At 37.5% G+C, this 72089-nt stretch overlaps 1 protein-coding gene across 1 annotated transcript; it reads right to left on the bottom strand.

Moving 5' to 3' along the window:
• Nucleotides 1-2400: 2400 nt before the first annotated feature.
• Nucleotides 2401-35382, bottom strand: STMN2 (stathmin 2). Its single transcript, XM_087706925.1, has 5 exons — nucleotides 35254-35382; nucleotides 13165-13260; nucleotides 9853-10025; nucleotides 6575-6766; nucleotides 2401-4069 (listed from the first exon to the last, which is right to left on the bottom strand). The coding sequence occupies exons 1-5, from the start codon at nucleotides 35270-35272 to the stop codon at nucleotides 4010-4012; spliced, it is 540 nt and encodes a 179-aa protein (XP_087563051.1). The 5' UTR covers nucleotides 35273-35382; the 3' UTR covers nucleotides 2401-4009.
• Nucleotides 35383-72089: the final 36707 nt, after the last annotated feature.

Genomic DNA, 72089 nt, shown 5'->3' on the forward strand with positions numbered 1-72089 from the left:
TCAACTTAGGTTTTTTCAGATGTGGTGCCCTGGGTATGAAATTTCCTATCTTTGGAGGAATGTCCAGTGTCTTGTGATTCCACCAGTTTCTTAAATAAATCTGCCTTTGATTTTCATTTGTGCTAATGCTGCTCTTGCTGCCAATTGTTTTATCTTTTGGTTTTCACTTTTGATACCTTGTATGTTGTTCTAAATTTGTCAGTCTAATAATCACTGTTATTTTTCTATGGAATAACTTGAATATTGCTTTCCAAACAATCCTGTTTATTCAGAGATAAATCCTGGTTATGTATTGTGCCTCCTTGTAACTTGACAGAGAAGCAAATTTTGCTGAATTCTATTGTCCCACTTCTCTAAATTCTCTAAATCAAAATTCTGATTTGAAGGAAAAACTACTGCATGTATTAGAACACACGCTTGCGCTTTATATTCAGACTTACTTTAGGAAAAGTTCTTTATCTCATTGCTTCCTTCCAGTCCAGAAATTTACATGTCCTGACTTGGTAGCCCCACCCTCTTTCAAAATGGGTGAAAAGAAGACTCTCTTGGGACTACTGTATGTAAAGGTATGCATCTTCCTGGACAGAGGTGGGTTTCACATAATTTTACCACCAGTTCGCCACACACAGAAACTGAATGTGTGCCTTCTGCGCATGCACTTTGTTCTCTCTCACAGCTTGCAAGCGTGCACACAGCTTAGAAAACGTGGCTAAATAGGATGGCATAGCGTCAGGGCAGGTGGGTTGGTCCACCCACAGGTCGCCACTATCGGTTCTCCTGAACCGGTCCAAACTGGCTGAATATCACCAGTCCCTGGAGGATTACCATAGCCTAAAATCCTCTTCAGAATGTTTCTCTGGTTGCTCTTTTATCCCGAGATGCAGTGAATGGCTACTAGGAGATTGACTGTCAGTGGTACCTCTCTCAATTCTGGAATTCCTTCCCTGGAGACTGGTAACCAGACTGGTATCTGGTTCATTAGCTTTCCGATACCTGGTAATGAGGAATGATGTTCCAGAAGAGGAATGATGTTCCAGAAGTTGGGTGCCACATCAGAAAAGGCTTTTCTTTGGGGCCTTGGAAGCCAACACACCTTGGTCAATGCCACCAACAATAAACTTCTCCTGTCCGCTTGGATAGGTAGAAACAGTCAGAAAGAGATGTCTCAAAAGCTGAAGCTGTAATTGTATTACTTTTATTCTACTGCACTGAAAAGAGTTGAAAGTTAATGCTCCCCTTCTTTTCCTTTACCCTACTTCTCTTTCCCCCTTCTTTTCCTCCCCCACTTCTCTACTATCTTTATTTTCACTTGTATTCTATATGTTGATAATTTCAATATACACACACACACACATGAAAGAGATGGCTTCATAAGTAACCTGGATCTATGTTGTGGGGCTACCAGCACCTTGAAAGGAACTCAAAAGCAGACTGGTGTCACATGCACCTATTAACCACACATGGGACTGCATTCTGTGCCATTGGAACAATCTGAAAGCTCTTCAAGAGCAGCCCCATGTAGTGTGCATTGCAATAACCCAAGTAAGAGGTCACAAAATATAATTTCTTTTTCCATTAATAGATTTTTGCAGTAGTTTTAATAGAGTGTCCAGTGATTTGCAGGTGGTATAGTATGAATTTAGAAGGATGAAGTTACCTTGAAGTAAGATGGGCAGCCTATAAATAAAATAAAATAAAAAAATAAAATAAATGATGTTGTTCAAAAATGTCTCAGCTACTGAGAAGAGATACATATTTACTGATTCCTGACTTGTGCAATAATCTTTTGACCACACTTCTTCTATATCAAATAGACATTCCTATTATTTATCAGCTTTACAATCATCTAATAGAAATATAAAAGATCAACCTGGCAGCACTATGCAGAATTTGCAAAAGTAATTTCAACCATGAAAACTGAATCAGTTGTATCTTTCCTCTGCCTACAAAAATATTTCCAATATTCGGGGTTTGTTACCAAATGTTTTAAATTGTTCTACATCTGCTCAACTGTTCTTAGTTGAGATTTTACATATACCAAATTTTATGCTGAAATTGATAACTCACATTTTATGACAGTGAATTTTAGAAAAGTAGCAGAATGTTAACAACACCTCCATCACAGTGGTCCAATTCAGTCGGTTCTATCCGGTTCAGGCAAACCAGTAGCGGTGGTGGCGGGAGGCTCTGCCCACCCGCTTGGACGTCATCGAGTCCTGTTTTTGATGGAGGTGGTGCGTACATTCACATTTGTGAACCAGTAGTGAAGGTAAGTTGATGTCACCCCACCCCATGCCTAATATTTAATATAAGAATAACAGTGTCATTCCAATAACGCTAGTTATTAGTATTATGCTGACGAAAGGCATCAAGTGAGACAACAGATGACTCTCTTTTTTCAGTTCACAGAACTCCAATTCTTTATTAATCACATCTTGCTCACAATGACATACAGGAAAATAGCACTAATGAAGAGTAAAATACGCAGGCAGCAATTTCCAAGAGAGTTTGGGATACCTTCAAGCTGGCAGCTGTTTCAGACAATATGTGTGCTGAGTTTGGTGATATTATTTGACACAAGCACCTTGGCTAGCCATCCTGAATGCTTCAGCCCTCATCATTTAGATAGTGTTTTAAAAGTAGGCAGGACAGACTAACACTGTAGAGCAGAAGTTAGTAGGATTAAGACCAGCTCACTGTTTTGGGATGAAAAATAGCACACGGAACATCTTACAGTGTTATGAAATCACAAAGCTTAAGGCTGGAATTCTGTCTGCAAAGATGCTCTTAGTCTCTTCACAGATTTTAGCAACTGGAGACAAGACAATATGCCTATTTCCCAAATGGATATTCTTCAGACACTGTGGGTTATGAAACTTTGGGAACTGCAATCTAGGAATTGTAGTGCCAACACAAGAGGGTGCACCAGGTTTTGAAAAGCTAGAGCAGTGCTTCTCAATCTCAGCAACTTTAAGGCATGTCCACCAACTCCCAGAATTTTCCAGCCAGCATTGGTGGCTGGGGAATTCTGGGAGTTGAGGTCCACACATTTGTCAAGTTGCCAGGTTTGAAAAACATTGGACTAGAGCCTTAGAAAATGAAACTGACTGCAGTTTTTATACCTATAAATTCCATGAATTTTTCTGGCACTGAATCTGAAACTTGGAAATTTTGGAATCTGGCCAAATATGGTGGTTCACTCCCTGCTGCATACAACGCCTTTTTAAAAAGTATCCATATCTATTTCGCTTCTTGTTGAGAAAATTCTTTTTTGTTTCTAAACTTAAGACGTGCAGCTTTACTGAATACTGTTTTATACCACAATAAATCCTGATGTGTTCTAAAGGCTTTCTCCTTTAGATGCCTACGGGGGTTACATTTCCCTGACCCCCATGGAGATGGTTTCTGTCCAGCACGGCTCTGTTTTCTCTATGGAAGAACACTGGGGTTGTAAATAAATTATGATTTCTTAATGTTCTATGACTTCATTTTTCTAGACCATTTAATCAAATAGGAATGCCTACCTGTAATTGGCTTATTGACTTAAGCTTATTGATTGCAAAGCTTTCCATGTTATTAAGTGATGACGCGACAGTAGCACCATAGACCTTCTGCTGACTTGGTTTTCCGTTAGAACGAGTATACAGTTTGGCATGGATTTTGCTGCAAAGAACTTCATAGCAAAGTTCTAACAAATTTAACTGAATGAAAACAGACAACATCAAAAGCCTGTTACAGGACGTGTAAAGATTATGAAATAACTTGCATAATGCAATACTTGTATTTTTTAACAAAAATGTAAGTATTTACAAAATAAGATCCAAGTTTTAATTTTAAACATCAAGCAAATCATTCTGCAAAGACTGCATTGTTTTAATTTTTTTTGTTTCATTTTTATTGAGTTCTTGATTCATTTTTTTTAAACCATGTCATACATTTCCTATACTAATATTTCATGATCTGTAATAATATAGGCAGGGGAGTTATCCGACTCCCTCTACTGCTGGGCTCAGCCAGACAGTTCCACCTGGAGCTCCTTGTTTCTGCGGACCTCTGCAGCATGCCTTTCCTGGGAATAAAGGGGCAAAATAGAGACAAGTTGAACATCTGCTTTCCTCTCTTTCTTCAGGAAGAATGTTAAATGGCAACAAGATATGGCCATCAACTTTACCTTGAATAAGGTTATAAAAGAAGCATTCTTAATGAAGCGGAACACAACTCTTGTTCTTTGATTCATGATAGCAGAAGAAGAGAAGAACTGAGTTGAAAGGAACCTTGGAAATCTTGTAGTCCAGGGGTCTCAAACCTTGGCAACTTTAAGACTTGTGGACTTCAACTCCCAGAGTTCTTCAGCCAACAATTTTGGAATTTGGGGAGTTGAAGTCCACAAGTCTTAAAGTTGCCAAGGTTGGAGACCCCTGTTTTAGTCCAATCCCCTGCACAAGCAGGAAGTCCTAGACCATTTCAGACAACAGATTGCCAGGAAAAGGAAAAACAGAATTAAGGAGATTGCCTTCCTACCCTTTTCTTTCAGGACAAGTGCTATTCTGAATCTGGTTCATAATGCATTCTGCAGTCAATCTGAAATTGTTTTATTCACAAACTGAATAAAAGAAAAACTTAATAGAACAGTTTGGACTAGGCATCTAGTGCCCACTGGAATGCTGAAGACTTGTGGACTGCAACTTCACAACACAAAACTACGCCTTGTGTGCCTGTCTCATGAGATAATAGAGTAGAGTAGAATAGAATAGAATAACAGAGTTGGAAAGGACCTTGGAGGTCTTGTAGTCCAACCCCCTGCTTAGGCAGGAAACCCTTTCACTTCAGACAAATGGCTATCCAACATCTTTAAAACTTCCAGTGTTGAAGCATTCACAACTTCTGGAGGCAAGCTGTTCCACTGATTAATTGTTCTAACTGTCAGGAAATTTCTCCTTAGTTCTAAGTTGCTTCTCTCCTTGATTAGTTTCCACCCATGCAGATGGGGTCTGTGTTGCCATGTGATAGTTGCTCATCCGCCCCACCCCTCTGCAGATACCTAAGAGTTTGAATAAGCCATTGTGTGTGAAAAATCTATATTGTTTGAAATCATGTGCCCACATCTTTCCCCAGAATCAGAAGTTAACCAAACATTTTGGTAGATAGATGAACACATCATTTGTGCCAATAAATTTATACAGCTGCCCTATTCTGGTATTCGCAGAAATGACTGAGAGCTAAAAGGAAAAGTACAAGATCTACAAATGAGACATCACATCAATTCAGTCCTGAACCTAATGTACTTAGTGTGAATATGCTTGGAAATGTCCTGCAATCACATAATTGATTTATGAAAATTGCTAATCTGGAAGGAGCTTCCAAGCATATTCACTTTAATGTTAATAAAGGTTTGCTTCAAGCCAAATTCATGAAAGTCAAGGACAAAGTGTGTGCAATGAATACACACACACACACACACACGACTGAAACTAGTGTGCAGTTTTAGCACTCAGACATCCAAACAGGGCTAGGCTATATGAAGTATGTTGAAAGGTAAGAGAACCATAGGTGGGAGGGTTATATTGCTTGCATGGTCTTACTTCCATGCCAGACAAAATCTCTATATATTTGTGATCCCTTTTGTCCACCTGAAGGGGAAGGTTGACATATTTATGCATTTTAAAACATGAAGCTTTTCATATATTTCAGCTGTGCCTCGCCTGGTGCTCTCCATATGTGCTCTATTTCAATTCCAAGATTTTTCAGAATTTTGCAGGCTGAAAGCCAAAATACAAGGTGACTGTCTGGGGAAGAGTGCATAGATTAGTTAAGGCATTATTCTGAATTCAATATAGGAAAGGGACAAACCTCATTATGCATCATATTGAATCAACAGGGGGCTGGGTCAGAAGGGGGTCATGTCAGGGGTGGGCTTCAAAAATTTTAACAAGAGGCTCTCTGCCCTTGTTGATGGGTGGGTGTGGCCATGGTGTACGTGGTCTAGTCGGCCTCCTACACCACGGTCCAGGGGGGTGTTGTTTCCCTCCCCAGGCTCCAGAGGCTTGCCTCAAGCCTCTGGGAGGGCGAAAATGGCTTCCCCAGCTCTGTAGGGCCTCTGGAGCTGGAAACAGCCCCAAACTTCCAGTAGGCCCATTTTTTGTCTCCCTTGAGCCTCCGCGTATGCCCTGTACTTACCTGCATCTAAAATGAGCCACGTGGGGACTCCTGCAAAGGGTGGGGTGGACGGGGCAAACCAGGAGTGGGATTTAGGGGTTCTTCCAAACTGCACAGAATCTTAGCTAGAGGTTCTCCTGAACCCCTGAAAACCCCCAGCAGCCCACCCCTGGGTCATGTACAAGAAAGTGACAGGACATTGATTGAATAGTCAGAATGTTCATCTTCAGTTTTTTAAAAACCTGCTGACAGGGAGTTTACTCCCACATTCACTTGAGCATAAATAAAAATCTTACCTAACTCGAACATTACTACTTAGACATCCCTACTCAACATCTGAGGAGGACTGCTTTATCAGCTCTGTTAGGCTGAATCTCAGTTTACTTTTTGTATGTTGGTTTGCTCCCAGCTTGGTTACCTTCTCCTGAAGACGTTCAACAAGAGCAGCTAAGTTAGCTTCACGGTTTTCTTTGATCTGTTCCATTTTCAGTATCAGTTTTTCCTCTGCCATTTTGCTGAAGTTATTGTTCTCCTCCAAAGCCTTCTGAAGGACTTCTCGTTCATGTTCTCTCTTTTCTGCCAGTTGTTTCAGCACCTGGGCCTCCTGGGACTGTGTAAAGTTGAGAAATAAAAAAAATGAGCCAGTCAATTATAAAAATATGGAAAGAGAATAGATTCAGTATATGTCTAATGTTCAGAGACAAAGGGTGACTAATTTGCCGAAGTAAAAAAATTGGCAAGTACAAATTCTCATTCCTGTGTCTTCTTTGGACCATAAGGATGGGGAGGGGAAAATTAAACAGTTTTTTCCTTTAAATTTGGGACCGCTCAAAAAGATATGGACTGAATATAAAACTGATACAATCTCTTGTGGGTAAATTTGCAGAATACAGAATAACAAAGTTGGTAGGGATCATGGAAGTTTTCTAGTCCAACCCCCTGCTCGAGCATGAGATCCTATACCATTCTGGACAAATGGCTGTCCAATCTCTTCTTAAAAACCTCCAGTGACCCACAACTTCTGAAGGCAAACTGTTCCACTAATAAATTTTTCTCTTAGGAAATGTCTCCTTAATTCTATATTGGATCTCTCTTTGGTAATTTTCCATCTCTTCTTGTCCTACCTTCAGGTGCTTTGGGGACATAGGGCAACCCTTTTCTTCTTTATGCCAAATATTAGAAGACTGCTATAATTTCATTGAGTTTGAGTTAGAGACATCAGCAAATCAGCCAAAAATTAATACTTTTCATAGAACTTTCTTAAATAGAAAGTTTATCTTAAATAGAATTTCCCTACCACAAAAATGTGTGGGTAACAACCAGTAGCATTTCTCAAGAGTAGCAAAATTCGGTGACATCCTCGCCACCTCAACAGTGAAAATAAACATGAGCAATAGCCATTGGCACAGGGACAAATTAGAAGGAAGTTGGAAGGATAATGCATTTTAGAAGTCCTTGGTGTTCTCTGAGCTTGGTTGTTTTCTTGCATTTCATTACACAAACTATATAACACCATCAGTACTAGTAGGGAGTGGGGTTTGCTTTCATTTTATATTCTAGTGGCATGCACTATCAGTGTTGGTGCGAGTGGATTTGGTGGTTCTTTAGTTGGTCTGTTGATTGGACATGAACAGACTCACCCATAGTTTCATCTGGGGAACTGTGACCATACTAGGTCAAGTCCAAAAATGCTAAAGAATTCATGGAAGCCTGGCAGTCTGACAAATCATGACAAATCTTGATTGCAGAAAATACGACTTCAGCAACAGAGTGGTCAATGCCTGGAAAGCTCTACCTGACTCCATTGTTACATCATCTAACCCTCACAGCTTCAATCTTAAACTGTCTACTGTGGACCTCACCCCATTCCTAAGAGGTCCATAAAGGGGGCGTGCAGACATGCACCAGCATGCCTACCATCCCTGTCGTACTGTCCCCATTTATTTGTACTCATTTCCTTGTTCATGTCCATGTTTATACTTATATCTTGTTTATACATGTTATCCTGTATATATTCAACAAACTAAAAATAAATAAAATAAATAAATCAGACATCAACAGGCACATAGACATAAACAACATCTATATACCATTCAAAAGAGACAATCAACAAATCAAAGGGGAAGCAAAAAAGATCAAAACACCTCCTCACCAGCAATCAACACTTAAATGAGCAGAGATTAACACCAAGATTAACATTAGATCAACAATCAAGAAGCAAACAATGCCCCAAAGGAACTGCCAGACAAGTAACAATAAACAGCCCAACCAGAGAACCACCAAGACTATTCCCACCAGCTCTGACAAGGCAAGTCACTAGACTAGAATATAAAATGAGAGCAAACCCCACTCCCCATTAAACTGATGATGTTACTTTGTTTGAGTAATGAACCATCTGCAAGAAGGCAACCAAGCTCAGACAGCACCAAGGACCCCTCATTTCAACCATGAACTACAAATATTCTCCATTATCCATACCCTTTTAGGCTTTATCCAGAACCAATGAAGCCAAAATTGTTTGTCCTACCCGGTGACTACAAAGCAGTATTGAGAAAAAGTTTTGGGGTGTGTTGAAATTTTGAGAGACCAAAAGTTAGACGAGGAAAGGAGTGGAATGGCAAATGGTACACTGTTATACACCATTATCAAAATTACTTTCCATTAATATTATTTATCCTGGATAAATTACTGTCTATTCTCAGATGTCTATGTATAGAACAATGATTTATGTCAAATCAAACACTTTTATTACGATCATAGATCAGAAAATATGATTTATGTCTGAAATATGAAATAACTTATGAAAACAGTTAAAAAGGGAGAAAAGAGAGAATTTAACAACCCTAGATGATAAATGGCCATAGAACTAGGAGCATAATTGGATTCTCAATTATATAATTTCCTTGACACTTGTGCATGAGGCTGACACTACTGATTAACAAACACTAATGTAATTACTAGGGAGAGGTTTAATTCTAAGGCTGTGTGAAATCAATTAAGAAGTTTAAAGCTATTTTCTTTGATAAGATGTTCCTGTAGGTTTTTGCTAGTTTAATTCTGTCCTACAATTTCAGTAACTTGGTCATGCTTCTAAACTACAGGCAGATGTAACAAAGAACATGTTTCTGGTAATCTGTTGATTTTTTTATTTGTGAAGTACAAGTCAAAAAACCTGTATCTATGTGATTAGCAATCCTGTTTCTTAACACTGAAACTCAGGTATTTGGCTGATCTTAAGTTACAATTTCTTACATTTTCAAACATGGATCTCATTGTACACATCTTAAATGAAACAGATGTGGATTCAGTTCTGAACACTCAAGGATGAGCTTTAAGATGCAATTTTTCACATCAGTTCAATAACACATGTGTTATAGATTGCAAATGTAATCTTAAAATAGCAATAGCACTTAGACTTATATACTGCTTCACAGTGCTTTACAGCCCTCTTTAAGTGGTTTAAAGAGTCAGTCTTTTGTCCCCAACAATCTGAGTCCTCATTTTACCAACCTCAGAAGGATAGAAGGCTGAGTCAACCTTGAGCCTGGTGAGTTTTGAACTGCTAAATTGCAGTCAGCTGGCAGTCAACAGAAGTAGTCTGCAGTACTGCTTTCTAACCACTGCATTGGCTCTTATTATAAAATAACCCAAGAAATATCACCATGCATCCACTCTATTGTATATATGGTTAGATACCCTTCTCCTTTCTTCTGCAGCTTCCAGCTTTTTCTGGATCTCTCCAAGGGACACATCTTTCTTCTTTGGAGAGGCTACAGTTCGTGGTGCTTCAGAGATAGGAGATGGCGGCTTTAAGATGAGTTCAAAAGCTTGGCCAGAGGCACGTTTGTTGATATGTTTGACTTCCATATCTGTGAAGGTAAAGTTAAAATATCTAATTCAAATGGTATATCAATAATAGATAATTTGTGGAAGTATAATGACCAGAGGTGGTATTCAATTGGTTCTGATGAACCGGTAGTGGAAATTTTGAGTAGTTCGGAGAACCAGCAAATACCACCTGACTGGCAGTCTGACATCTATTCGCTGTTTCCCGAGTCCCATCTGATCGGAGTCCCATCTGATCAGCTGGATCTTCTTTTGTTCCCCTGCACAGAATGGAGCTGGAAAGCAGGTTAGTGGGGTGGGCAGGGAATGGGAATTTTACAGTATCCTTTCCCAGGAGTGAGGTGGAAATGGAGATTTTACAGTATCCTTCCCCCAGGTGTGGGAATGGGAATTTTATAGTATCCTTCCCCAGGAGCAGAGTGGAAATGGAGATTTTACAGTATCCTTCCCCCAGGCGTGGGGTGCAAATAGAGATTTTACAGTACACTTCCCCTGGAGTGGGGTGGAAATGGAGATTTTACAGTATACTTTCCCCTGGAATGGGGTGAAAATGGAGATTTTACAGTATACTTCCCTCAGGTGTGGGGTGGAAATGGAGATTTTACAGTAGCCTTCCCCTGGAGTGGGGTGGAAATGGGGATTTTACAGTATACTTCCCTCAGGTGTGGGGTGAAAATGGAGATTTTACAGTATACTTCCCTCAGGTGTGGGGTGGAAATGGAGATTTTACAGTATCATTCCCCTGTCATGCCCACCAAACCACATCCACCAAGCCATGCCCATCACTGGTAATGACCATAATTAAGCAATATGGGTAATTTTCACTAAAATAGATGCTAGAGAAAAAGCAGTACACTATACAGACATCAGAGAGGCAACATCAACGTGGCAGCGTTAGTGGCATGTAAACATGGCCGAGCGGGCATGGTGATGGAGCAGTATCCTCTATAGGTTTATCAGGATATCAACAATGGAACCGGGCACGCACCTCAGATGACCTCATTCACGATGCGTTTGTAAACGGGTATCCCTTCCAAACTACTAAATACTGTAAAGTGCCATGGCGATGACGGGAATCAGAGCTGCCATCCAGGGGGAACCTATGCATCACCATGCCTGCTCTGATGTCGATTGAGCCTGTAGCTGCATGTGGCTCTTCTACTCGGGTGCAACTGCTACTCTAACTCTTGCTCGGATGTGGCTAACCAGGAAAGAGGCTATGATGACACTGAGTGGGAGGGTGGCTGAGGTTGTGGGTCATGGTGATTGGTGATGGTGGGTGGGTGTCATCCAATATATATGGGTGATGGTGTTAACTTGGTTAGAACTGACTTGGATTTGTTTACCTTTGTATCATTGTCATTTAGTGCTGGTTATTACGTAGTTTCTTAGATAGAAATAAAAGTTTTTCACCAAACAAACTGAATCTCTGTTTGTGTGCAATGTGAACACCGGAATGTGACAGATGGCTTATATTAATAACAGGGTACTACATAATTTTATTTTGGGCTTGCAAGGATGTACTTTGATTGCTTAGGAGCCACAAAAAGAAATTGATACCATTAGTTTTAAATCATTGCAATAGGCTGAATTTTTTGGGTGGGGGAAAGAGTTAAAGTATAAAATTGGTATCCTCGCAGGAGTTTAACACACCCATTCAGTCACTTAAACCTCTCTCAAAATGAGAGAGAATTGCCAAGAGTCTTAATTTACCTCAAACCCATTAAGTAAAAATCAAAATAAAAGGATTATTGGAACTCTAGGAATGTAAATAGGTCTTTGATTATTACAGTAATGAAATCAGTAATAAAATATACATCTTTTAATGAATTAATATTTCTGAATTAATGTTTTAGGAATAAGTCACATTATACCCTCTGCTTTCCTAATATAACATGGTACTATTAAGAAAAAAGAAATGTTAAAGCTTTTCATACTTTAATGAAACTAATAATATAAAATTTTGAATATGCATTAAGAATATATTTTCCATCTCTGGAAATTGCATGATCAACTAATGTAATAGATTGTGATCTATTGATGGCAACTAATGTAATAGATTGTAGACATTTTACAATTATAGTAAAAACTAAGACTTCTCTAAATGACTATAAGCTATCTTGCGTTACTGAATGTAATGTATTTAATATATTTATATTTATATATCATGATTTAGTTGAATGGCAATAATATTAAAATATTACTTTTAATAATAATATTAAAGTTCTCTTAGGACAAGGGTCAGCAACCTTAAAGAGCCACAAAAATCCTAACCAGAAGCCACCCACTCAATTCTGGAGCCGACCAGAAGTCTAGTTCCCGCACCATAGAGTCTTCTCCTAGCGCGTTATCCTTCCTCCTCTACCTGTCCTATCTGAAAGCCCTATCAATTGTAAAGCTGTAGACCAGAAAACCTGCCCCTTGCCATAGAGTGTATTCCTGGTGCGCTGTGCTTCCCCCTCCCCAAATGGAAGCTCCTCTCAAAATTGTGGCACCAACCGGCAACTGGGAGCCACAGCAGAGAGATGAAAGAGCCACATGCGGCTTCAGAGCTGCAGGTTGCCAACCCCTGTCTTAGGACAAATGGTCAGTATTATTAACTCCTGTTATAATACTGTCAGAGGTATCTCTACTGGCTTCCTCTATCAAGCTCCCTGTTCCTTTGATTCTAAACCCAACAATTAAATAGGAAATTAATGTACTGAAAAGCAAAATGTCACCTTTTAGCATACTTTTTACTTACAATAAGGTCTCTGAATGGTGAATGGGTATTGACCAGTTCTTTGTAAAACATTTCTATTTGCAAAGATACACCAGGAGGATAGGAACATGTGAATGATCAGAACTGCACAAGCTGTTTTTCTATTAAGTGGAATTTTATAATCATAACAGGACAGTCATTTTTTGAGAGTTTTCATGACACGCTCTCAATTTCCGAACATGATCATAGTTTTCCAACATGGTGCTTTCTAATATATTTGACTTCAGAATCCGTACTCCTGTGCTGTTTTGCAGCATGGGAAGAGAAGTCAACGTATCTTGTAGGTTCCAGGTTGGAAATCATTGTTAAATAACAAAAAAAAAGAGGAAAATGTGCATCTCCCATGGAAGAACACATAAACACTTCACTAAGGAAAACAATTGCTGCTGAAAACTACTTACCATCATATGTGTATATATTAAGGTTGCGAGATTCTGGGTAAAAACAGGAGCAGATCAAAGAAAGCATGGACAGCTCTTTCATCTTTTCTTTATAAGCTGAAAGGGAAGAGAATGGATTAGTCCTTTCATCTTTTCTGTTTACAGGATGTTTTGATTTAATTAATTAATCTGCTCAGACTCTAGGCAGTGAACATGGCAAATTTTAAGTCTGGTACCTTTGGGAAATTAATTGCTACTTGACAAAAGTATGACTTAAAAAAAGGTTGCTTCTTTATCATTGAAGTATGCAAGAATAGAATAGAATAGGATAAGATAGGATAACTTTATTGTCACTTTGAATGTAGACTAATCAGCATATATTAAAATGAAATTTCATTGCATATAACTCTCAGAGTCACCACCTGCAATATACACCACATAACCATGACAAAGAAATAAATAAATGAATAAATAAATATATAAATACCGTACATACACACATGCATAATACATACATAATTATGCATATACTCACATATATTATTTTACACCGAGAAACAACACAGTCTAGTTCAGATATATAAATGCACATGGCAAGAAAAATGAATCTTACGAGTTTACCAGATAGTTGGCCATATCTGCTCTTTCTGCTACATTCCCACACACACATCCTCATTTCAAGTCCACAGCAGTAAACAAGGGTAAATCTTTCTTTTGTAGGTTCACCTCTACCATTACCGACATTGAGTTAAGTTCTCCAGCTAGCAAATGTTATGATGGAAGGAAGCCAATAATTGAAACAAAGCCCTGGATCTCTGTGTCACAACTGTTTGCCATATTATTTCTCTTTAGTCTTCCAAAGTAGTGTCAAAAATGCCCTGAGCTACCCTGGTTGCCAGCTTTAAAGGAAATTCAGAGGAAGGAATGCCTTTTGGCCTTTCACTCAGACAGGTGACTTGTCTGGCTCAGCTCCTATTCACTGTCATATAGTTGTTTTATATTTGAGACGACAAGCTGCTAATATTTCCAGAGACAGGAGAGAGAAAACAGAAGACTTCAATTGACCCACACAAACAGAAAGCTTCTGGTGGACTAAGGGAATTAAGCCTTACTTCAGCCTCACTCTCTCACACAGATTTCTCTGAAGCCGTATTTCTCTAGCTGTCTACTGAGAACACAGGAAGAAATGAAATACCTAATGATTATTTAAAAGTAGCTTATGCACATGAAGTTTTCTTCCCAGATGAGAAGTGGCTTCCAGCTCTTCACTACCTATTTTGTGGAACATGAAATTACATCCATATCATATCTGCATGTAGCCAGGCACAAGTAATATGCTTTGTTTGATATGCAAATAATTACATTGGGTATGTATTTCTGATTAATTTTTATTTTGAGAGAATTTTATCACTCCTTTCCTGCTGTATGAGAAAGTGTTTCAGAAATTCCTCTCAGCTATAACATGGGGAAGTTCAAATACATGTTCAGTTACACATATAAAGACATTAATAATTATTGTGGCATCAGAGATATAAAAAAATAGGTGTACACCCCTCCCCCCCAAAGCTCTTCTGCCTTCTTGTACTAATAATATATCAGCTTCTGCACACTCTGTCTTGTGATATCTATGTACAGTAAATAGCAGTGATGGATAACTTTTTTTGCACCGAGTACAGAAAACACGCGCAAAAGAGCTGGATCCCAGAAGAGAGCAGCTGGCCAGTGTGCATGCGTGCAGCGGCCAGCTGCTCTTCCAGGTTCCGTTGCGTGCATGCACACCGGACCCTGAAAGAGCAGCTGGCAACAACGCCTGTGCCCACAGAGAGGGTTCTATGCATACCTTCTGTGCAGGTATAAAGGCATCACTTTGGTTGTTTGAAGTATGTGTTAGTTATAAAACAAATAGTTGAATTGGCAGAAAGGGATAAGTCTTTCTCTTGCTTCGGTTCAGTCCGGCTATGTTGTCCTCCTTACTATTTCCAACTTTGGCTTCCAAGTCTCCGGTAAGGTTTGGCACATTTTGCTTGCATATTTTGTTGGTTTCAGATTGAAGTTAATTACAAAATTATCAACTTGTTCTTCTTCATCACTGTTTGGAGCATAAACTTGGATAATCGCCAAATGACAGGATTCTCCATGAGGTAAAAATTGTGTTTGTTGGTCGTTAACTGTACTGTAGCCTAGTACTGTCCTTGCTATATTTTTTATGATTATGAAAAACAGCACCATTTCTTTCCTTTTTTTTGTCTTTAGTTGTAAACAGCATAATCCTCTGGCTGAACATGGCCAATTCAACAGCATTGCAATTCTCTGATGCCTAAAATGCTAATTTCATTCATTTATCTTCCATTGAGCTTTCCCATGTTTATTTCATCTTCCATCTGCATTTATATCTTTGCATCTTTAAATTGTGTTTTCTTGTATGTACACCTCAGTAGCAGGATATCCTGATTTTAATTAGCCACATCTTAAACACTATTAGTATTCCAAAAGATCTTAACATTTTTCTTCAGTAGCATACTGAGTGCCATCCAAAACAGTTGAAATGAAGCCTTTGCCATTGTTACTAAATTCACCAGCCATGTCTGGCTTCACTGCTGCTTAATATTTTAAATTTTTTAAAGATAATACTTTAATTATTAAAATATAGGAGAAAATATAGAAGGCACTAAAGGGGGGCCTGCTAACTATTTTCAATCTACTAGTTTACAGAATGTGGTCACTTGAAGAGTTTCCACCCAGCTTGAATGAGAAAAAATTGTTTTCCTACTGGAGAAGATTGTTTTCTCAGTGACTGAGATCACTGAATGGTTTCATTAGAAGAAGTCAGATAATGCTCACATTCTTTTATGCAAAGGAATGGAATCTATGCTCATTTGAAAGATGCATTATTTATTTGTTTTCTTTATTAATCATATTTGCTATTCAGAGACTCATGATAGCTCAGATTTTCTAAAGAGGTCTGATTATATCTTCTTCCACAATTAGCACTAGTTGAGAAAATTGCATAATTCATGAGGTGATGGATGTATTAATTTGTATACTTTTACTAACCCAAATAAAAGTTTCAGAGAGAAATCCCACCTCCCACCTTAATTGGACCTAAATGTTTGCAATGTTTTTTTATTATTGTTGTCAAGAAGCGTCTTTCATTAATTGTAGATACTTTGTGCTCACTATTGCACTTTTACTTTGTGATAAAACCACAAACAAACAACAGGCTCCTGCAACCAAATCAGGGGTGCTTACATTCCAATGGCCACTGTAGGGCAGTGGCTGTATGAACTGCTGCAGACCAAATCTAGTATCCAATAAGACACTCCCTTTATCTATCAGTCAGAAAATGGAGCATAAAGCAGAAATTATTTTCCATCCCCATTTTCCATTCTTCCAGGAGGTATTTCAATATTTCCAGGCTGCTACTGTCAAATAGCCTGATCATCTATTTTAAGAACTCAAGATATCATGCAAACAAAATGAGCAGCAAATGCAGACCTGGGCTACAGCTGCCAGCCAGGTGGATTGGCCCCTGTAAATTGACTTATTTTCCATGTTTAGGATACCTCATCTAAAACTGGGACTAACCCAGAAAAACCAGAATGTCTAGTCTCCTAATTATTCACACAAAACCAACAGAAATGGAAGATATGGGATTTAGTGCTCTACAACATGAGAACTGGTCTATATCTCTGTTTTTCCCATAGTGGCTTGAGGTTTTGCACAGTTGCTACAGATAGACAATTAAAGTTCTGCTCAGGTGCATCTATGGAATAGTCAAAAAGTCAAGATGGTGGTTGTAACCACGCAATCAAACCTTACCCCTTTCATATATGCATTAATATTCCATGCCCATAAAAAGGCCCATGGCTTTGATTGTGTTGCTGTGACTGCTTGCTTCTATGTTTTGATTCTTCCTTGGTGGATGATCCTGTTTCCTGTGCTACAAGAATTGAGTGCTACAGAACTTTTTCCAGACCTTCAGAGGAAAGGATGTGATAGGTTGGCTGCAATTACACTAGTCCAGCCACTTCATAAGATCAGCTGAGCCTCTACAACTCTTATGGCCATAAATTGTTTGTTCTATTTCTTGTTTGGCCAACAAAATTATATTCATTTCCCCCACCCCACTTATTTTAATTTTAGAGATTTATTTTGCCCTTCAAAACAAGTAATGAATTAGATTGTACATTTAAACATAAATACATGCATTAAATCCATAGACTTAAATATCTATCATGCCATTCCTTTTACAATGCTATGCAAAATGAAGGAAAGGAAATGAGAGGAGAGGAAAGGAAAAAGCTATTCATTAGACTTCTCCACATCTTTTTGTCCTTTTAAAGCTTCTGTGCTCTCATTCATAATATCCTTCATACATTCCCTTTTATTCTTTAGATTTCTCACTTTCTTTTTGAGAATAGCACTTAGACTTACCGTATATGTCGCTTCATATATCTTTCTTCATTATTATTATTCATTATTATTATTCATATATCTATTATAATATTATTATGAATATATATATATATATTACCCCCAAAATCTAGGTTCTCATTTTTACCCACCTCGGAAGGATGGAAGGTTGGGTCAACCTTGAGCCTGGTGAGATTTGATCTACCAAATTGCAGCAGTGAGTAGAAGTAGTCTGCAGTACTGCATTGTAAGCACTATGCCATCGCCGCTCTTATCATGTGAACCCAATTCAAACATGACTTTTCCCATCTTCTGCTTCCTCTTGACACAATCACTGTTATTTCACATATTTGTGTTGGGATTTATTCTCTCCACATAATCAAACTGCCTTAGTGTAACCCTTTTCTTAACCATCCATTTATTCTTGATCCAATCTCTACTTATGTTACTATACATACTTCTTAAGTACCTCATTATCACATTATTCAATTTATATGTCATCTAACATTCTTACCTTTCAAAATTGGGGAGAAGCACATTTTTGCACTCAGCTTTCTCCTTTCTCCTTTCCACAATCATTCATTCGTCACACAGACCATATACAACCAGTACCTTTCTCTCTTAAAATGTCCTCCTCTTATTTCCCAAAATTCTACCAAGGTGATATCATCATCATCATTCCCCTCCCCCTCTAGTTTTTAGCCACTAAAATTGTTCATTTCATGTTTTTGTCAAATACAACTACATTAATTTTCAGATCCATGCTCATCCATGCATCAGGCAATCTAACATTTGTTGCAAATTATTTAGATTCTCAGTCAATAGCACACCATCATCTGCATACAAATGTACATGAACATTCACATCCCCAGACACGCATTCACTAAACATTATTCACACTTATGTTTTATTTTTATCCTACATATGTTATCATACTCAGAATTGTTCTAAAACAAATTTATGTTATCATATGCTTTCTCCTTCTAACAACGCCTCAATTTAATTTAGTCTCAAATCATTTAATCCCCTTTATAATTTAAAATAACTGTGATTCTTCTGGAGGGCTCTAGTTCAGTCCTCTTTACCCAGTCCCAGGATATTTTAAATCTATATTTCAGAATTATTCTGTTTTATTTAATTTTAACCACCCCTTCTATCTTTAAGTACATGCTATGTATCCATCTTTTACTTTCTATGCATATTATGAAGTACCTTTCTTTCCATCCTGTTTCTTTTCAAAAATTATTCTATATCATTTTTTCTTACCCTCAACCTCTTTCAACTGTTCCTTCCTCCAAGCATCTTTTTCTCATTAGTGTGACTATGGACACCTCTGTGGCATTCTATAACATAATTCTTCACTCTTTGTTCCAAGTGCTTCTGCACTCTTGTTGCTTATATTCATGTATCATTCTTTCTTTTGAAGGATTAATCTATCATTTAATATTGCTTTCATAAAGGCTTCATATCTAATCATTCAGCAATCACGCTACTTTCACATTAATTTCTTTCACTAGTTTGTTGGTTCCATATCTATTTTTTTTTCAATTCACTTTTGGCTCTATCCAAAATGAATCTCATATCATCCTTTTTTCAGCATGGTTCTCTTATTTTTTTATCATAAAAATATTAATCAGTTTTGCTTTTTGATTAATTTCTTTGCCATCTCTGTATATGAATAAAATTATACTTATCTGAAACACATTCTTTATTTTTTTAAGCAGATACTCACTAAGTAGTCCACATTCTCCTTCATTCTTGAATGAATAGTCTCTGAATATCCAATTTATTTTGTCTTCTCTCATCTCACCCTCACCCAATTTAACAGAATAATTCCCCAGATCACATTTATTCAGAATGTTGCAGTTCTTTCTCAAAACTCATACTATTTTGTCTATTATCATCACAATAGATTTCTATTTTGATATGCATGCAGAAAAACCCACGACTCTGATTCAGATATTCGGACATCCATGTTAGCTCTTAGAATTAAATCTACACTGGCACATCTTTTCATGGATTCATAATCCAATCTTCTTTTAGCTCTATTTATTTCCTTTCTTTCTTTTAGTTTACCAACCTCAAACATATTTTTATTTCTTTAATTTCATTCAATTAATTCATAGTATCCCTCATTTATTCTTTATAATTGTAAGTTGTATTCTTGATATCAGGTTGGCCATAAATATTGATCTGAGGAGTTCTTGGTGCTCACTGAATGTGGTCATTTTCTTACAGATGTTTCATTACCTAAACTTGGTAATATCTTCAGTGCTAGTCTAGGTAACATAATCTGCAAGAAAACAACCAAGCCCAGAGAATAGCAAGGACCCTTCATTTCAATCTTGAATTACAAATATTCTCCTTTATTGGTAAATATTGATCTCTGCAGATATCTTGACTTTGGTCAATGGAGGCTTTTGGATAATTGAATCTTTCACATTATCACTTTCTGTGATAAAAGGTGTAGATTAAGTTATCAGATGTACCTGCATCATATGAAATATTCTCTGCTAACAGTAAGGACAACACCAGTCATGGGGCAATATTTCACAAACATAACTAAAATCTAGATTTACACCAAGCATACATTATTCTATACCTAGAGATCAATTTGCTAGTCAATACTGTGTTGTTAGCATTCCACCAATTTGGAGGTAATACATATTCAAAATACCTTACTTTAACATTAAAATAAAACAAATGTACTCTAATTTTTAGAGTTTATATTAAACTTTAGTTTAAACCTCAGTATTCATTAATTATTATAAAAGATCACTTCAACAAAGGTAAAATGCATTAGGTAAAAGTCAAAGTACAGAAAGACTTGATCGGTGCTTGACTCATGTTTAAATATAAGGTGAATATCACACTATTTTCTTTGCAGTAGTACGAAAATAATTTCCATGGACTTTTCAGTTAACGTGCAACCATTCAATTCCCTGGGCATCTTCCAACCAAATAGCTCATGAAGCCCAGATAAGTCTACATGTTATCACCTATCCTGGCTAAGAAAAAGGAAAATCAAGAAAAAGTATATAAGTATCAAATATAAAAACAATCAATTCATTAAAGAAAATGAATATATTGAGTTACATTGATTTTTCCTTCAAACAAGAATATTAAAATATTCTTCAAGAGATTCTGGTCTGATATCTTTTAAATGTGTGTGTGTGTGTGTGTGTGTGTGTGTGTGTGTGTGTGTGTGTATGTATGTATACAGAGTTTAATCTAAGAGATACATAAACAAATGACATCAGTGATGATTATAACATCAATCTTTTAAAGTAAAATTTAAAAAAGCCATCATTGGCCTTTGATTTTCAATGATCTAGTCTGTTTCTTCCTCTGCTTCTATTGTATTAGTTTGTTTTATTGTTGTCCTTTAAGCAACCTTTCCATATGTGTTTGCATTCCAGATGAATGTTCTGTTTTGTGAGAGACACCACAAAGGAAACAATGAGATTGAATTCTTATGAAGCATGAAATGCAGGCCACCGAAAGGTTGTATTTCTTTTAGCCTCCCATAAATGTATTTACATTGATCTTTCAGTGATTTCATTACCAAGAGCAGTCTCATAAAGTTTGAAGGTTAAGTGATCTGGCTATGCAGGGTGCTTTTAGTTTTATTCTAACCACGCTGGCAGTTTATAGCCTGTTTTCTCTTTCATTGTTGAAGAGACTGTTAGGGGTATTCATTAAGTTAATAAGGTTGGATTCAGCTGACCCTCTTTTAACAACAACAAAAAGAGAGATAAGTACAATGGCCACAAACATATGTATGTACTGGGTTCTACCTTCTTTCTAAAGCCCCCCTAAAATCTAAAATAAAAATAGGCATTCTATTGATGGGTAAGGATAAATAATTCTTCATTGTTTGTTGATTTAACAAAACCTTCAGCAATGTCAAACAGAGAGGAAAGTTAACAAGGCAAAATAGAGGCTGATTGCACAGGGATATTAAGAAAGTAAAGTTTAGGTCCATGACCATGAAATTGAAGCCCTATTTTTTCTTTATGTCTACCATGCATATTGAAAAGTGATAGGGATTTGATCATATGGTAATTTTTTTGGTACTCCATTACACAGATTTAATTTACTTAGTTTGTCAAACATGTAGGAGATAACAGGTATAAGTATAAACATTGACATGAACACAGGAAATAGGTACAAATAAATGGGGAAAATAGGACAGGGATGGTAGGCATGCTGGTGCGCTTATGCATGTCCCCTTACAGACCTCTTAGGAAAGGGGTGAGGTCCATGCTAGACAGTTTAAGTTTAAAGTTATGGGGGTTTGAAGATGTAAAGTTATGGGGGTTTGAAATTGGAGTCATGTAGTGCATTCCAGGCATTGACCACTCTGTTGCTGAAGTCATATTTTCTGCAATCAAGTTTGGAGTAGTTTAACTTGAGTTTGCATCTTTTGTTTGCTGTGTATTATTGTGGTTGAAGCTGAAGTAGTCATTGACAGATAGGATGCTGTAGCGGATAATTTTGTGTACTATGCTTAGGTCAGACCTCAATTGGCGTAGTTCTAAGTTGTCCAAGCCCGAAATTTCAAGCCTGGTGGCATGAGGTATTCTATTATGAGTAGTGGAGTAGTCTTCTCGTGAAATATCTCTGGACTCGTTCAATTGTATTAATGTCCCATATACAGTGTGGATTCCAGGCAGATGAGCTATATTTGAGAATAAGTCTGGCAAAAGTTTTGTATGCTATAGTTTGCAATATAATGTTACCAGAGAAGAAGCTTTGCAAAATTAGGTTAACAACTCTTGATGCTTTTTGGGGAATGCTGTTACAGTGAGCTCTGGGGCTTAGATCGGATGTCCCTAGTCTATCTAATGTTGTCTTCTTGCACTCATGTGTTCTCAAACTTCACATACCTGACAGTTGGGAATTTAAAAAAAATCATTTTCCAGAATGATAAGAACTTCTAAGGGATGAATAAGTTTCAAAGAAATGTCTTGTCTTTAATTCCAAATAAGTGTGTGGAATCAAGAATTCTTTTTTTTCTATATGCAGTATGTATAATGAATATGTATCTATGTTCCCATGAAAGAGTCTATTGAAGAAGAAAATAATTCCTCGTTTTTAAATGTTAATGATTCAAGTTTCTAACAAATTAAGGGCTTTAAATATTTATTACCCTGTTCAATCCCACCCTCTTTCAAAAATTCAATAATGTACATATTTATGAATCTTGTCTTTTCTGTGAAAGAAATTAGTCTAAAAAAACATTGATTACTGCAGGACCACCTACTGTCTTTGGGTTAAGTCTGGATGGAAGTGCTTTCACTGATCCTGGTATTTTAAGTTATTGAAAAACAGTCAATCAGGTGGTCACCAAAGATCCTGATATATTAGCATCAACTCTGATTTCAATCTGTTGTCTTCCAACAAGACTCTGACAGCCTCTAAGCTCTGGGAGAAGAGTTGACAGTATCACCACAGCCTAGAGTGCTGATGTGCTATTGGATATTATTGATAATACCACACCTTGAACTATTAAATGGCCTCTTTCAGCAGCTTTGTATAGAGTTTAAAAAGCAGACAAAAGACTTCTATAACCAGTGGTGGATTAAGGCTCACTGGTGCCCTAAGCACCGACAAATCTTGGTGCCCCTACTTTGTATAAATTTTCATTGATTTTTTTTCTTTCTCAGCTTTGTGGTGCTCCCTTTGGGCCTGGTGCCCTAAGCACGTGCTAAGCACGTGCTTAGTCTATTTAATGGTTAATACACCACTGTCTGTAACACCATACAAGTCAGGAGCAATCAGGCTGAGATTTTTCCACTACCAAAACATATCATAACTACTCATTAAGGAAGTATTTGAACCCTTGTAAGAAAATAACTCCAACCAACAATCCTCATAGGTGGCCCAAAAGTACCATACCATGGTTGATGGTATCAAGAACTGTTGAGGGATCTGAAAAGACAAGGGGGGGGGGACACTTCCTCCATTAGGTCCAAATGCAGGTCATCCAGGAAAATTACCAATGCTGTATCCATTCAAAAAATTGGCCTGAACATTTATATCCTTTCCCTTCAAATCCAGATTCCAAAATATTCATAATGTATACAGTTTTTTCCTCATATATTATAACCCCATAACAATTTCCACTATTAAATGTAAATATATGCACTATTAAAATAAAAGCACTATTGAAAAAGCAAAACTGACACATTAACTGGTATTAGTTAATGTGCCTGTCACATTACATACTAGGAGACTGTAAGCAGATTTTCTGTAACTCATTTTATTTTAACAAATGGAATTGTATAAATGAAATTGGTTTTAAATCGCAAAGTAGTTCAAGCTCTCCAGAATATTGCCCTTTTGTCATCAAAATATCAAGGGAATAATTATCATTCATTTTTAAGTACATTTATCTTACTTTTGTATATGCACATATTATTTAAGTTGAGAAGAGTACTATACAAAACACTGGCCATTTATGAGTCGGACTGCCCCTTAAGAAAGAACAAATCCTCTGAAGTGTTTTAAGTTTTTTCAATAACTATCTTGTCTTTGGCTTCCAATAGGATTTTGTTTCTTTTTCTCAAAATGCAACTTCTGAAGCTTCCTCTTGAAGTTCTTTGTCATATTTTTTTTAAACCAGATTTCAAAGTAGTCCTTGTTCTACACAGGGTAAAGCAAAATGCACACATGTTTGACACTGTTTCTTATGGGAATATATTCATCCAACAGCCAGTCTGTATCACATTATTGAGCAATCTCTTGACTAATTTCTTTAGTCACTGTTTCTCAAATGGTTTAGTCAACTTGTAATTGACAGCTCAGTTTAAAGGATGCAATGCTTGTCAAATTAAAGACAAAGGTAGCTGTAGTAGAGGGAGAATGCTTGGATTCTTAATAACCAATATTTCATCTCGTTTGTTTGTTAACAATTTGTGAAGTTTCAGGTGGCAGCACTGAGAATTTTCAGATTACAGAGTTCTAATCATAGGATAACTGAAAACTACCAACTGTACATATAGAAAAATGCTCTGATTCACCACCAGGTAAAAAGCTATTTTATATAACCTTTTTTGGCAAAGAGGAATGTATCTCTAAAGAAAAGTAACAGTTCAGTAATTCCCTATCTTTACTCTTCAGGCAATGATAATTGCAATGATAATTGGCAAGTAGGCAATATTAAGATCAAAAAGGTCCAGATTGCCTTCAACGTCCCTAATTTGTAGCCAAAGATGATCAAATATTACGATGATTGCAGTTTATAGCATTTAAGTCCATTGAACCAGAACTTGCCAAGTTGGGGAAGACTGGCTTATGCACACTGATGTTGCTGTTGTATTGTTGTTGTTGATGTTCTTAGTTTGATAATGAAACTTCTGTAAGAAAAGCACCAAGCTCAGAGAGCACAAAGACTCCAAGACATGCAGTTGGCACACAACAAAATTGACAAAGAGACAATTAAGGGGTCTACGTGCAGGCATACCCCATCTCTGAAAATTTGTATTATGAAGTAGTGGTTTGGGCAATCTCTTTGCATAGACCATGGAACTGACCTCACTTACGGAATGAATGTAGTCGTGCTGGTGAAAGCTTGTGTATGGTAACTTATCCATGATTTTTTGTGAGAGAGAATTCACAATCAGAAGGGTGTCTGTAGGGAATTGTCCAAAAAAGTCAAGATAGTAATTCCAATGTAAAATGACAGGCAGAGCAACACACATCACAAGTAGAATAGATAGAACTGCCAGGTTGACATATTTGATCACCCCTGTGGACACTCCTGCTTTGCAGACTAACTGAAATAAATAAACTAAACACCTGTTTCACAGCAGTATTAAAGATCTCCTTATAAAATAAATCCCACAGTATGATATTCTATTCCAGTGACATTTTTAGTATGCTGTGTGAATACTAAATTAAAAAATATTCATGATCCATGCCATTGTTCTGCTTTCAGATTCTATTATCTTCTGACACAATAGCATAATAATGATGATGAGTAAGAAATGGCACCAGCAGAGATGAAAAAGAATCCTGGTTTTGTTTCTGGATTGCCTTGGGATACCCTAACAAAACATGTCTTATCAGCCTTAAACCTCTTTGAGGTAGGAAATAAGTGTGGGCTTCTGGATTTCATATGCAAATAGCAGACAAAGCTTATCATTATAATTCTCCACTTCACCAAAATATGGTTTCTTAGAAAGGTTGTAAGTTCAGCCTGAAGCTGTGATGCATAAATTATTGAGTAGGTGTATAACACTTTGTACTTTAGCATTACTGTACATTATAGGAGAATTAAATTTCAGAGATCATCAGCAGAACAATTTGACTTAAATCTGAAGCTGGATAATGATAGTAGAGGTGTGTGTGTGTGTGTATGTGCATATATATATATATATATATATATATATATATATATATATATATATATATATATATATATATATATATATATATATATATATATATATATATATATATATATATATGTAATTAGTGTCACAACCCCTGGTATGCCCAAATATGGGAGGAAGCTAACTGCTCACTTATTTATCAGCACAAATACAACATATATATCTATATCTATATCTATATCTATATCTATATCTATCTATATCTATACATACATACACACACACACACACACACACACACACACACACACACACATGAATGATATACAATTTAGATATATGTACTGAATATAAAATCTGGCTCTGTATTGTTTATTCAATACACATTCATACTGTATTCATCTGGACTGTTCTCTCTGTCTCTCTCACTCTCTCTGTCTCTGTCTCTTCTTCCTCCTCCCTCCCCCCCTCTCCCCATGCCTTTGAATCAATGTGGACTCCTGGAGACTGGCTTAACCAATGACTGCAGTTTTCTTGGCAAGATGTCTGAAGTGTTTTGCCATTGCCTCTTTCCTAAGGATGAGAGAGAGTAACTGGGTCAAGGTTACCCAGCTGTAGCAGATCCACAACTCAGTTTCCCAGTTTCCAGTCTGATGCCCTTGTCATTGCATTAAACTGGCTCTCCTTTCTACTTTAATAAACAATTTAAAGCAATAAGACAGAAATATTGGTTTCTATAGGGACACATGCTCATACTAAGGATGACAAGGAATAAATGAATACAAATGGATACACTTTGTTCAAACTGATTTTTTTTCCAGAATGGTTTTTCATTACAAGAATATCAGTCTATATCTTGGTAAGACAAAAATATATAAAAGTGCTTGCTTCTCAGGCTTTATTGGTAAATAAAATGGAACAAGAAAATAAAAAGGTGCCATTATTACATCTCTTGGACAGTTTTTTTAGAAATGCTATAAATGGAGGCATAAATCTACCAAGTTTAGCATGTAATCCTGAAGTGAAAAAGGTCAATTTACATTGCTTTAATGAGGAATGATCTAGATTCAAACTTTGACATATCTAGCAGACATTAATAAAATATCTGCAGAGGCTGGATAAGTAGAGACTTCCTATTCACAAAATGGGTCTAGGACAATTTGCCACGGCTGTGGAAAGTGGCCATGGCAAGTTGGCCATGGCAAGTTGTCCCATTCTGTCACAAAATAGCTTGTGATACTAGCCAAGGCTAGTCCCAAGGAATCCATTCATCAGGAAGCAAACTGCTGAAGTTGTTTGCCTATTTTCATTAATCCTCCAGGATGGTCTTTAACATTCCATTTTATCTTTTAAAAAAAATCCAAACAAACAAACAACCACTTGAAAATGAACACCACCAGGTTGCAGGAAAGAGTGTATTTTCAGTAAAGATAGTGAAATGATTCTCTATTCCTTGATGCCCCCCTTTTATTGCATTTTTGAAACCCTCTTTTTTATTCTTTCTATATAAAAGATACCCTAATGAAATATTTTATACAGAAGATTCATCTAAAAATGAATATCTTAGATCAGGCCTATAGAATAATGCAGCTCTTAATGTGCTTTGCTTTAGATTGAACATCATGAAACCTCAAAGCTTCTAAATCCCATGGATTCCTCTCTGTTTTGATAGATTTCTTAGACACAATTGTCAAAAATTAAACATTTAGAATAAATCCTAAAACAATTAAAACACAAACACGATAATCTCCCCAACCCTTGGGAGAAAAAACGATCCAGAAAACCTTCATGCTACTTAAACAATTGGATTATCTGGGCTCTTTCAGTTAGGATTCAGACCTTGTTATTGCACTGCCATTGGCATATTGGTTGATCATTTCTGCAGGAACTGGGGTGGTGGAGGAGGATCTCTCTTGAATCTCTCAGTGGCCTTCAGTATGATCAATCTTCTAATTCTTATGGACCAATCTATAGAATTACAGAAACTTATCTTTGGTTTTGGATGGAACTGTACTTCCCACGAGAGTTGATGCACAATTTAGGAGTCTTTCTAGACTCCCAATTCCTACACAAAAACAGATGGTAGCTATTAATAGGAGGGGTATTTGTCCAAGTCCATTTTGTATGCTAGTTGCCAGGAGATCCTAATCAGTGTCACTCATGTTTTAGCCACCTTTCATCTGGTTTCATCAATGTCTTTTACATTGGACTGCCCATGAAAGTGATTAGGAAAACAAATCATGTTCCAGAAGGCAGCAGCATGAGTAGCCTTTCTTGGTATGTGTAACTCCTATAACTATGAATTGGCTCCTGGTGAGTTTCCTGGTGCAATTTAAGATGCCGATTATCACCTTTTAAACTGTTTATGATATGGGACCAGGTTATGGCCTGTTATAATAATTTTTGCTCATCCCATGAGCCAGGATGGATGCAGTACACATCCTTTATATTACACAAAGATGTTAATAGGATCCAAGCTGTGGGTCCTCTCTTGTCATGGTGTATGTAAAACCATACTGCTTGAAATTTAGATATCATTGTCTTTGTTGGCCTATTGTAAACACCTGGTTCTTCTCCTGGTATTTGGCTACATTGTAGGATGTGGCCATCCTCATTTTTTGTTTATATGTTGGTTGACTTGCTCTGTGCATGTGGAATGGTTTTTAAATGATTTTAATTTGTTTTCTTATTAGTGGTTTCCTATAGTTGTGTGTTGAGCAGGCATACATTTAAAGATATGTAAATAAATACATAAACCTACAGAAGGGGCATAATCCTATCCTTTCTGTATAACTTCCTCCACATAGCCCTTCTTCTATTGTTAGGTCTGGCTCCTATCCACCCTATTCTAACAAAATTGTAAACATTTTATGTCATTAGCATTTCTTATATGCTTTGGAGAGAAACCAAGGAAGTAAAATAAAATAGAAGTGATATCTTTTTCTGCATTTTCTCTTTCACACAAGAAGAAACAATATATAACTCCTTGCGCATAAAATGAAAAGAACATTATGGAATGTAGCTATTGGATTGTTATAAACCAGCATCTGGAGAGTATATTCTGCCCACTGTATAAAGAGGAGGCTATATTATTAATGAATAATGAACAATTATATTTATAATTATTATTAATAATATAGTAGGTTCTATTTTAATAAATAATTGTAATGATTGCCTAATGAATAAATGTCAAATTAATTAACAATTAATTCTTATTGAATAAACTTACTACTTGTAGTTCTTAGTATATTATGGGGTGAGATTGAGGAACAGCTAATATGAAATGGCTAAGATGTTAAATTAGGATTGTGGAACCTCAGGTACAAATCTATTCCCATTATGGGAGGTCACAATCCAATGCTGTGGCATGTTGCTGTGAAGGAAAAGTGGAGAAGGAGGTACCTTGTTTCCCCAAAAATAAGATATGGTTTTGTTTTCTTTTGACCCCCAAAATAAGCGCTTAGCCTTATTTTCGGTGAGATCTTATTATTTTTGAGGTGCAGAAGGCGGTGAGTATGATCACCTCAGGGCTGCTGTTGTGTTGCAATATTTTCAGGAAGGGCTTATTTTTTGGGGAGGGCTTATTTTAGCGCATGCACTCAAAAGCCCAATTGGGCTTATTATCCAGAGAGGTCTTATTTTCAGGGAAACAGGGTGTTCAGTATGCCACCTTGAGTTCCTGAAGGAAAGAAACACACAACTCTAAGAAATAAATAAAATAATGGATTGCCAAGCTAATTATCTTTTGAAAGAATTTACATGTATATTTACAACCATATAACTGTAGCTTGAGAGATTTTATTACCAATAAAATTTGTAGATATGAGATTATTCCTCAAAAGTTGAATCTGTGTCAACTTCCTCAACCAGATGTTTGTCAACATGTAGAACTTTAAGTCCTGTAAAATCCCCACCTCAGTCAGCTTTTTAAAAATTCTTAAATGCTAAATTGCAAAAGGTCAATAAAATTATTTATTGCTTATGAAGTATTTAGGATGGATCTAATGTAAATATGAGTGAATGGGCACCAAACCTCCCTTTATTCACATGCTCTCCAACTATTATGTTCTTTTGGATTTAAAACTGAAGCAAGGCTTACTGGGAAAAATATACTTTCTGTCTGAAACATTTCAGGGAAAAGACTCTTAATTATAGGACTCTAAGGAAATACTCCTGACCAAGCTTTATTGTTATTGTGATTGGATAATTGATAATGTGAACAACTAAGGTTTTATTAAATAATCATTTGGACTCTTTTAAAAGCAATCAATATGCTTTTTATATGTTTGAAAACGGGAAGGAGTGGCAATTTGAAAGAAGTAGAAAGCATATCTGATTTATTATAACAATATGTCAGCATATTTTTCTTTGGTGGGTGATTGCTTTGATTTTACATTGGGATAGTTTAGATTTAATTTACCAGCACTGATCAATTATTTTATTTTCTGTTGAAAAATTTTCTCAATGTCAATGAGGTGACCTGAACAGAGCATAACTGTAACTGGTGCCTTCACTTCCTGCAAGGCCTCCTGCTTTGCCTTGTTCTAAAGTGAGCTTCTCTGAGGAGAAAGAAAAAAATATGGGGGTATCCTGCTTGAGAATGGTTTGTGATCTCTGGGATACGCTTTCTGTAGTTGTTAAATTTAAATCCAGCCCCTTCATGCAATTGGAGTAGATCTGGGGTTAAACAAACATTTGATATCCATTGCTATAGCAATGTGGTCTACTATAAATCACAGTGGAAATAATGCCTATGTGGTTTAGAAGAAATGGGAAGATAAAAATGCAATCAATTTGTTGCCTTATAGATTAGAATTCAGTTATATGTAGAGCTGAAAGAAATTTCAAAATGTTTCAAAATCAATGTCATAATTTTTAAGACTTATCACATGTTATAAATATGAATTTCAGAGAGCAGCATAGGAAAACAGTAATTACATCAGCCTTGCCCATTTGATAGTTTTCTAGTGAGATTGAATTATGGTATCATACTTTTCAAATTGCTGGAGGACCCAGCTACCTGCAGAAGGTTCTTGAAATTAGATGGAAGACCCTGTGAAATTGAGTCGAGGACCTTCATTGCTCTGCCCTAAAGCACCAAATGTTTTATCAAATGACTCAAGCTTTTGAAATCTAGTTTATTTTGATTAAAAGTAAAGCACACATTTAAATCTCTCCTCTTTTCAGTACATCAGTGGATGAAAATAAAAGTGCATTTTTGTTAGAGCTTGTTTATTATATATATTAGGACAGTCTGGAAGAAAATATGAATATGCAATTAGGATCTCAAAAAATTGGAAAACAATAATACAAATGACCAAAATCAGAAACAAAATGTAACATGGCACATAAAACCTTTTTCAAATAGGAACTCCCATTTCATAACCTTAAAGGTTTCCAATAGTGAAAAATATACATGAACAAAAGATAAAAACATCACAATTTAACCAATACAGACACATTATCCCATTCTCTTTATTGCTTAATAAAAAGGTGCTGAAACAACAATGGGTTAACCTGCCTTAGAAGATCAAAAATGACTTTTTCGAAGAAGGGAATCTCATTCAACCTGGTTCTGAACATCTGTTACTGATGTTTCATGATACGAGCTTTTGAAGTAATCACAATTTTGCCCACCCAGCAAGCACTCCTGAAGAAGGTGCAAAGTAATTCTAGGTAACTGATAGCTAAATTGAGAGACTTTATAACAAATCTTTTGTTGGCAGTAAAATGTTAAGTTAGCTAAATCTGGCTCTAATTAGATGCTTCCTCCCTTTTATTTCACAAAGAAATGCCTCTAAGGATGTACAGGTCCTTTCCCTCCCACTACTTAAATATTAGGGATGTGCAAGAGTTCTTTGCACAAATTGTTCCATGGAAAATTTAGTGTTGAGATGTCCATGCCTAAACTGCAATGTAACTGTGTCTGGAATTTTGATCCATGAATTGGAGGAAATAGGGCTGTTTTGTTCTGCCTAGAAATGGTGGTTGCAGAGTGAAGGAAAGCTAAGGATATTGGTGGGTGGTGGAGGATGAATAAGCATGTGTGATATATTCCCTGGGACACTGGTGGTAATGACTGAGGGATAGAAAAAAAGGTGAGGAACAGATAGGAGTATGCTGCACTGAGTATTATGGGAGAGAAAGAAGACACATAGGACGTTACCATTCTCACTTTATCTGGGTTTTGTTTTGTCTGAAATCTGAAACTAGTGAGATGTTCTGGTTTTGGTTTAACCAAACCATGACTGACCTGAAATGGTTCAGCAGAACTTCTGGAGTATGATGGTTTGTTGCACGGATTCCAAGCAAAGCATTCCCATTTCATGGACACACATAGCTTTAACCGAAATAGCTCCAGGGGACAATATTTCCATCTTTAAGAATAATGCACCAAAACATTTTCATTCATTGGAGGATTTCATTGCAAAAGTGAGAAATCACACAGCTGGCATGGCAAACAGTTGCCCTGCATCATGAATGAGGTAAAATCTATTATAAATTCTATATCTATCTCTTTATCAGTTCATTACTCGATTTTTTCTAGAAGCACATTTTGTTTATTGTAGTAATTGCTTTTAGATGCATTAATTACAGACTTCCATCTTCATGAAAATCAACCTCCCTCTGTTTTGTCTAATCCCTAACACTCATTATCCGGTTGCCTTAGATTGAATACCACGTCTTTGCTCTTATCCCAATAGATTTTCCAAAGATTTTAATTATAATTTAACGGATTCTTCCTTATCCTTTTTCAGGAGAAAAGTCCTAGACCCACCCAACCACCATCAAGGGAAGAAAAAAGCATTAGTCATCCCTATATGAAAGAGAGGGAACAGCTGAATGTTGCTTGTAAATAGGAAAAAAAAGTTATTTCAGATTTAGATGAGTTAGATAATAAGATTTTCCCCCCTAAGAAGCCTCCCCACAGTTGAGACCAAAGAATGAAGTGTTATTAATGGAATGGGGAAAAATGGAAACTGTTGTTTGTATGAAATGCAATTAATTATCCAAGGGACAAATGGCTGCTTTTACATATAATAGCAAGAGGACGGAATAACTGGATCTATTAATCAGTAGACCTCTGGATGCCTCTCATCAGTATTCCAGGAGTCTTTTTAACTATGGTGCCCAAATTCAGAAAAGGGGCCTCTTGCAGTGATCAGTCTTTGACCAACGAGGCCAAATTATCAATACTGATTTCCGGATTGCTGCATTGGGGAGGGAAGGGAATGGGTGTGAGCAAGCACTGCGGGGCTGGCCAGACCCTGATGGCTCCTGACTGCTTGTATTAGCATATGCAGCTGTCTGATGCCCTACCCTCAGGAATAACAAAGCCCTCTTCCACCAGGTTGGAAAACAGAGCAATTTTGAATGAAAGGGAACTGTGGGCATCCAGATCAATTCTGAATGCGTCTAGGAGGACATCATCTGTGCCAAGGCTTTTGTTTCCTGGAAGCAAGTGCAGGAAAACTGATGTTTTCTTCAATCGTGCCCTGATGAGTTATGGGTGGACCAACTTAGTAAGTTAGTATTCTGAGATAACATCACTTTCCTTTTATTTTCTTAATGCTTAAGGAGGAAGGGGTGTAATTTTATTTTATTTTTAAAAGTCTGCCAAGTGTTTGGTGTTATGGTAGCCAGTGCATTTCTCAGTGCTTTCTGAGAATCACCACACCCTTTACTGCAGTATCACTTTTCTCCACGGGCTTTATTGCAGACTCAGGGAAAAATAAAAAAAATAAAGAGAAAGGGGTTGGAGGGAGGAGGGGGGGGGGAAGAGGCCGTTTCAGCCATTTGCACTTTGTAAAACTCGGCTGAATCGGAGGATTCGAGGTAGGATCTTGATCCCCATGGGGAAAGCAAAGTGGATTATTTTGACACTCCCAGGACTGCAGTCCCGATTCCTGGAGAACACTCCGGCGCACCGCAACCTTTCCCTGCTAAGATGCAAAGGGCGGGGAGCGTGCAGTCCAGGGGTGTGGCGGAGGTTTATTGAGTCTGCATGGAAAAATAAAAAAATAATAAAGGGAAGGAGGCGGGGGCGCGCCAGCTTTTGCTCTAGTCAGACAAAATAAGACCAAACTCGCGGGAGGCATTGTAATGAGTAGGCGATTGCTGTATAGAGAAGAGGAAGAGGAGGCTAATCTAAGTGACCTACTTCAGGGCACGCACACACACACACACAAACACACACCGGCATCAATGGATGCAGCAAACCATCAAGAGCATTCGGGGGGAAAAATCAGCGACGGTGCCACGGAAGACATCTAGGGGAAGGCGGAGTGTTTGCTTTCATGTCCTCCGCTCCCTTCGTTTGTCTTTCTCGCTACCCGCGGAGGGGGGGGGGGGACAGAGAAAGAAGGGAGGGGCGAGTTCCCCCGGGGCTCCTGCGAGGCGGCGGCGGCGCGCCGGCGGCGGCGGCGGCGAGATGGGTGGGGTCGGTCTGCATTGTGCTCGGCTGCCTGAACGGGTGGCGTCCAACTCTGCAGGTGCGCCCTCACCGGGAACACCCGGACTCAGCCCTAGCCTTACACAAAAGCCTGCCTGCCAACGCCGCCCCAGCCCTGTCTTTGCTGCCGAAAAACAAATGCGCTCGCGTGCACACACACACAGACACACAGCTCAAGTACCACACAAACGCACGCCTCGCTTCCACCTTCCACCCCGCCGCACAAAGGCGCTCGAAAGCAACGCGCCTACTACATTCAGGTCCCGACCTCTCTTGCAACAACCCTCGCCAAAGGAAATGTTGTCTGTCTTCATTGCATCCACGTGGCGTGCGGGTTGGCTAGGGAAAGACGACTGGCCGGCTTCCCCCCGGCACACCCGGTGCAAAAGTCGCTCGCCCTGGTTTTCTGAGCAAAGGCGGCGGAGACCCGAGCGACTGGCAGAATCGGAGGTCAGAGCGAGCAATGGGGAGCTAGAAACGAGACAGCCCCAAAGACACAATAAGTTCTCGCTCTACCTTCCCCCCCGTCTGCTGCCACAGGGGTCCTCCAGAAGAGCATTTTTCTGAAGCCCCCAAAGGGATCCTGGTTTATCCGACGTTAAATCGGAGAAAAACAGGACTAAGATTTAAGTCGGACGGCACCCAAGGAAATGATTTGGGAATTAAAAAAGATTGAAATTAAAATAATAATAATCTTCAAGTAAAGCATAGACTTAAGATCACGACTGCTTAGCCTTCTCCCGATATGGCTTTTAGAAAAACCCAGGCTAATCACAATCATAATATAATATAATAATAATGATATTTCTCCCTTTTAGAAATACAATGCAGCACCAAGGACAGCAGAAAGGGGGAAAGGCTTGAAGAGAGAGAAAGAGGCTTCAAGAAACGCTCGGTTTGCCTTACCCATTGCAGTTTTAGCCATTGTAGGTGCTACAGAAGCTCCGAGCTTGCGAAGGCAAAGAGGTCCAGCTACAGCAGTGGAGAGAGCGCGCGCGCGAGGAGACTAAGGCACTGAGTCAGCAGAGCGGGGCTGAGCACAAGAAGGAGCGAGAGGCAGGAGCCCATGAATAATTATCACCCCTCAGCCTAAGCAGATTGGCTCGAGGGGTCCCCTGACATGACTCCCGCAGAAACAGATTCTCTGAGCATTAAATATTGATCTGCCTGTGGTGCTGGAGTACAAAGTGCCAGAATGCAGTTTGAAATGGAAATTGGCTCTGGAGTGCTGTGTTCCCCCTTTACTTTCGCTTTGATAGTACATTCCATGTCAAGAGCTTAATATCCTAGCAGAAAAACCTATTGGTCTTGAAATCTCTGGCTGTTGCTAGATGTAAAACAGACACAAATGCATTCTAAGACAATTTTGTGGCACTAACAGAAATAGGAGGGAAAGTGGGACAATTTAAAGGCTATTTGTTTTCCTTTTATCCACTTTGCATAATGCTGATGCTTAATACACTATCTATATATAAGGATCTTATATAATTGTGGCTGAAATGATGGGCATGGTTTTCCATGAGTAGGGCCTACTGAGCCCAGTCATGCAAAATTTAATTAAGATTGGATATAAACTGATCACATTTTTTCTTAAAACAAGCATTCAGTGCTTTTGTCTTCTCTTTCTTGTATCACTAAAGAATGCCATAAAACAGGTTTTTGAAAAAGACATGGGGGACTTACACTTTCAGTAATTTAGATCTATAACAAAATTCAGAATAATTGCTTGGCTTAACTTTCCCATTTTGTCTGTCTGTGACAGTGACAAGTTGGTATTCTTTCATCTGGAGTACAGAGAAGTAGGCTGATTATCATCCAGCTAGACTAGCTGGGTATGAATTTGAAATATTCCTTCTTGCCCTCTCCTTTCAACATTCAGCCAATGAGGGCTTATTATAGAGAGGAGTAAGATGGTGCTGTTAGTGACGTGACCTAAATTGTCTTTTTCTTTGAGACCCATACATTTCTAATATATTATCTGATTTAACATGTTTTCCAGCTTAATAAAATAGAAAGATACTTTGCCACAACTATCTACAACGAAATACAAGACCAAAATGGGAAATCTTTCTCTTTTTGTCAAAGGACCTGGTTTGGGTTATATATTGAGAGTTGATGAAGCTGAAACCAAACAGGGCTGAAGTAACTTCAGCCTTGCTGTCCAATGTGATATTTTCATCACTTTTTTTCTGGTACTGTCTCATTTCTTCTCTTCCCTCTTGAGATAAGATTTCTTCAGAGTAAACACATCATTTCTGACCATTGAAAAGAAATGTTGGATTCATAGATGCTTCCAAATGCAAGCCTCAAAGAAATAAACTACAATTCCCAGACAAAATATGTTAGCTATGCATCCTCTTTCCTATTAAATATTGCCTCCATCTTGAGTGGATTATATTTTCAAATATAAGACCTGGATTAAATGATCCTATTATACATTACTCAAGAAGTTTTGAAGATAGGGAATCTCTATTGGGATCTTTAAAAAATTGGAATGCATGACCCTTACATTGTCTGAAGAAATTTATCATAATGTGTCCATAACTGGAAATTTGACATCCATAGATACTTCACATTTTTTTTCCTTTTTACGACCTTATACTCCTTTAATTCAGGGTAGAGTCAGAGCGACTGAATGAAACTGGCCACCCTTCCTGACATCTATGTGGAGTTCACAGCAGATATTTTATCTTTGCACCCTGCTGAACAGAAAAACCATCTGTTGCTGTCTATGACTGAATCTCAATCTTCCAATCACCTAGGCCACCATGCTGCTCAGCTATTTCACAGAAGTTGCCATAAATCTACTCACATTTAAATTTGCATGATCTAAACTAATCCTTGCTTCTACTTTTACAAACACACAGTTGGATGAGGAAAATATTTGAAAGAGCTTAGACCAGGCTTCCCAGTTTGATAGCGTTCAGATCACTAGGAGTAGAATTCACAAAGCATTAATTATTAGAATTGTAATCCCTAAACATCTGAAAGGCATTCAGTTGGATTAGGCTAACTTTGATAGTTAAGGTCCAACATTACAAGGTGATGCAGCAAGTGTCCATCACTTCAATAGGAGCTTACATCTTTGCACCCCTCTATGTTACACACAGAGTTCTCTTTGAATCAGTAGGGGAAACCCCAGTGTTGTTCATTGTAGAATATTGATGTGCAAACAGGCTTCTGGTGATAAAACCTGTTATAGTTAATAGGGGCTTTTTACTGGCAAAGCCCATTGTGGTAAAAAGAGAACAATAAGCAGGAAAGATAGGGGTTTCTATGTAGTCCATGGTGAGTAATATATAAGCTCAGTAGTAGTTTGTACTTTGTAGTTCAAAACATCTGAATGCTTCCTATCTCTAATTTAAGCAAATGGAATCAAAATTGGCTTTGAAGAATAAAATTGTTGCTACAGTGTAATGAATGTATTCTTAATGTTTATGAAAGAAATCTGAATTCATATCTTCACACATTTTGAGGCAATTTTAAAGTTACACTATAACAAGTTCCTTGGATATAAGAAAAAAAAAGAGAAGTTGCTGAGAAATTACAGTAGGATTAAAATCCAAATAGAATATTTTAAAATGGGCAATATTTCAGTTGGAATGACACCACCTTTTACTTAATTGTGATGTTGGCAAAGTAGCTCACTAAATTTTCTTTGAGTTCTTTTGTCAAATTCTGCTGCTAAAATACAAGGTAAGAATCCAATCATCAAATAAAATAGTCATAGTAATTTATTTGTAATTAGGAATTGCCATGCAGAAAGCCAGCATCCTGGAACTGTCCTTGGTACTGAAAGACCATGTATATTTTCCACCTGTTACAATGCCAATTGAACTACTTAGCTGACGTGGTTACTAACAGGAAATAAGAAAGCCTTTCTCACCCTACTAACCTAAAACTGGCAATAAAATGATGAATTGGGGTTTGAGTGTGAAATATATGTTACAGATAATTAAGAAAGCAATAGTAAATAAAAGTCTATAATGCCTATAAAACTGTAATATCATGATACAGATTCATTTGAAATAATATATTCAATTCTGGTCAACACAAAAAGAACAATGTAAAGTGGGAAAATGCAAATAAAGAAAATAAAATAATTAAGTAGTTAAACTAATTCTTTATAAGTAAAGGATACAAAAACGGAAGATTTTAAATGTGTTAATGAAGTCCTTCCACAAGATGTATTGGGTGCAGCTAGCAATGTCTTTTTTAAAAATTTAAAAATAATGACAAATAGGGAGAAATAACTGAAGTGAACAACATTCAGATGCAAGGAAAGTGAACAGGCATTCCTTCCATCCTGGAATACTAGAACTGAAGATCATCTAGTGAAGTTCTACTATGGTAGATTTAGAACAGACAAAAAGATATGTACATCTTCACCTATATAAAAAACTGCTGCCACAAAATGTAGGAATGATTGACAAATTGGATGACTTAAAAAGTATTTAAAGAGATATTGATGGAGTCATGACAATGAGTCATAATAGCAACATATAACTTTTACATCTAAAACAATATTCTGTTGAATAAAGGTTGCCAGATAAGAAGCTCCTGTCTTATAGGCTTTCCATAAAACTGTGTTTAGTTTCTGTCAGGACAAAATTCAGACCTCAATGGGACTTTTTAAATGAATCTGTGGCACTCATTAGATCTCTTTATCAGCTATTTTAAAGTTGGGTCTTATTTGGATAAATATTGCAGCTTCTCATGTTCATATGATCTGTCATTTTTATACTTATGCCTCAGGAAAATGATACCTGAAAGTGGAAAAAAGAAATAAAATACAGAAGGTAATTCTCATAGTATTTGTTTATTATCAAATTGGAAAGGTTTTTTTTTTTAAAAAAAATTCTGAATATGTTGAAACATTGGTGTTATTACTATATGTCAAGATAATACATTTGATTGTTTAATTACTGTATATATTTTGTACTTTACATGCCCTGAGTATAGCAATATAAATATGAATATTAAAAATTAGGATATTCAATTTAAAGCCTTATAAAATATGAATCCCAACAAATTTTAATGCAAGTGTATGAAGATACATGAAAACCTATAACAGTTCTTTTCCTCTGTGATTTGGAGAATGGTGGTAATGGAAAGGACAATGTGAGACAAAAGGGAGAAGGGTGTCTCTCCCTGTGGCTCTTCCATAGTTCATTAAATTTCCATATTTGAAAAGAAAATGTGGCAGGATAACAGGCCACATTATTAACTTGTCAGATAGGGAAAAAAAGCAGCTCCCTCAGGAAACAGGGAGGAGGTTGAGTAAGTGTCATAGAGATTTCCATCATCAGAAACGGTCCCAAGAAATTATATGACTATGCATCATTTCAAACCTTTAGTGTATCCATTATTTATGGGGAGTTGTTATTGGGCTGTCAATGGAGCACTCATACTGAATTTTTCTGTGTGGGGTTATGCAAATTGTAGAGGAAGAGTGAGTTAAATTTCAGAATTTGACAGGTGAATTGCCCTGTTTTATAATGTTTTCTGTCAATGATTCTTTTTAAACTTGAAGTAATACAAGTCCGTCCATCCATCCATCCATCCATCCATCCATCCATCCATCCATCCATCCATCCATCCATCCAATATTTTATAATATTTACTTCTTAACTCATTTTTTAAAAAAATATATATATTAAAATATTGTAATTCTTGAAGCTAACTCAGTCATGCCAGCTCTTTGTAATCAGAACCCAAACATCCTTCCAAAAAGTAAGGTACATTCTTAATGGCCCAGAGTTAAAGATATTCTGTATTTTGGGAGACAGAATATTTCAGAGATTGGAGCAGCTTCTCACAGGATCTGTTGATAGCCCCATCGCTCACATTTTCTCTGGGTGGGAATTTCTACCATAGCCTTCCTCAGAGAATGCACAGTGAGGATCAAATTTAACCAAAGTTGACATCCAATTTCCAAAATTTTGAGTCATATTAAATATTAGGGTTTTGAACTGGACCTGGAAGCAAATATGTTACAGCCTCAAGCCCTCACAGCTTCAGTCCCAAACTGTCTTCTGTGATCTTGCCCCATTCTTAAGAGGTCCATAAAGTCGGTGTGCATAAGTGCACCAGTGAGCCTACCATCCCTGTCCTACTGTTCCCATTTATCTGTACTTACTTCCTTTGTTCATGTTTATGTTCATACCTATACTTGCTATCTTGTACATGTTTGACAAACAATCAAAATAAATAAATAAATACATAAATAAAACAAATAAAATAAATAAATAAACAATAGAGCAATTCTGGCATTGGTGTAATATCAGAATATTAATACAAGTGAAGAAATGAGAGTTAAGATACTTTTTATGGAAGTAAATGGTTTAAGCAGCAGGATGATTCTTTATGTTTTGAAAAAGAAAAGAATCTGATGATTATGAATATGTGTTTGAACTATTATTTTGTATGGTCATTTCAAATAACTGGAAATTTATTTTGTACAGGGTGATTGCAGTGACATTATTAAATACACAAACTGAGAGGTTCTAAAATATTCATGATGGAGGAATGGCTGGTGGAGGTTAGCAGAGATGGCAAAATTAACCTTTGATCAGGAAAAAGACAATAACTCCATTTGTTAATGACTGATAATCTTTTATGGACTTTTTGCTGAAAATGTTCGAATGTTAACATTTTGCTGGCCAAAACAAAAATGGGCCCAGTAATGAAAAGGTTAGCCATCACTGCCCTACATTATATAGGAACCATGAAGATATTTTTATTCCATGAGAACCTCTCTAAATATTGGTTTAATCAAAGGAGATCTTGCTTCATGTGCTAAAATAATTGGAATATGACACAAGACACTCTTTGTTATGATGCTTAGGATTATATCTCTGGAAAATTCAGTATGTTTTAAACATAAAATGAGTTGCAAAAAAATTGTTTACACGACTTTTACTTTGCTTTTATCTTCATTCAGTTGTATCCTTGGAGATAGTGCAGAAGGCGAGAAAGAAAAGAATTATTTAATATTTTTCCTGATGCTATTCCCCACTCCCGAAGTTCAAAAATTTATTTGTTCATGTATAACATTTCATTTTAGTTTAATAAAGTATCATGCTTCTCTTACCTTTGATTTTTTTCTTTATAAAAAACAGTTCCCAGACTTGAGTTTAGCATGCAGAAGAGCCCCTCTGAACAGGATTACTGTACAGATCCGTTTAAGCAGTTTTTGTTCTTTTCCCGCTGTAAAGAAAGCTAGAAACATAGAAGACACACAAGGGAGAAGACAGGTTGTAATGCTCAAGCACTTTAAACACTTAAGGACGAAAGAGTTATAAATAAATGAAGTCCAATGTTGAACTATGTTGGATTCAACAATGTTGAACACAATGTCGTGTGTTGAGAAAAATACCCAAGAATTCAATTAAATTAGTTTCTAATGAGTTACTAGCCTTTCTTTCCGCAGAATATATTCCCTCAGCTGTTTCTGTAGGCTTTTGAAGGCTTACATTTCAGTGTAATAATAATAGCCAGAAGGAATGAAGCTACTGCTGTAAATCATAAGAAAAGAGACTCACATTTAGTTCCCAATGTTGAAAAAGACTGCAAGCTGTTATTATTATTAACTAGTTCAAAAAACCAATTAAAACTGTAACTCAGTAATCTAAAAGAAAAGAAGAAGAGGAAAAGAAATGAGTTCTATCTTCATATTTAGAGTTTATATGCTGGCAAAATAATTATATTTTAATTGGATTAAGATACTGGTTTCATATTGAAAATAAAGTACAAAAGCCCTATCATTCTCAATTATTTACTTCTTATGTTTAATTATTGCAATTCAGCTCTTCTTGCAAATAGTTTGCTGAACACTAATGGATAAAGTTAAATGTGTGAATACTTTATTAGTATTAGTATCAGGATGTTCTAGCATAAAGTGGTTTTGTTTTGGAAATTGACTGTTGGAAGCAGTGATGTACAACAGCAGAGAACAACTGTCTGGGTGGGTAGATAGTAAGAATACAGTAGCAAGTCATCTGTTATATCCTTGGAGATGAATGGACTTTTCTTGCTCTGTCATGACAGTGAGGTGATTATGAGGTTTTAAGTTTTCTTCTCTGGTCCATAATTCTTATAATGTATAATTGAGGCTGTAAATAAATGACATTTAAATCAGATGTCTCAATCCTGTGTGACACCCTCCCTATGAAATATTTTTATTACTGACTTTTATTGCAGCATCACTTTGATTGGACTTTTGATTTAGCAAGTTAATTCTGTTGGATTCTTCCAGAAGTTTACTTACTGATCTTTTATATTACCTATTGACAGTGGTAGGATTCAAATAATTTAACAACCAGTTCTTTGCCTTAATGACCAGCTGGGTAGGTGAGGCTCAGTGATCATATGACCATGTGAGTGTGGCCAACTCAACATCATTCAGGTCGATGGACGCTTGGCCTTAGCTATTATAATGTAATAAGAGTTAACTGGAGAGGCAGTTTCTCTAAGTAGGGTAATCAAGATTAGGCTAGAAACAATACCAGAATGTTTCCTTCCTGCCTTCCTTACAGGATTATCCCAGTAAAGTGGAAAAAAAACAAAAGGAAATTTCTTCCAAATTCCAAAAGGAATTTTCTTCCAAAAGGAAATTTCTTCTCTGAACTGCTTCAAAAGTTAGCAACCGGTTCTCCCAAATAGGTGAGAACTGGTTGACTCCCACCACTGCCTATTGACAGCCCTTCTTTCTTCAAAGTGTTGCTAAGCTTCTATTTTGTTGCTTACTGAAGGTATATGATTTCATACTGCTGGCAATTGCTGGCAAGGCAACTATTTTAATATGCTCTACACATCTAATTAATCATCAAAGATTCATTATTTGAAAATTATAGAAAGAGAATGTTACTTTCCATTTCAGTTATATATTAATATATTTCACCAGTAGAACTCACCTAAATTACCATCACAATTAGTTAGATTTATGTCTTACCTTTCCTCAAATTGCTCCTGTTGAAGTTGCCACCTGGTCCACACAAAAGCAATCCAGTTGAAGGAGGCTGGATTAAGTGAAAGTGACAGGCTCACAGTTTATCTGGGTGTGGGGGGATTCCTATGACACACAATGGTTTTATGTTTGTGTCTGTCTGGCATGAGTCCAACTTTAAATGTTTGACAATATCTTGCTTGTCATTGTTTGTTTGTTTGTTTGTTTGTTTTATTGATCTTGTATGCCGCCCACTCCCGAAGGACTCCGGGCGGCTTACAATAAAACAAGGGAGGGGGATAATACACAAAACAACATATTAAAATATACAACAGTCACAATTTCCAAGGGGCTGGATATTTCGAAAGCCCCCTGGCCTGCTGGAGCAGCCAGGACTTAACGGCTTTGCGGAAGGCCGGGAGGGTAGTGAGGGTCCGGATCTCCGCGGGGAGATCGTTCCAGAGGGCTGGAGCTGCGACAGAGAAGGCTCTTCCCCAGGGAGTCACCAGCTGACATTGGCTGGCAGATGGGATCCGGAGAAGGCCTAACCTGTGTGATCTAATCGGTCTATGGGAGGTAAGCATACTTGGGAGTGATTCTCAGGATCCTATGTTTCATTGTTCATAATTATACTTTTTCTTATTTCAGCATTGCCTTTCAAGATTAACTACTAATCTCTCTTAAGTAGGACAGAAAACATAAATTTTTAGTCTTTTCAATATTGTGATTTCATTTGATTTATTTAAATATTTCTATGTCCTTTTCTGTCATGGATCTCCAACTCTTGATTTATATCATACATTTATTTATAATTAAAACAGTATTTTAAAATGAGAAAATATTAAATAATAATGGATTAAATTTATAGGCTGCCTGACTCCATCTCAACAGTTACATTGGGGAAAAAGCCTGATACTAGACATTCATTGATTAAATGATTTATCCTAATTACATGTTGCTGGAACTGAATCATCCATTTACTAATGATTGCCAAATTTTTCATGACAGCTAAACACATAATTAATATCTCCAATCAAAAATGCTATTTTCACTATATGGTAGTCTTAGGATATTCTGATTAACATTCAGTAATGAACACTGTATAATGAGACACATTTATTGAATGTCAAGGCCCTGGACACCACTTAAAATGATAATTATGTAATGAAATCTTTTTCAAATAGATGTTATAAAATTATTAAAAGGATGGGAAGGATAAACTGATTCTATATTTTAATGGTTATTTTTCTCATGTTGACATTTACCTGCTAGGCTAATTCTTATTTTAATATCAGATTTTAAAAAAAGTATTGAAAAAAAAGTTATACACTAATATGAACTATGTCAGTCCTTAACAATTTTGTTCTTCCAGAATAAATATAGTAATGCTGAAATTAAATATTGCATCAAATTTAGTACCTGTACCTATGTTGTAGATGCTATTTCTATTTGGAGCTAAGATATTCTGAATTCACCTAGGAAATGGTTTGCCCAATTTGTCATCTTCCTTATTTGCTTCTTGGTCTGAGGCATGAGTTATGAAAAATAGGGATCCATTCTTATTAGGAGAATGGATCCTTATTAGGACCTTAAAAAGCAGCAAGACAGCTTTTCTTTGAAATAATGTGACTCATATGCTTAGTAAAAGTGATATCATGTTTAGGTAACTCATTGAATATATTTAATAATATTTATCACTTAGATACTCTGTACCATATATTTAAAGCACACAGATTTTTCTTTTCAGTTTTACTGAGCAGTATGAATGTTTTAGTGGTGGGAGTCAAAAATTTTACTACTGGTTCTGTGGCCGTGGCTTGGTGGGCATGGCATGGCTTGGTGGGCATGACTTAGTGGGCATGGCAGAGGAAGGATACTGTAAAATCTCCATTCCCATCCCACTCCAGGAGAAAGATACTGTAAAATCTCCATTCACTCCCTACTCTGGGGGAAGGTTACTGCAAAATCCCCATTTCCTCCTAATCAGGGAGGCAGAGAATAGATTGGGGGGGGGAGTCAGAGGTGGTATTTACCAGTTCTTCAAACTATTCAAAATTTCTGCTACCGATTCTCCAGAACTGGCCAGAACCTGCTGAATATCTACTTTAAGAGGTAACAAAGAGTTTGTATCTCATTTCTGTCAAAAAGGTGGAAAATATTTTTCTCAGTACATGAGCTCAACTATTAGTGCATACAAAGAATCCTGGTTCTAAAGTGATCATGAAATTGACCCTGGAATTCACCATTCAGGAAAATTCAGTGATATAATTGAACATGACCTTATTGATATTGTTATTGTTGATTAATTGACTGATTACATTCCATCAAGTTCTCATATTTTAGTGACCAAATAGTTGGATTTTTCTCCACGACAATCTGTCCCTAACTTGGTAAGTCAGGTGCCCCTTTCACTACAGAAACTGAATACACTTATCTTGCTCCTGGTTGTCCTCTTCTTCTCTGTAATTTCACCTTTCCCAGCATTATAACCTTTTCTAAAGACCTTGGTCCAGAGTAGGATAATTTGAGGCTGGTAATTTCTTCCTCAAATGAAAACCCTAGACTGATTTGTTCAATGATCCATATATTTACTTTCTTGGATATCTATGGTATTTTAGGAGCCTTTTCCAACATCAGAATTCAAAAGTGTCAGTATGCTTCCTATCTTGCTTTTTGAAACCAAATTTTGCTTCCCAAAAGCGCCACAGGAAATACCATGACTTGGATGATTCTGTCCTTTGTAAGTTTAGAAACATCACAGCATCTGAATATATTTTGCAAGTGCTTCATTATTGTTAATTTCCTATAAGATGCCCCACTGATTAGTACAAAGTACAACATGAAGGAGCTCTTGTTATCATAATTCATATCCTATTGACCTGCTTTGAACAAAGAAGGGAATTGATTACAGTGAGATTACTATTATCACCATTATTCAATAAAAAGTTTGAACACAAACTTATATTGCAGCACCACTGCTCTTCTGTTCTTTTCAGAACACAATTGAGATGTTAATATTCTTATTACAAGTATTTCCTTTATAGGCCACCACTTTGCAAAATAATCTTGTCTGCTCTTCTCTTTCAATGATATGCATTTGCTTAATATCTCAAATACATTTTCTATGCAAAGATTGCTTTCTGTGGAGCTGCTTGATAAGTTTCTTATAGTCCATGAGTGGTAATCTTTTGGAAATAATTTATTTCCAAAAGATTAACATACTTAATGTTTTGGGGGGCAATAGATGGGATGGGTGAACACTACTGCTGGCATGATGAAGAAATACACTACCGTGTTTTCCTGAAAATAAGACAGGGTCTTATTTTCAGGAACCCCCCCCCAAATTTTGCTTGGGCCTTATTATCGGGGAGGGGCTTATTGGTTTGTGGTTGCCAGATGGCTGCTCCCTTGTGAGCGGGTGCCCAAAGAGCTGGGCACAGCCTCAGGGGCAAACGGCTGTGTTGCGCTGTCGCAGCAGTGCAACAAAGCCGCCATGAGGTGACCATGCTCATGAGCAGCCGCCCAGCAACTCCCCTTTCCAGCTGGGCAGAGCGCCACTCACCGACCCAGTAATATCTCAAAGGCTCTAAACTGCGTGGCGCTCTACCTGGCTGGAAAGAAAGGTTGCACGAGCACTTGTTCTACCTCCAGCTCGCATGCCTCCCTGCCTCACCATGCCCAACTCTCCTTGCAAGGCTGGCCAGGGCGCCACTGCTGCAAGGGCCCCACTGCCACTGTCATGCTCTGAGCATAACCAACTTCCAAACTCTAGAGATCCGCTGCAGAGTTTTATGCCAGAGCATGGCGGCGGCCGTGGCAGCAGGGTGGCAGCGGCGGCGGCGCCCTGGCCCAACCCTGCAGGGAGAGTTGGGCATGGTGAGGCAGGGAGGCACGTGAGTTGGGGGAAGAACAAGTGCTCATGCAACCTTTCTTTCCAGCCAGACAGAGCGCCACGTGCTTAGCGCCTTTGGGATATTACTGGGTCGGTGAGTGGCTCTTTTTCCGGCTGGAAAGGGGCGTTGCCGGGTGGCTGCTCATGAGAGAAGCTGCCCAGCAACCCCCCGCTCTAGCTGAGCACAGCGCCACCCACCAACCTAGTGGTATCCCAAAGGCGTCAAGCAAAGTGAGCACCTTTGCCCCCTTCCTCCTGGCTCGTGCGGCTTTGCGCCTTCAGGAAATCGCTAGGTTGGTGAGTGGTGCTCTGCCTGGCCTCCGGGGGGGGGTTTGTCCAGGGGGTTTATTATTGGGGGAGGATGTATATTTTTGCCCACAGGATAAATATGGCATGGTCTTATCATCAGGACATGTCGTAATTTCGGGGAAACACGGTACATAGGAAGATGACGCACAGTAAATAATGTTCTCACATACATTGACAATGAATTCCCCCCCCCAAAAAAGACAGAATGGGACAACGTGCCACACTCCACAGCCAACTTGTTGCAGCCAACTCACATGGCCAACTTGCCATGGGACAACTCACCACAGCGACCTTGCTGTGGGACAATTTCCTGCAAGACAATTAACCAATTCAATTTAATTATTTAAAATAAAATTTAAAAATATTTTAATTTTTGTCCCTTTTTTTGTATTCTTTCTTTAATGATTCTATTCCACCATTTCTTTGAGTGCACCTCTTGTCCTGCAGCGAATTGTCCCATGGCAAATTGGCTGTGGATAGTTGTCCTGTGGCAAGTTGGCTGTAACAATTTCGCTGTAGTAAATTGTCTACAGTGAGTTGGCGAAAAAGAGACTGATTAATTGGAAGAGGTTTCTTTGGTTTTTAAAAACAGAATTATATTCTAAGGTTTATTCTGTTTGTTTTTGAGATTCAAATATCAGATTTAAGTGCATTGCTCCATATGCATTTACAGTACAATAGTCTGTAAATGAAGTTTGCAGCCAGAAGATCAATTTCTATAATAGCAGTCATAATTTCTACAACCAAATTGGCACGGATCTTATTTAGGCAGAGCTAGGATGTCATTTTACAAAATATCACTACATGGGGTAGTTAATCATTTGTTAATCGATCTTCTATAGATACTAATTTTGCCCAAGAAAGGAGTTTTGGAAGATGTTCTGATTTGGGTTTCATTCAGTTTCAGTAAGTAGATAAATGGCTATCTACAAAAGAAGAGACAATCCCAAATCTCTCCTCAGTTATTTACCTTGAAACAATGATTAAAAATCATTATATGACATGTAGACAAAAGTGAATGCAATTATGAGCTTTTGTGAATATGGATTTTCTGCGCTCATTAAATCAAGATTCAAATACTGAAGAAAAGTGATTGTTATTTATTTATTTATTAAATTTGTATGCTGTCCATTTCACTATCAGACAACTCTGGCAGGTTCCATACCAGTAGTATAAAATAAATAACAGAATAAAACAATTGCAGGGTTAAAACATAGGGCACCAAAAGTTAAAACATCAACATTCATATTAAAATGTATAAAAAGAACAATTTTCTTGACTCTAAGACTTTCTTATCAACCCAGATGATACATACTCATGCAAATTCATTTATTTCATTAACATTTATAACTGATGCGGGGAAAGAAAAGGAAAATTAAAGAATATTATTAAAACATTTTATGTTAATATTCCTTTTTTTCTTTAAAAAAAGAAAGTTTGGTGTTTGAAAGACTTATTATGTTTAAGAAATACTACATAGAGATAAGAAAATAATTTATGAACCATAAATATTACCCTTCTTTTTTAGAGACTGCTAAGTGGAAGGTATTGCATAATATGTGCAAATTAGTCTGCTCTCTCTGATTTTTTAAAAATTTGCATACAGCTGCATGCGCGAAATAACACTGTGCTGGAAAACCTCCCAAAACCTAATTTCCTCAATAACAATTTCCTTCCTCTCTTTTTTCATTCATTTTTTTAAAGTCATTCTTCACAACAAACTGAAGTGTGGTTAGCATTGTGATAACATAACTCTGCCACAACGTCAAAGGACGTTGATTCACCCAAGAGAATGATTACTATTATCTATGGCCCTACTTTGCATCTCAATGCCCTTTGGCCATTGACAGATGCCACATGACAAACCTTATTGTTTTGGAGCAATGTTCTATACAATAATTGATAGGTTAATTAGCCATTAAATGATGTTGCTCCAAGAGGACAATCTGGCTTGTTAAACTTAAAAAAAAAAAAAAGGAGGATCTTGTTAGCATTGTTTCCCAGCAGTAAGACTGATTTTTACAGACTTCCTTTTTTAAAAAAGAAATCAAGACTGACATACGAAAATATTTCTCTTCATGGATTTTAACTTCAGCTTCTATATTGATATTGTTCATACATTCCAAGTTGTAAGAAATATTTTAATAAGCATTTTAATGTGCAATGTTACACTTTGAATATATTATATAATATACTGGTGAGACTCGAAAAATTAGAATATCGTGCAAAAGTTCATTTATTTCAGTAATGCAACTTAAAAGGTAAAACTAATATATGAGATAGATTCATTACATGCAAAGCAAGATAGTTCAAGCCATGATTTGTCATAATTGTGATGATTATGGCTTACAGCTCGTGAAAACCCCAAATCCACAATCTCAGAAAATTAGAATATTACATGCAATCAATAAAACAAGGATTGTACATAGAACAATATCGGACCTCTGAAAAGTATAAGCATGCATATGTACTCAGTACTTGGTTTGGGCCCCTTTTTCGGCAATTATTGCCTCAATGTGGCATGGCATGGAAGCTATCAGCCCGTGGCACTGCTGAGGTATTATGGAAGACCAGGATGCTTCAGTAGCGCCCTTGAGCTCTTCTGCATTGTTTGGTCTCATGTCTCTTATCTTTCTCTTGGCAATGCCCCATAGATTCTTTATGGGATTCAGGTCAGAGGAATTTGCTGGCCAATCAAGCACAGTAATCCCACGGTCATTGAACCAGGTTTTGGTGCTTTTGGCAGTGTCGGCAGGTGCCAAGTCCTGCTGGAAAATAAAGTCAGCATCCCCATAAAGCTCGTCTGTGGAAGGAAGCATGAAATGCTCCAAAATCTCCTGGTAGATGGCTGAATTGACCCTGGACTTAATGAAGCACAGTGCACCAACACAACAGACAACATGGCTCCCCAAATGAACACAGACTGTGGAAACTTCATACTGGACTTCAAGCATCTTGCAGTGTGTGCCTCTCCATTCTTCCTCCATACTCTGGGCCCTTGGTTTCCAAATGAGATGCAAAAGTTGCTCTCATTGGAAAAGAGGACTTTGGACCACTGAGCAACAGACCAGGTCTGTTTTTCTTTAGCCCAGGTAAGACGCTTCTGATGTTGTTTGTTGTTCAGGGATGGCTTGACAAGAGGAATACGACATTTGAAGCCCATGTCCAGGATCCGTCTGTGTGTGATGGCTCTTGATGCACTGACTTCAGCCTCAGTCCACTCCTTGTGAAAGTCCCCAAAACTTTTGAATGGCCTTTTCTGGACAATCCTCTCCAGGCTGCGGTCATTCCTGCTGCTTGTGCACCTTTTTCTTCCACACTTTCCCCTTCCACATAACTTTCTATTAATGTGCTTTGATACAGCACTTTGGGAACATCCAACTTCTTTTGCAATTACCCTTTGTGGCTTTCCCTCCTTATGGAGGGTGTCAATGATGGTTTTCTGCACAATGTCAGGTCAGCAGTCTTTCCCATGATTGTGATTCCTACTGAACCAGACTGAGAGACCATTTAAAAGCTCAGGAACCCTTTGCAGGTGTTACGGCTTAATTAGCTGATTAGAGTGGGACACTTTGAGTCTAGAATATTGTAGCTTTTCACAATATTCTAGTTTTCTGAGATTGTGGATTTGGGATTTTCATGAGCTGTAAGCCACAATAATCACAATTATGACAAATCATGGCTTGAACTATCTTGCTTTGCATGTAATGAGTCTATCTCATATATTAGTTTCACCTTTTAAGTTGCATTACTGAAATAAATGACCTTTTGCATGATATTCTAATTTTTTGACTTTTACCTGTATATGTATGTAGAATACAGAATATTAATGTATATACAGAATACTAATGTATATACTATATGTTTATTTTGTTTAATATTCCTTCTCTGACATACTAATATATTTTGTATCTCAGAGTGAGGGAATATTAAGCAAAATAAACATCTCAGCATGTATTGTTCTCTTCAAGAGAAAATATATTATAGCTTATATTTCTTTTATTTGGAAATTGGCCAAATCAGATGTCCTCACACTAGTACTCTTGAAATGTTCTGGGTAATATTTAGAATATTCTTCCAACATGGCTAATTTGTTTACATTACAGAATTTCAAACAATTTTACCACACTGGTTAGGATTTCTGGGAGCTGTAATCTCAATATATTTGGAAATATTAAAGGTGGAAAGACTGGCATTAATTAACCTGCTCTTCACAGAAGAATGCCGCATACAGCATAGTGCTATATCTATTATTTCAAATGAGGATTTAGCTCAGATTATCCAATCTTTCCTATACTAAAGGGTTTAAATAAAAGATTAAATTGATAGTTGATAATCTTGATAATATAATATCATAATCATGATAATAATGATATTATTATCATAATATAATAAAAGTAGTACACATAATAATTATAATATCAATAGAAATGACAGAACTGAGTCATGCCTTCATTACCATATGCAATGCACGTTGGATGGAACTTCCCTAACCTACTACTAGATAAAATAAAAAAATGTGTGTTAGACAGCATCACCACCAGATGGGTTCGTAACTGTCTGACCAACCACACTCAATGTGTAGTCCTTAATGGAACTCCATCTACATGGAGGGAAGTATGTAGTGGAGTACCCTAAGGCTCTGTTTTAGGCCCAGTACTCTTCAACAGAAGGACTAGAGGAGACATGATAGCAGTGTTCCAATAGGGGTTACCACAAAGAAAAGTGAGTCAAATTATTCTCCAAGGCACCAGAGGTTAGAACAAGAAGCAATGGGTGGAAACTAATCAATGAGAGAAGCAACTTAGAACTGGGGAGAAATTTTCTGACAGTTAGAACAATTAATCAATGGAACAGCTTGCCTCCAGAAGTTGTGAATGCCCCAACACTGAAAGTCTTTAAGAAAATGTTGGATAGCCATTTGTCTGAAATGGTATAGAGTTTCCTGCCTAGGCAGGGGGTTGGACTAGAAGACCCCCAAGGTCCCTTCCATGCTATTGTATTATTGTATTATAACTCTACTTTTAAATTTAGCACAACTTCTGAATGCTTGAAATTGCAATTTAGTCCTCACCAGTCTCACTTGGATCAAATTATGCTAACTGTCTACATATGGGAAATGTGGTCTGAATTTATGTGACAAATATAAGAAATTGCAGATTTTTAATCCTTCGTGTTTGCTATAATTAGAACATTAACTATAGTTAGAACACTAATGTCCCATTCAATATTTTTATGCCCTAACCCCTTCATCCTAATTATATTATAGAGAATTAATTGAACAAGAATAAAAATAGATTTATTTGTATTTAATTTGCCACATATCTAATTAATCACACCTTAGCCTTGCATGATGAACTACTTATGTACAAAATTCAAAGCATAACCAATTGATTTCTGTAGTCAGGTTGTGAATTTCCATGTCATAGGTATGTAGCTCAAAAGAATGTGTGCATTCTAAAATATCTAATTTATCCAAAATTAATAAAGTAATTTTTCTTGGGACATTATAGCTTTAGAACATAACATAACAAAACGCCCATATGTTTTAACAACATTGTTAGATAACTATGTTATCTAACATATAGTACCAAAATAATGTATTAAACTGATTGTACCCTTTATATTTCTTCCCAAAAGCAATGTGTAAAGCATTATGGGAGATGCTTTATCTAATGATGTTTTTGGTTTAAAGATTAGACCATTGGGATTCTCCTGATATATCGTAATTTATACAATTCTGGAATTATTTATTTATTTGAATTTATTTACTGAATTTTTTGCAACAGTAAACATGTAATTTTCTACTATAAGCATTAGTTGGAAGGTAATGTACGTTCACATCTAATTTGATTATATTTATTAAAAACAATATATTTTGAAACTGGTTTGGAGAACTTTTTTTTACCAAGGACATTATCCCAGGATAACAATGACAATAACATCAACAACATAAATAAAGTGCCATCGTAGCATCCTTTTACTTGTATTTATCACCGTTTTTTCATGAATTTCATTTGCTAAATAATTTAAATCTAAATGACTACTGATTGCTTTAAACTTACATTACTGCCAAATGAAATTAGATGTATGCATGGTTCAGTGAATAGTTAAAGCTGATGAATTAGGATGGAAAATGAGCCACCATTCCTTTCAACTAGGTATGGGAATCTTTTCTCCAGCAAACAGTTATGCCTTACAGTTTCCCTTCATGAAATGATAAGTAGAACCAACTTCAGCAGAAGGTGGAACTATTGTGAGGCTTGTTAGATCCCAAAATGACTACATTTTATGATAGGACTGTATAGTGCTCCTTATTTCTTGAAGCTACCCCTTCAATTTTATACATTAAAAAGGCTATGCTATATTACCATCAAATGGCTATGTACTTTAGCATTTTGTTCTCCCAATGAATAACTACATGCTGAATAAGTTCATAGATGAATAAATGTAAGAACCGTCTTATTTATATTCCATAATTTGTATGGGAAGCCATACATCCTCTTTACCACTTGTGTGCACATACCCACTCAGTTCACTTAGGGACATTTGGAGAGAAGAAATAGCCAAACAATGATGCTGCAAGACCACAAAATTAAGGATGAAGCTGCAACTTTTTCACCTCAGCTAGAAATATTGATGACGGCGGACTTAATTTCCTTTCATTATCCAAAGTAAGTTCTTCACTTCTGTGACTATGAATGGATATTAAACTGTGTGCACTGTTTAATTTTAGACCTTACCCTGTTTTTGCATATCCCAAAATATTGGGATAAGAAGTTACAACTTTGAGCTACCTGAAGAGAAATAACACATGCCCACCTACCATCCTGTTTCCCTCAGAATTTTTATTTGTTTTTGAACAAGGACAAACATAAAAAAACCATCTTCCATTACAAATTGTAGAAAGTGTGTCAGTTGGTTACAGTATTTCCATGCATCTCTTCCATAGTCACCACCTGCTTTTCATATCAAATTGCATGTTTTAAATTCACCTATATTTATGTATATCACAATTATTATATCTCATCCTTAATTTGACTATAATTGTTTTTACATCCTTCTATATATAATATTCAAAATATAGAATAGGATTATATGCTAACATTCCATTAAATCATCCTAAGATCATCCAATCACAATACATCTTTAGAACATATTCTAGATAAAACTTTTAAACCTCCTCTCTTAATCTCCATGTGTTGTTTATATAAAATTTCATATTATCAAACTAATATATCTATATGTATTGTTATCATTATTATTAATCATTATTTAACTACAGCTATTATCACTTCATTTTATACATACTACTAGTAAACTAAATTTAGCTTAATTTTTTATTATACACTTTCATTGCATCAACCTGTATCTTTCCAGTAATAGTACGATCTTATATCTCTTGCCATTTGTAGCATTAATGTTCTAGTTACTTTCTTAATAAACAAACATGTTATTCCTATCGTATCTCATAAAAGCTTGAAACCCAACATCTGTTCTTTCCATCAGCTTATCTTTGGTTATCGCTAGTGCTTCTGTCAAGATTTCTCTCCTTCTATCTTTTTTTCTTCTGTGCTTTGAAGTCTGGGGTAGAGTTCTAATCCATCTATCTCCCCTTTCCATATTCCGCTCTTGCCATTACCAACCATGCTCACTTTGTTGTCAGTATCCACAGTTTTCTTATCTCTTTGCTCATTTTTTTCTTCTATCTTTTGAACTCTGTCCTCCACTTTCTTCATTTGGTAAACATCTTCAGTTTTTCCATCAGATTTTTCTATTTCGTATTCCATATTCTCCAATCTCTTTTCAATTCTCTCTGTCACAACTAATAGATTTTGAATTTCAAACATAATCATTTGCAATGTTACAGTTTCTTTTTCCTGCTGAGCCATTCTTTCAATTTTGCAGACACTGCCACTATAGGGTTCAAGGCTATTTTAATAAACTTCAAACAGGTTCATTTATTATCTTTCAAGTCAAAATTTTGTCTTCCCTCCAATAGCTAATGATAGAACTTTCAAAAGGCACCTGTATAAACAACTTGTGCTCTTCCTACTATCACTGTCAGTAAATAAACTGAAAGAACCTTGAATATCAAGTGATCAAACAGAAAGAAGAAAAAACTATGTATCCAGCTTCTAGCCTCTAAGTGGCAGTGTAAACTGCTTTTCCTCCTGTTCTTAACAACCCTCTTTATAATCCTTCTTATTATCTTCTTTATATTCCAAGCTTAAGAAAGAAAAAAACCCCTTAAATGGAGATCAAAAACAATCCAATCAATCAAATCAAGCATTATAAAAAAAGAAGAATTTTAATCCATAAGTATAAGAAGAAAGAATTAATCCATTCAGTTTAAAAAATAGGGAGCAAAAATTCCATCTGTGAAAAAAAAAAAAAGAAACTGGATAACACACTAAGTTCAATGCAGATCAGTCTTGCCATGTACAGTCTTCTGTCTTCAATCTTAACTTAAATTTTTTTCTTGGGTAGTCTCTTCCTCTAATAATAAAATTTCCTCACCAATTCAACACACTTTCTCTTTCCGCTTTCTTCCTGTTCTGGAGCTGTCCCAACTTCAGCAGCTTCATTAGCTGCGTTTCTGTCGGCGGAAAAAAAGGGCTATTCCTGGATCTTTCAGGGACTTTGCGGTGTCCCTGAGATCAGCAGGAGGTGCTCTTCTCAATCACTGTCTCTGTGGGATGGTTTAGATCCAAATGGACCATACAGCAGCAGAAATTTGACTGCGATCTCAGAGCACCCAGATCGCACGTCGTGCCGTCATGACATCAGCTGTCCTTCCAGCCTCAGAAACTTGTTGATAGATATGCTCTTTCTTGGTTACTCTTGAAGATGGAGCTGCAGTTATTATACATGTTCCTTCTTTGGCAGATGGAAGGCCATTATTAGCAGTCAGTTAGCTACCCTAGTGCTGCTGGTACAACTCTCCTTCTCTAGTTAGTAGAAAAAGCAAGGATTATAAATGTGTTAGTGAGAAAAAAAAGGAAAGAAAGAAAAAAATGTTTTGGACAGTAAGCTTCTATTTCCCTCCAAAAGTGGTTTTTTATGCCCATAATAAATGACAGGTTTGGGAGTTCTTGCTGGGTCCAAGTAAGGGAGAAAGGAAAGGAATAATCAGTATGTCATGCCTTTCTACTTTCTTTGCCTGTAGGTAAAGTTTATTAGATGCAACCAGCAGCATTTCAAACAGGCAGAACATGACTATTTCTGTATGATCCTTAAGGGAAAATGCAGTGCTATAAATCAGTATAAATGCTCTTTTTTGGAGGAAGAGTGGGATATATTAAAATAATAAAGATATTCTGGAAAGATATGGAGATATTGCCATCTGGCCTGGGAATCGGAGAGTGGTGTGGAACTCATAAAATGGCTGCATCTTCTTGAATGGCGATGCTCTCCTGGGGGCTGTTCTGAATATGTTTTAATTGTTTTTAATACAATACAATAGCAGAGTTGGAAAGGACCTTGGAGGTCTTCTAGTCCAACCCCCTGCCTAGGGGGTTGAACTCATAAAATGGCTGCATCTTCTTGAATGGCGATGCTCTCCTGGGGGCTGTTCTGTTCTGAATATGTTTTAATTGTTTTTAATACAATACAATAGCAGAGTTGGAAAGGACCTTGGAGGTCTTCTAGGCCAACCCCCTATACTGTTTCAGACAAATGGCTAGCCAACATCTTCTTAAAGACTTCCAGTGTTGGGCATTCACAACTTCTGGGCAAGCTGTTCCACTGATTAATTGTTCTAACTGTCAGGAAATTTCTCCTCAGTTCTAAGTTGCTTCTCTCCTTGATTAGTTTCCACCCACTGCTTCTTGTTCTACCCTCAGGTGCCTTGGAAAATAGTTTGACTCCCTCTTCTTTGTGGGAGTCAATAGTTTGACTCCCTCTTCTTTGTGGGAGTCAATAGTTTGACTCCCTCTTCTTTGTGGGAGTCAATAGTTTGACTCCCTCTTCTTTGAGATATTGGAACACTGCTATCATGTCTCCTCTAGTCCTTCTTTCTATTAAACTAGAAATACCTAGTTCCTGCAACCGTTCTTCATATGTTTTGGTCTCTAGTCCCCTAATCATTTTTGTTGCTCTTCTCTGCACTCTTTCTAGAGTCTCTACATCTTTTCTACATCGTGGTGACCAAAACTGAATGCAGCATTCCAAGTATGGCCTTACCAAGGCATTATAAAGTGGTATTAACACTTCACGTGATCTTGATTCTATCCCTTTGTTTATATAGCCTAGAACTGTGTTGGTTTTTTTGGCCACTGCTGCACATTGCTGGCTCATATTTAAATGGTTGTCCACTAGGACTCCAAGATCCCTTCTACAGTTACTACTGTTACTTTGTTTACTTCTAGGTGTTCTCTAATTCATTGCTTGATTATCTTTTCCAGGATCTTTCCTGGTATTGAGATCAGGCTGATAAGTCTGTAGTTTCCTGGATCTATTTTTCCCCCTTTTTTGAAGATGGGAACCATATCAGTTCTTTTTCAGTCCTCTGGCAGTTCCCCGGTGCTCCGGGATGTCTGAAAGATATAGTTCAGTGGTTCTGAGATTTCATCTGCCAGTTCCCTCAGAACCCTGGGGTGTAATCCATCCGGTCCTGGAACTTGGCTAGGGTAGACAGGTGCTCACTTACCATTTTCTTCCCTATTTCAACTTGTGTTCCTAATCTGATTTTTGTGGTGCTGTTTTTGATAGGTTGGATTGTTTTATCCCTTTGTGTAAAGACAGATGCAAAACATGAGTTAAATAGTTCTGTTTTCTCTCTGTTGCTTGTCATCTTCTTGCCACTTTCTCCCAGCAATGGACCAATTGTTTCCTTTTTCCCTTTTCCCTTTAAAAAGTTTCCTTTTTAAAGTTTGTGTTGTTCTTATAACTGTTTTATTTTTAGGAGGGTTTTTTTGGATGTGGTTTATCTTTAATTCTAAGATGGTCAAAGTTATGAAGGTCAGATGGGGCATATATCAATTTAATAAATGAAATTTCATGATATTTTTAAATATTGTTTTGTGTTTAATGCTTCTTGATTTAGATGTTTGATGCAAGGCTTGTGCAGTTTATTCAGCTTTAACAGACATTTAATTGATGTCAAGAGGAATAACATCATTAATGTTGATTTATTCCTGTGAGCTCAGGGAAGAACAGCAAGCATTCTGTATAAGCTGCCCAGATAGGTAGTAATTGCCCCAAATGGTCCAAGGAGCTCCAGAGTCAGGTAAGATCTTGAAGCAGAGTCTTCTTAATTCCCAACCATCATCTCCTTCACTATAAAATAAGGGGTACAATGAAAAATCTCTGCAGAGTTTGGAATCTTCTTTATTAAGTGACCCCGGATATTTGAATAGCAATGTATGGAATTGACAATCTGTGTTTGCTGCAGCTTTCTGCTGTGTGTGTAGGGAAGAAGGGACTATATTTAGTTGCACTGCATCACTGTGTTTTCTTATACTATTTATGTCCTCTTCTATTAGTACTGTGAATGCAAATAATTTTATTATGATAAAATAAAGATACATAACTAACAGGTTACACAGAATATTGATAATTATTGTTTATTTCCATGTTCTCCGGATTTCTATTCCAAAAGAAAAGAAAAGAAAAAGAAAGAAAGGAAAAGATTTTGGTAGAATTTCCATTTCCATGGAAGGGAGAATATTCTTCCTGTCAGTTAGTTAATTTAACAGCAGTGGCAATCTTGTCTATTCAATTTTTAATTTCAGCCCCAAAAAATTTATTTATCATTCCCATTTTGTAACCTTAATTTAGGAATGATTCTGTTTCCTTACTAAGGACCCCTAGCCCTTACTAGCAATCTGGTGAAGACAATTGTTTAGACATATTCTTGTGCCCCAGAACTGTCAAAAACTCAAATGCTATTTTAAACCAATGCTGAGCACAATTCTGTACCTCGTTGGCTTTTGTTAGTCAAATAAAGTTTGAGTTAATTTTTCCACATCCTTTACCCCTTATGCTGACTTGACAAAAATATTGCTTAGTTTGTACAAAGATAGAATTAGGAACATTTATAATTGATCAATATGATAAGTATAACTAATTTGGAACCTGGAAGTTTTATCACAGCACCATTTGTTTCTACTTTATGATATTAAAAAGAGAAGCAGAATTAAAAACAATATGATAAGTATAACTAATTTGGAACCTGGAAGTTTTATCACAGCACCATTTGTTTCTACTTTATGATATTAAAAAGAAAAGCAGAATTAAAAACAATATGATAAGTATAACTAATTTGGAACCTGGAAGTTTTATCACAGCACCATTTGTTTCTACTTTATGATATTAAAAAGAGAAGCAGAATTAAAAACAATAAAATTCACCAAAAAACAAAGATCTCCATAAAAAAAGAAACTATATCCATTTGCAGGATCTGTAAAGGCCATATTGCTAAAATAAATAAATAAAAAGCAGGTAGTCCACCTGGGTACTGATGAAAACTAGCCCAAATAGTAACAAGCATTCTTTTCAAAAACTACACCTGCATCAGTTAAAGAAATATCTAAAATTTGGGTCAAAAGTGCTTTATTAATCAAGTTATTAAGGATCAGAAATAAGTAATACAGCATCTAAGAAAGGTGACATAGATGATCTGGAAATTTTTTATCCAATCAGTCTTCTATGTATCAATGTCAGTAATCTCTGACATTGGAAATTAGCTGATTAGTTGGTGCTTTGCAGTCAGAATGTATTGATGATGGGCAAGTGAGGTTGAGAAATCTTATTCCAATGAGAATTTAGATGGGGAATAACAGACTGTAGTTTAATTCTGGCAACATCAGATGAATTTGAGTTTTGGTGCTTTCTGGTTCTATGACTATGCCATCTTTGATCTGCATGGAGTTGCACCGCTCCAGATAGTCTCTGGATTCATGACTCTTGCTTGAAGAGACATGGCAGCTATGGCTAGGAATATCTTTATACAGCAGGGGTGTGAAACTCGATTTCATTGAGGGATGCATCAGGGATGTGTTTGACCTTGGGGGAAGCAGGGGGAGCATGGCTAGGGTGGGCATGGCCAGCTTGATGTCACTCGTGTCAGGGGCACCTGTGGCAGCCCAAATGCTTTGCCAATGAAAATGGGCTCCCAATTTCTGTTTTTGGCTGGGACGTCCTCCTGCAACCCTCTGCCAGCAAAAATGGAGCTCAGGATAAGGCCCTCCCAAGCTCCGTTTTTGCTGGCAGAGGTTTGCAGGAGGCTGTCCCAGCCAAAAACAGAGATTGGGACCCCTTTTTAACTGGCAGAGGCACCACCGGCCAGTACTTCACTGTTTCCAGGGCAGCCCTATGGGCCAGATATAAGCACCCCATGGGCTAGATCCAGCCCATGGGTCTTGAGTTTGACATCCCTGTTATACAGGAGTTGCACTTGTTCCTAAATCACAGGGCATCTGCTTACAGTCACTCATGCTATAATTTGGATTTCTATAATGCATTCTATGTGAAGCTGTCCTTGAAGAGTATCCAGAAGCTTCAGCTTGTGCAGGCAGTTATACCTAGAGCAGTATACCCCTAGAATGATAATGTTATACTTCTGCTTCACAAGCTGCATTGGTTGCCAGCCTGCTTCCAGGTCCAATTAAAGAGTGAATATCTAGCTGAGAAAACTAAGTAGGATTAGAGTTATTTAATACGTGGGTGGGAAACCACCAGGACATCACAAGTCTGTAGGCTAGATGGAGAAATAATTATAATAATATATCTAAGAGAAAAGCACTGACAAACCAGTTCCAGATTGTTGCCAAGAAAAACCATAGTCATTCCATGTCATCATCAGAGTTGATCTTAACTTTAAGATTCTTTACCTATTAAAAAAAGGACAATAAGGAGATAATGGAGAAAAAGCATGAGGATAAATGAAAAAAATAAATGATTATATTATCTAACTATAATACTTCTTTTTTCCCCAACAAGTCGTGCTCCTGGTGATTTTGCATGTTTTATTGGCAAGAACATGATCTCGAGAATCTTCTAATATTCAGGAAGACAAATAGAGCAATCTTTGTTGGAATTTGGATAGCTACTCAATAATCAGCCATAGGTCTTTTGCTGTTAACAGACAGTAAGTCAATCCATGTACTCCTTTGAATGAGTCACTATGACCATCTAAGAGACGAGCCAAATGAACTTTTCCAACGGGAGTGCCTTTAGAGATTAAGATTATGCAGGAAACAAAAGATTTAAACATTTTTTTGTTAAACAAACAGAACATATTCATCAAAAGGATTGGGGAGCAGCCAGAGGTTGAGGTGTATATCTAAACTAGTAACATGAAGAAAAGTAAGTTGTTTCCAAAATGTTGTATGGCATTGACTGCAGAACATGTGCTCACTTGATGGAAAATTGAGTGACTAAACACACCAATATTGGTCAATATTTAATGAGAGCAGCAAATTTTATGATTCAGTGTTTGATGGAAAGTGTTGACTTGGCAAGAGGCTTTTTCTTCACCAAGGAAGGCCTTGGATTCCTGTAAAAAGGTTTCTCTGCCCAGTGACATAATTATGTCAGATGGCAAGACCTGGCCAAAAGTGACTCAGAAATGATTTCATGGAGACTATGAACATCCCAGCAGTCAGAATAGTCTAGCTTTGAAGGTCCCAGGGAACAAGGATAGAATATTGTTCAGGTTAGATAGTCAAAATCAGCTAATAAGTACACAGGATGTGTCTCAGATCAAAATTTCTAGGATGGAGATCAGATTTGACTGGGTTGAATGCATTTATCATTAGGAAACTTCTAATGCTTTCATGGAGCCTTGTGAGATCACCTTCTGGACTGGAGCTGGAGTCAACCTACTTGCTCCCTCTCCTGGATTCAGGTACCTTGCACTTCTACATAATTCTTCTACTGGTTTGGGGTGGGTGGGGCTTGGTGAGGATTTGTGTAAGGGAACTAATATAATAGTTGATGTCTCTCCTTAGGGTATCAAGTACTTAAGGTGATGTTGTGCTGCTATTAAGTCCCAGTGACAGTAGAGATGGGAATGTTGGTGTTGTACCATCTTCCAGGCTCTTCCCTTCCTAGGTTGCTGAATTCCATTGTTGGGATAGTAGTTGAGACCCCCAAAGACTTGTGATACTCAAGTATTTCAATTTGGCATCCCACAACATTGAGTCAAGGAATTTCTTGGCCATCATTACATACACACACACGCACACATGCACACACGCACACACGCACGCACACGCACACACACACATACACACACACACACACACACATATGTATTTGTGCTGATAAATATCACATATCACACCTGTGTTCTAAAGCGCTATGGTTTTTAAGTTGTGTGAGCCAAATAACAAAGCAATTAATTATGGGCATAACAATTAATTATGGCCATTTGATCCTTTTCCCAATACCAGTAGTGTGACACACAGACACACAAAAAGATAAAGGAAAAACAGATGAAAGTTTGATTGCACCATTACAGCCACTTTTCTGACTTTAAAAAAAATATTTTTTACCATATCCCTGAGGATACCCCAAGCTACCAATATGGTAATTTGTACACATAGGTGGTGGATGGATCCAGATAAAGGGATAGAAGTGCTGCTTTCCTAGGAGCTAATACATAAGTGTAGCGAGAGTAGAAGATAGACTGGAAAAACAGAGGGAAAATCTACTGCCAAGGCAATGATGTGATAAACAAAAGCTGAATCCATGCCAAAAAAGTAGCTTAGAAAAATGTCTCAGACAGAGTCCGCCTTAATTCATAGGAAGATAAAAGAAGGCTGATAGCAAAGGTTTCCTTCAATAATCGGATCAATGGAGTCTGGATATCAGTCAAATAAATACTAATAAACAATGAAAAATACCTTCCTTTCTATTGTGAAAAGAGATTTTTCTGCCCTATTTACCCTCATCACCTTCTAGTGCTTGGCAAGGGTTAGGATTGTATTCTAACTTAACTATAAGAGCAGAGATAAGAAATGTTTCCAGGAGAGATTCATAAAAAATGTTGAGTCACACAATGGTTATCTAAGTAGTTATAGGCTAGGATTCCAGTAATATATGCTCCAATCAGCATCTGACTAGACTACTGCATTGTGCTTGGAGATTATCCAGTGATTATCCACCTGATATAATATATAACAGTAAGGTTAATGGCAACACACACACACACACACACACACACACACACACACACGTGGTGGGATTCAATTTTTTTTACTACTGGTTCTGTGGGTGTGGCTTGGTGGGCATGGCTGGGGAAGGATACTGTAAAATCTCCATTCCCTCCCCACTCCAAGGGAAGGTTACTGCAAAAATCCCCATTTCTTCCCGATCAGCTGGGACTTGGGAGGCAGAAAATAGATGGGGGCGGTGCCAGTCAAAGGTGGCATTTACCAGTTTGCCGAACTACTCAAAATTTCCGCTACCACTTTTCCAGAATTGGTCAGAACCTGCTGAATACCATCTCTGACACACACACACACACACACACACACACACAAAACTGAAGTTTTGGAACCCAAACTTGTGTAAAATATTTTTCAAAACGTCACATATGGCAGAAATCATTGACAGATATTAAGAGAAATATCTGAGGGCCCACTTCTGCCTGTAGGCACCATGTTGTCTATCCCTGTTCTGCTCTGAACACTAAGTTTTTTTTGATAAAGTGCATATCACATTTTCTGTGCTTGTTCAATCCATCTGGTAACTCAATACTTTGCCTGCCCCACTGGATAAAAGGGAAAGCTATGAGTCTGAAATGCATCAGTGATGCTTTCATTCCATAAAGTGGAATAATTCCTGTGGAGGCCTTTCAGGCATAGCCTTTTGGTATTTTAATAATGTCTCATTAAATTCTAATGGCTGTTTGCTGAAACATATCATGTAGGTCCTGATATTTTTTCTAACAGGGTTATCTTTTTTAAAAGAACAGCCTTGAATTATAAAGGAAACAACTGTCTCTGGAAGAAATTGATTGCATTTGTGAGATAATGCTATTGTGTTGTATCACCAGAGAAACAGTGTCTGTCTTAACATCTTTTATTTCCTTGGGAGCTGTAGCTACAGATTTAGCAAACTGAACTACAGGCTGCTTTGTGGAAGGCATAGCTGTCAAATCTCAACAAACCCATACATCTGTAGGGCTATCTCATTACTTGTATTTCCCTAACAAAAAATGACTCTGCATATTGTTTAATTATGAGCCAATCTTTTACTCATCAGCATGAAACTTGAAAAATCTGATAAAATGTTTTTTGAAGAATATTCAGTGAATTCAAAATGATACTAACTACATAATTGTGCAATTGTTTGACAGATTGGTTAATTAAAATAAGGAATTTAATAAGTATAAATTTAGTTTTAAATTTCCTATTTCTTTTTCTTTCCAGTGATATATCTTTGATGTTGCTCTGGAAACAAATTTAAATGTGATTTTATTGTTTTATTTTGTTTTATTCTATGAGCTTTTTATATACTATTCCTTAACCTGTTTCCTTATTCCCCAGGTACTTGTACAAGGGCACTAAATGTGCTTATGTTTTTAATGTGCTTAAATATTTAAGAATATAAAATATTATTCAGTTGATATAAAAATGGGTAACTCTTTTGATATAAATATTTTAAAATCATATAAAATACTTTTTATTTATAACCAGATCTTCTTTCTCATTTGAGCATACCTCAAGGCCATATATAATTTGTGATTATTTTGTCCTTTTAAAGGCATGATATCCTTATAATGAATCTCAAATCCCTGAAACCATATTCAGATAAATTGTTATTACAAACTCAAAAACTTTAAGGGATTCTAAAATGGCTGCCACTGATTCTCATAAGAACATTTTTCACAATACTTTGATTTTGAATGTATCACATGTTTGGAATTTTGTTCAAGAATCAAATATATATGCCAAAATCTTATTTACACTGGACGTCAATTATCTTCAAAATGCCATGCTGAAATAATCAGCATTGCAAAATAGGATGTCAATTCCTAAGATGTGCATAATTAAATATAGTATCATCAGGATACTGACAGAATATAAAACAGTGCCTTGGGAGAAATAATAGCAAACCAAGAATTGTGTTCTATGAAAGGTCATATCCTTGAATTAGCTAGCTTTAAATGGTTGCCCTTGAATTGCCCTTGATGAGTCACTCAAGACCTCAAGTAAATGCTTTTCATTGAAGGTGAAAAGAGTGGAACATTCTGCATGAAAAGCACATTCTCTACTTGAAAAACAGTAAGCAATCAAACATTCTTCACTTTGCAAAACTAAATCTTGAAAGACCCCATGTACATTACAGTTTTTCATATTATTGCATGGTATCCATGGGTTTCATGGAAGATCATCGGAAAGAATATTATTAATGAAAATTTTACCCTAAATACAACTTGCCCATAGTTACCAAGTTTGCCTTGAAATGTGCAAAAGCCTTTTGTTTTATTTATTTAAGGAACTTGTTTGCTTGTCCCTCTTATTTACCATAATTCTATTATTATTATTATATACTTTATTCATTAAACATGAAACTCAGCCAACTGAACATTCAAAAATGCATTACAAATACAGTGACTGATGTTAATGGTTGATACGATTTGCTGCCAGCATCCTAGGTACCAACCAGGAACCTTCTTAAAATATAAGATGTTCCGAGTAGCGCAGTTTTGTGCAGTTCCACTGTTGCTGTTGCAGGAAACTGCAATTTGTGGATGTATCTTGTAAGATTCTTGGACATGGTGCCAAGTGCCCCGATGACAATGGGTATCACTGTTACATGCTTCATCCATAGCCGTGTAGTTTCGATGGCCAGGTCATGATATTTCATTATTTTTCTAGTTCTTTTTCTTCAACTCTGGCATCTCCAGGAACAGCAATATCAATAAACTCTACACTTCGGCCCCCTACAACCGTGATACTGGCATGTTGTGCTCTAAATGATGGTCCATTTGTATTCGAAAGTCCCACAAGGTCTTCACCTTCTCATTTTCAATAACCTTTTCCACTTTATGTTCCCATGACTTTCTGGATACAGGTAAATCATATTTTTTACATAATAACACCAGCGGAACTGCACAAAACTGCACTACTCGGAACATCTTATATTTTAAGAAGGTACTTGGTTGATACCTAGGATGCTGGCAGCAAACCGTATCAACCATTAGCACCAGTCACTGGTATTTGTAATGCATTTTTGAATGTTCAGTTGGCTGAGTTTCATGTTTAATGAACAAAGTATATAATAATACCACCTAAAGGGCTACCTCGCCCTTTGGAAATTCTAAATTTATTGTACTTTAACATTCTGATTCTGCAAAAAACCATCCAACTTGGAACAGCTTATATCCTCTGACGTTACCGTAAAAGTTCCTAGATCCTTGGTTAGGACCAGGGGTGGGTTCCTCCTGGTTTGCCCCAGTTCGCGCATACCGGTTGGTCAGTGAACCCTGAAGTAATTAACTTTTGGGAACGCCGGTACCAGTCCTGGCCCCTGTCACAGCAAAGTGCCCTTTTGCCAGTGCGTCGCAACTCGCTCGCTCACTCCCTCGCCCGTCCGCAACTCGCTTGTTTGCTCCCCCGCCCGTCCGCACTAAGCCCAGCCTGCTGCTCACTGATTGGCTGGAGTCCAGCCAATCAGTGAGCAGACTGGCCTCGTTTAAAAGCATGGTGCCAATGGCTAACATTCCTCTTTTGAAAAGAATCTTTCTCTCAAAGAGTCTTTTCAAAAGGATCTTGTTGCCGAGACGCCTTCACCTCATTCAGTTCACCTTCCCTTTGCCTTCCAGGAGCTTGCTGCTTTGCCCACAGGTAAGCAACCAAGTTCCAGCAGCAGGACTCAGGATGCTAGTGGCGGGACTTTGAGTGGGTGGCAGTGACAGTACTGGTGGTAGCAGCGGTAGGAAGCCAAGTGGGGGGCGGTAGCGGCGGTAGCGGCGGTAGCGGCGGTAGCGGCGGTAGCGGCGGTAGCGGCGGTAGCGGCGGTAGCGGCGGTAGCGGCGGTAGCGGCGGTAGCGGCGGTAGGAAGCCAGGTGGGGGCAGTAGCAGCAGTAGCGGTGGTACCAACAGTAGCGGCGGTAGTGGCGGTAGGAAGCCAGGTGGGGGCAGTAGTGGCAGTAGCGGCAATAGCAGCGGTAGCGGCCTAGCTTTCACGAGGGAAGGCCTCCCCTTGCAAAATCCGCGGCCTCGCATACGCCACACAGCCAAAGGCAGATGGGGGGGGGGCGGCCTAGCTTTTGCAAGGGAAGGCCTCCAGGCCTTCCTTTGCAAAAGCCGTGGCTTTGCGTATGCCACGCAGCTGAAGGTGGGGGGGGGCAGCGGCGGCAGCCTAGCTTTTGCAAGGGAAGGCCTCCAGGCCTTCCCTTGCGAAAGTCACGGCCTCACGTATGACATGCGGCCGCCTTCGGGTGGGGTGGCGGGTGGCGGTGGCCTAGCTTTCACAAGGGAAGCCCCCCGCCCCCCTCTCTAGCCTCGTCTAGCTGGCTAAGCCTGCCAGGCAACCTAAGTGACCGTAGCCTTGTCCCTCCAGTCCAGTGTCTTACCTGTTCCTGCTGCCTGCCATTGCGACAAGGATCCATCCATCGCATTGGAGTGCTGCTGATTCTGCCTGCTGGTAAGTGACCCGTTCTTTTATTATTATTTTAATGTATTTTAAAATAATATTTTATTTAATGCATAGAATTTTTTAAAATTGTTTTACATAAAAGTATTGAGTGTAGAATATTTTAAAATGGTTTACTTTAATTTATTTTTGATAGAATCTTTTTTTAAATAGTCTAAGACAATTTAAAAAAAGATTCTATCAAAAATAAATTAAAGTAAACCATTTTAAAATATTCTATACTCAATACTTTGAAATGTATTATGCATAATTTTTTTTATAATAGCTTTATTGTAATTTATTGTGTATGGAATATTATTAATGGTTTCATTTTAAGTTATTGTGTGTGGAATAGTTTGAAATGGTTACAGTATAAATTATTGCTTGTGCATTGGAATAATGGTTACAGTATACTATGGCTGGTACAATAACTTAAAATAGTTACAGTATTCATTATTGCTGGTGTAATACTTAACAATGGTTTTTAAGGATTTCTTTTATTTATAGAATATTTTTTTTAATTATTTTTTGGGAATTTTATATTTTAATTGTTTATAAAATATATTTACCACAAGAAATGTTGTTCCTTTTTGCAAATGTTTTCTTTGTATGCAATATGTTGCTTTTAAGTGTTCAGACCAGGTTTATGTGTCTCAAAGTGGCTGCTTTTCTATCGACAGGCCAGGTTGGTGCAAGGTAGTTTTGCTAGATTTAGTGTGTTTCACCCTCGTTGTTTAGGTAATTCTGAGGTGGTTGATGGTTCTGTGAGCGCCTGTCCTTTATAATTGCCCACAATGCCTTGATGGTTTTTATTCCAGTGTTTTTGTCTTTCCTGTCCTTAGGCTTGGGGAAAAAAACTGGTTTCATTTGCAGTCTTTTGGGGGGGGGGGGTTGTTCTTATTTTTTGGTGTTTTCCATCATAGTTTTGTGATTGTGTGTGTGTGTGTGTGTGTGTGTGTGTAATATCCCACAGTTATCTACACATTAATAATGATCTAGTAATATTTCCTTATACATTTTAGGGACCTTTCCTTACATAATTGGTGTTTTCTTTTATACTTTTGGCTTTCTAATTCTTGTTTCCGTTAGTTGGCAATAGCTAAAACCAATCCCACGTGAAAAAGTATTCAAAGCCTTCTTGATTTTAATTGTCAATTTATTTATTCCTGAACATTGTAATATTTATTCATTTACATATCTCTGTTTTTCCACTGTTGTGCAAACACAATTCCAGCAGCTGCTAACATGTGTAAAATTAAATATATCTGGTTTTAATTCCATATCTTCCTTTACGATTGCTTCTAACCACTAACTTCTGAATAGCTTCTTGGACCGACCTAAGTACTAATTCATAATTTCATATGAATTCATACATTCCTGTCTTTTGGAACTGAGAACTAAATTTCAGAAAAAGGAAATCTGTATTGCTCTGGGAATATGACAGTCATTCTTGAACTATCTTCTTGGATGAAAGACTATATCTTTCCTGTTTGTTTATATATTTTCTGTTTCTAATCCTTCCTGAAAAGACTGTACATTGTTGGTTGAAAGCAGAGGTCCCTTCTTGTTACCTACAGAGTCCTCAGCTTACAACCACAATTGAGTCCAATATTGTTTTATTTCTTTGGCAGCAGTTAGATTTACTTAGCACAATGAAGAAGAGGCAACAGAGTATAACCACTTTCTTCTCCAAAAAAACCAAGAGTTGAGGAATCAGCTGATCCAAAGCAGTCACCAGCACCGCCAGCCGTACCAGTCGTACCAGCACTGGCAGCTGCACCATCCGCACCAGCACTGCCAGCCGCGCCAGCACTGCCAGCAGCACCAGCACCGCCAGCTGCACCAGTACCACCAGCCGCACCAGCACCGCCAGCCGCACCAGCACCGCCAGCCGCACCAGCACCGCCAGCTGCACCAGCCGCACCAGCACCGCCAGCTGCACCAGCCGCACCAGCACCGCCAGCTGCACCAGCAGCTCCAGCACGACCACTACAACCAGTTGAGGTCGGAGAAAGCAGCAAGTCCATCAACTCCACTGCAGTTCCACAACTTCCTGACTGCTGGAATTTGCAGCAATACAAACACTTCAAGTATGATGGACTGGAAGTATCTAACAAGAAGGTGGGTTGTGAGAACTGTGCAAAACCCATGTTCGTGTTGGAGAAAGGTATTCATGTTTCCAAAGAGTGGAAACATTTCCAGGTGTCACCAGCAGGGAAAAGCAAGGATGTACAACAAGCACCGCTGAGAAAAAAATTAAGGGAACATTTTCAGTCAAAGACAACCTTATTTGCATGGAGACCAGTAAGCAACAGGAGCAGGAAGCTTTCACCAAATCCCTGGATAAGTCAACTGAGCAACATTTATCCAGTACTTGGACAATATTTTCCACCATTTACGATCTGGCGCAGAGATGTAATCCATTCTCAGACATCGAAGCGCAAGTAAATTTGCTGAATACGCTTGGAGTGGATGTGGGAGTTGGTTTGCATTCACGAAGATCTGCAGTGAAAATCATTGACTTCATTGCAAAATAGATCAAGACCACCGTGTTTTCAACGATTATTGCAAATAATTGAAAGGTGTGCCTAATAATTGATGAAGCCTCAACACTTTCAATAAGAGCAGTGCTGATAGTTTTTGTTAGAGTTGAGGATCCAGAATGCCTAGCAACCATCTTCATTGAGCTTCTGGAATTACAGAGACAAGATGCGGAGACCATATATTCCGCAGCAATGGAAAGCTTGCACAAAGTTGGATTCACCACCGAATATCTACGGAAGAACTTAATCGCTTTCTGCTCCGATGGTGCCAACATTATGCTTGGAAGAAAATCTGGAGTCAGCACCAGAATAACTCAAGAATTCCCAAACATCATCATCTGGCACTGTTTGAACCACTGCCTGCAACTTGTGCTGGATGATGCAATTAGAGAAGTGAAGCAGGTCAGCCACTTCAAGATCTTCCTGGATAAAGTGCACACCATCTTCCACAAATCCTGCAACAGCCAGAATGACCTCTTCCAAATCTCTGAGCAATTGGGCATTGAAATAGTGAAGATTGGCAGAGTTTTGGGACCAAGATGGCCTGCCTGTAATTTAAGGGCAACCAGGGCTGTGTGGCGTGCTTATCCAGCGCTACATCAGTTTTTTCAAGGCAACGAAAGGTTCCCAGGCATGGCTTCCCATTTTCAAAATTTAAATTTTTTGCAGGATTTTGCCCTGATGATCAACATCCTAAGTGAGATTTCTGTCCTGTCAGATGCCCTACAGGGGAAAGCGACAAATATCATCGTGGCCAAAAAGTTAGTGTTGCTACTACAGAAAAAGGGCAAATATGAGAGAGAACTTAAGGAATTGCTAAAAACAGAAGCCTACCAAAACATGAATTTAGATCCAAATCAACGATTTGTTGCCCTTCCCCATGAAAAACTTTTGGAAAGCATCATCACCAATTTAAAGAAAAAGCTGATGGATTGCGACCATCTAAGAACAGGTAGCCTATTGCCAGCAGCACAAAAGTTACACTTTATCACCTATTTGGAGCCAGGTTGCTGGAACATGAAAGATGTAGTTGTTCCATGGGGTGACGCAGAGGAAGCATTGGTTGAATTTGGCCATATTTTTAATTATGAAATTGATTTGAATGACTACAGGGATTTTTTGGAAAATGCGCTGAAAAATCTAGAGAACTACAAAATTCCTGACAGTGTCAGAAAAGCTAGAGACATTGGAAGGACAATTGCTGTTAGTTCAGCAGAGGTGGAAAGGGGGTTCTCAAAAATGAACCTCATTTGTTCAGAGCAAAGAACACACCTAATTGTTCCAAACATCAGTAACCTGATGGTGATAAGTGTTGTTGGCATACCTGTTGAGAGATGGGACCCAATTCCTACAGTGAAAGTTTGGCTCAGAGCACACCACCACATGGCTGATGATCCATGCATAAAGACGAAGAAAGCTGCAACAGAGGAATCGGGAAGCCTAAGAACAATATGGAGAT

Source organism: Thamnophis sirtalis, unplaced genomic scaffold, assembly GCF_051295495.1.
Source record: "Thamnophis sirtalis isolate CommonGarterSnake01/CBP01778 unplaced genomic scaffold, rThaSir2_p1.2 scaffold_2, whole genome shotgun sequence".
NCBI lineage: Eukaryota > Metazoa > Chordata > Lepidosauria > Squamata > Natricidae > Thamnophis > Thamnophis sirtalis.

Coding starts and splice junctions, on each gene's coding strand:
- STMN2 (XM_087706925.1), bottom strand. Junction 10,026..13,164: donor TAATATATACACATATGATG/GTAAGTAGTTTT, acceptor TTACCTTCACAG/ATATGGAAGTCAAACATATC. Junction 6,767..9,852: donor CTGCAGAAGAAAGGAGAAGG/GTATCTAACCAT, acceptor AACTTTACACAG/TCCCAGGAGGCCCAGGTGCT.